Source organism: Melospiza melodia, chromosome 2, assembly GCF_035770615.1.
Source record: "Melospiza melodia melodia isolate bMelMel2 chromosome 2, bMelMel2.pri, whole genome shotgun sequence".
Taxonomy (NCBI): domain Eukaryota; kingdom Metazoa; phylum Chordata; class Aves; order Passeriformes; family Passerellidae; genus Melospiza; species Melospiza melodia.
Window position 1 is genome coordinate 117,621,653 of NC_086195.1, and position 70,086 is coordinate 117,691,738.

The following is a 70,086-nucleotide window of genomic DNA, read 5'->3' on the forward strand; positions in this document are numbered from 1 at the left end:
ATTAATTACTTCACAAGTTAGGCAGACACATTATACCACAGCAAGGATTTCAGCAGCAGAAAAAGGTTCATTGAAAAACTTAAGTGTGAGTCCTTTGAATTGATGAGGTTATCCTAGAAAAGTCAGGCTGCCCTGTGAAAGGTGAAATGCTCATTCCCTTCATAGCAACTTTATAGCTAAGCCCCTAGGGTTCACTAATTTCCTCACAATAATAATGCATTGTTTCCCAAACAAGATGATCCTGTGCTTGCATAGGTGGCTCAGGCAAATAATACATCTGGGTTCAAATGCATACATCACAATACACACAAAAGTAAGCACAAGAACTTAATCATCACAGTGTTCTTTACATGCTCGAAGGTGTTACCGTCATAGCCACCAAGTAAATGCATAGACAGAAAAGCAGAGAATTCCAGAACAAAAGTATTGAGGTCTCTGCAGTTCAGAGCTTTAACTGCTGTTTTGCTTCTGCTCAAAATACCTTGTATATTTGAAAAAGTCAATAGTTTCATAACCAACCTTGGACAAGCTTAATCTTTGACTAGCACAGTGAGCCACGACACAAACTTTTCTGATAACTGCTGGTGTCATTGATCTCCCCTCGGTGAGCTCGCTGCAGCCTCACACTCGCTGTGCCTGGCTTGCGAGGCCGGTGGGGAGCAGTTAACAGCTCTCTGCCAAACCTCTCGCAGCCGTGGCAGCTTGTGCCATGTGGTTTGGCTTTTCTCACAGGGTTCTTTAGCTTGACATTTGGACCAGCACAAATAGCACATAAAGATGGCAAGTGAAAATATGTACGTCAACAGGTTTGTGGTTTTGTCTTGTAAATATACAAAATCATCATTTGCCATGTAAGTTTAACAGAATAACAGATTTAGTAATTACCACTCCTTAAAAATAATGATCCAAGAGCCACATCTCATTTTCTTCAAGTAAAAACATCTTTTGGTGGTCTCTAGTTTTGGGCATTTTCTTAACTTTCATGGAAAACATATAGAATTTCCACATATTTCCCATTTATTTGTTTAAGTTTCAAAACGTCTGTTGTGCAAAGCAGAATTCAGTTAAGGGAAACAAATCAGGCTTGTTTTACTCTTCAGTTAATGGGACACCACACCTAAGAGGAGTTATATTGAGTACATCTCTAAAGACTCCACAGGTGTCTAGAGACAATCTGTCTTTGTTCCTCTCTCTCAAAAGAAGCTGCCAGGAACAGGTGTTCTTTCATCTCAAGTCTTTCCTTTACTCATACACACAGATTGGGATGGAGTCACAGCTTCACTGCTCTGTTGCTATGAGAGCCAAACTATATGGGAAGACTGAATAAAATTAGGAAAAGAAAATTTGGCTTGTTAATTTGATATATAAACTTTTGCATTATCATCTTAGTCCTCTGGAGTGTCTGATTTTAGTTTATTATGCTTGCTTAGATACAGCACAAAGCAAACATAGTATAGAAAGACGACTAGATAAGAAATATGTCCCAGGTTCTAGGAACACCCATACAATTGCAATTTCCCTTTCTTTGGTTAGGAATGCAGTGACATTGAAGATGTACATATATTAGGATTTACATTTACTTTTAACTTGCAGGGTTGTAATACTTTTTCCCAGAGGAATAACTCTTTTCTGGTGTGTGCCAGGAAAAATAAGCTTCTGCTACTTGATGAGATCCTTTTCCTTTTATTCCATCAATATTATACTGGTATCATAGGAAAGATACTGTTGCTTTCATTTCTGCAATATTTTTCAGACCTGTCATTTGCAAGGAGCAGTGTCACACTTCATAGCCCTGAAAAAGGAACAGTGAATTTGTTCTGACAAGCATACACTATTCCTTTTTCACACAGGCCCTATTTTCATCACTGACTCTCCAGATATCCCAGAAAAATATTGAATATTATGGACATGCAGAGCACAGCTGTCTACATTCACGGGTGTACTTAATCTAAGTTTTTATTTCTGTTTTCAATTCAACATCATTTCCCTAGGTTCTTTCTACTTTGTAATTACTTGAGAAAAAATGTCTTTAAATTTTCAATTCTGCTCTCAAGTCACCATCACCACTTAAAAAAAAAAAAACAAACAACAAAGTTCAAGCTTTACATCCTGGTAGCTAGGATTATATACAACCTGTCAGGTTATGGTGACAAATGGCTGGTCCCCATGCACCATGACAGGAGCAGGAGGCCCAAGCCTGAGGGGAGCCCCACCAGCCCCACAAGGCCAACAGAGTTCCCTGTCCCAGCCCCTCCAGGTGCCACAGGAGCCCTGTCAAAGTTGTGCCATTGGGGGATCCACATATGTGAAAGGTAGGTAGGGGAATGTGTGCACATACAAAAAGGTTTTTCATCCTGATGAGCCAGAGGGGAACAAAGACTCCTGGTGGTGTTTGTGCCTGTGTGAGTTCTTAGTGTCCCTGTCCATGTTGCTCCAGGTGGTTTTCCATGTCTCCAAGTAGACATGCCATACAGTGCGTGCATGTCAGCCTGCTGGCAATGGAACTCATGCTCAGCCCTGCTGCTGGGGGCACCTGGGGCATGGGGCTGTGACAGTCTCACCTCCACTGGGCTGGCAACCCTTAACACAAACCACAGAACCACAGAATGGGAATCGGAAGGGATCATCTGGTCCAACTTCTTTGTTCAAACAGGGCCACTCTAGAGCACATTGCACTGGATTGAGTCCAGATGGTTCTTGAATATCTCCAATGTGGGAGACACCACAATCTCTCTGGGCCACCTGTCCCAGTGCATGGTCAACCGCACATTAAACTTCTTCCCCCTTCCCCATACTGAGGTGAAAATTCCTGAGCATCATTTTCTGCCTGTTGTCTTTCGCTATTGCTTGGCAATAGAGAAGAGCCTGGCTCTGCAAATGAGACACATGGTCCATGAGACAGGTGTCAGAAGATCCAAATATGCAATGCAAACTGCTGTTTTAACGACTGGACATATTTTTAATGCTGGAGGATAGATTTCACTTTCTTCCAAGCAAACTGAGAAAGCATGCAGCATCACACTATTTGAAAGCAATCTGAGCTTTTATGACCTTTTTCTACTACTTTTTCACTTAAAAGGCCAAATAAGGGATATTTAAAGTTTGGCGAAAATGCAACAGGTGATGATGAAAATGGAGTCACAGTATCATAGAATGGTATGGGTTGGAAGGGACCTCAAAGATTCTTCCGAATGCCTAACCTAAATTTCCCCTCTTTCAATTTGTACCCATTACTTCTCATCCTATCACTACATGCCGTTGTGAAAAGTCTCTCTCTGACTTCCCTGTTTTTGGCCTTCAGGTGCTGAAAGGTTGTTTGAGGTCTCCATGAAACCTTCTCCAGGCAGAACAGCCCCAGCTCTCCCAGCCCTCTTCATAGCAGAGGTCCTCCCACTCTGATCGACTTCCTGGCCTCCTCTGGACTTGCTCCAAAACTTTCATGTCCTTCTTATGTTAGGGCTCCTTCTGAGCTAAGAAGTGATAACACCTCTTTTCCAAACACTCATGCCAGCATTAGGGGAGCAAAGGGATGGGATGTTACACATTATGTGAGCACTGGTGAGGCCACCTCTTGAGTAGTGTCAGTTCTCTGCCCCTCCATTCAGGAAGGACATTGAGGTGATGGAGTGGATCCAGATAAGGGGAGTAGAGCTGATGAAGAGTCTGGAGCACAAGTCCTGTGAGGAGCACCTGAAGGAGCTGGAGTTGTTCAGCCTGAAGAAAAGGAGGCTCAGGGGGGACTTTATCACTCCCTGGAACCCCCTGAAAGGAGGCTGTAGCCAGGCGGGTCGGCCTCTTCTCCCCGGCAACCAGCAACAGGACAAGAGGAAATGGCCTAAAGCTGTGCCAGGGAAGGTTTAGGTTGGACACAGGGAGGAATCTCTTCACAGATGGGGTGATTGAACACTGGAATGGAATGCCCAAGGAGGAGGTGGAGTCACTATTCCTTGAGGTATTTAAGGAAAAACTGGACTAGTGTCATGGTCTATTGGACTCGATCTCAGAGGTCCTTTCCAATCTGACCGACTCTGCGTTTCAAGGCTGCTGTCAGCTGGTGGGCAGGGGATGACCGGGACAGCTGCAACCCTTCCCTCACGGCAGGTTGGCCTCCGAGCCACTCTCCCCACACGCGGCCGCCCCGTGCCGCAGGGATCCGGCCCCGAGGTTCTCCGCCCCGGCCTGACCCGGCTCCGCCCCGCGGCCCCGCCGCCACATAAAGCCGCCGCCGCCTCCTCCCCGCCCCCGAGCAGCGCGGAGCGAAGGCTGAGAGTTGCCGTGCGCCGCCGCCATGGTGTTGAACCCGGTGCTGGGGAAGCTGGTCAGCAAGCGGGTGGTGCTGGCCAGCGCCTCGCCGCGCCGGCAGGAGATCCTCACCAACGTGGTGAGTGCGGCCCGCGGCCGCTGGCCTCGCACGGGCCGGGGGCTGCGGCTGCTGCCAGCGCCGGCCGGGCCTGCGGGGCCCGACGCCTCCCGTGAGAGCAGTGGGAGGGGAGCGGGGTGGTAAAGGAGATGTGTCCTTTCTGAAATGCACTGGTTAGAGCAAAGGAGGCTGTAACCTGTCATTGAGACTGTTCAGCCCCTGCGGAGCAACGTGTGCGCCTCGCTAGGTGGGCTGCGGGAGGCTTTTGAATAGCACTTGGGTATCACCTATCGAACTTAGCTTGCTTAGTATTACCATTCTTAATTCTCCCGATAAATTGAACTAAAGTGGAAGAAATAACTTCAAAATACGGATGTGTGGAGAAGCACCGAGGTTCAGTCATGCACCAAGCTATTAGAAACACAGCATGCCTGCTGAGTGCAGTAAATGTGCAGGTGTAACCTAGAGCAAAAAGTTAGAAGAACAGTTGGGCATTGTTTGATTAAACCAATCAGAAACTGTCTGGTTTTGATTTTTGTTTATCATGTGTGTAAGGACACATAAAGTGCAGTAAAGCTCCTATAAGAATGTGCACTACTGTTGCATGAGTGAAGTGCTATTCGTGGATTCAGTTTAAAAAATCAAGTAATATAATCCTTTGTTTATGAAGTGTCTAAGTTTATACTGTTAGTTTTTATATGAAAAGAATAATGAAATTACAAATGTGATTAGGTTCTAATAAATATGGGCAAAATCAAATATACACACCAATATAAGCTTTCTGCTTGTTTTGTTTTAGATTGCTTGTAAAAGATATGTATGGACTAGACACTGATAGAAGCACTGGGGACTTTTTTTGTGTGTGTTTGGGGGGGAGGTGTATTAACATGTAAAAAGCAGATGTCAAATTTGCTATTTGCTTAAGATGCCTTGGGAGTAGTGTTTAATAATGAGGTCAGATTGACTGCATCACTTTCCTGTGTTACAGGGCCTGCGGTTTGAGGTGGTTCCATCCTGGTTTAAGGAGACACTAGAAAAGTCATCTTTTACAGCCCCTTATGAGTATGCTGTGGAAACAGCAAAACAGAAAGCTCTTGAAGTAGCAAACAGAATGCATTTAGTAAGTTAGTAACTATTATGCAATGAGCTTTTTGTCTTTAGGTGGTACATGTTACTGGGACTTAATTTGCTTGCACTGCGTAAGTGATCTCTGAGTCCTTTTTCTCCACTGAAGGCTAATGTATGTTTTCCTGTCATTTGTGAAAGATGGTGTCTTGAAATTGCCTAATCAGAAGTCTAATGCCTGCAGTTCAGGCTTTCCACAAAATGAAGAGGCCTGCATCTTTTGTCAGCACCATACCTACTCTTGTATGGGATGCATATTCCATATTTTTTTGAACAGTCATGTGTGTGGCTGACCTCATTCCACGTATTTGATTTATTTTTTGGCTGTGGAGACAGACTCCACAGAAAAACACTGATGGGATTCCAGTGCTTTGCAGTAGCTTTCACTAAAGGAATGACAAGAATAGCTCAGGAGTTGTGAGTATGGTGGTACTGGATGAAAGCAGAAAAAAAATTACTCTTTCTTTGCCCAAAATGTTTTAAAACAGAATTTGTCTATCTAATTTTAAGAAGGCACAAATTGATATTATTTCAGATTCTGTTAGGTAAGGCATCCATTTTGTATTGTAAATTTTATCAAAACCAGTGATGCAACTTACACTTGCAGTGGTGTTTGATTTATGCCCTTGGCTGTGATCACTGTTTGAACACATAAGGCTCACCAGAGGCTTGCTACATAAGGCCCACATAAGGCTTGCTACCAGAACCTGTTTAAAAGTTGAGCAGATTAAATCTCACCAAATGGACCATAGTATTTTCTTAATAATATAGCTCTGAAAGAGAGGGGTGTTTGCTGATCCTATTCTAGCAGCAGAAAAGGAATGTTGAACACTTTAACAGTGTTGTCAGATGTCACCATTCTTCAAAGCAAATATTGCATGATCTCCAGTGTAAATTGTTACCCAGTTTTCTGTCAACTACCTTCCAGACAGTGGTACAGCATAGGAGAATGGATTTTAAACACAACCTCAATAAATTACTTACTTTGGGCTTTCATTGCAAAACACTGTGCTGGTGATAATGCTGGTTCAGTGGATTTCAAAATGCTTCTTCATACAGGAATTAGTAGAACTAATTCTAGATATCATTAAACAGTTTAGAGCACATCAAGTCTTTGTCTAGAAGAATTGCCTCCCTATAAATGTTTTGTTATAATGGTCATACAGACAGGCTTCATGTCATGCTGTGATAAGTAACAGCAGTATGCCTTGTAATATGCAGGTAAATCAAAACTTAGCTATAAGGACAGGTACTGTTTAAAATCAAGAAAGTTTTACAAGGAATTTTTATATATTGCTACCTCTCATATTTAAAAAAATAGATTGTGTTCCCTTTTAAGGGAAAAACACAAAGTGTAGCTAAAAAAAGGGGATTTATTTTTCAGTAAAATTTTGCCTGGAGAAATGATCCTCGAGGGCTGTATTCTCTGGTCTCCGAGTACTAGGCACTTCTTTAAAGGAATTGTTTGCCACCTTGAAGACCAGAATGACTTTTGAGAATGCACTTTATTTCCTGGATGCTTTTATTCATCAGTAACGTATTTGGACAAATTTGTGGCTTGAGAATGGTGTGCTCAAGCCTCACTTTTATGGTGATATAAATGTTTACTATTTTGCAAAAAGTGCAAAAGGAGAAATAGTGTCTTGCTTACAGGTCAGTGTAGAGCCTTGCTTCTAAACCAGTAAACTGCTATTTTCTCACCTTATATCTTAAAAAAATTTGTTCTCTTTCCATCTTCTGACAAATGCCTTCTTATGCTTTTGCAGAAGCATATGAGAACACCTGATGTTGTCATAGGAGCAGACACTATTGTGGTAAGAAGTCTTTAGTGATTTTGCATTATTTTCGTTTATGACAAGTGTAGAAAATACTTATATCTTTAGGTTTAAGTTTGAAGCTGCCTTCACTGTGAAGTTAGACCTGCATTATAATACCTCTTTTTGGGATGTGTTGATGTGGCTTTTAGGGCTTTTTTTCCCCCAACAAGGTAATTTTTGAACTCTTGAGAGCTAGAAGCCTTGCTGCTGGTTTTGGGGACACTAATACTGCCATAAATATTGCCTTGGATCTCCTTATATGTAATGGAAATTCTGTTCTCAGGTGGCTTGTCTGTCAGGAAGTCCAGATCATGTGAACAGTCCTGTGCTGTGCCTTGTAGGAGGAGGTCACTTTGTATGTGACATCTTCACAGAGACAGTGAACTGTTAAGGACATAAAAAGTTGAATTATCCTTTTGTTTGAAAGGTGCAGCCATTGGAGGGTGGAGTATGGCACTCGTGTGCTTGACACTAAATAACCTGTTGTACCAAAGTATTTGTGCTTCTTGCTCTACTCAATAGACTCACGTTTGAAGCCCTGGCTGAAATCATGATATGAACATCATTTCTGATCTCAGTTTTTGAGAAGTGAGAAAAAGCAGCATACTCACTCTGTTTTTCTGTTTTAGTCTGTGGATGAGCAGATCCTGGAGAAACCAGTTGATAAGCAAGATGCCTACAGGATGCTATCCAGGTCTGTAGTTTTAAGTAAGATATGAAATTTGAAGATGCAGTTTCTCTCCATCACTTAGATTCTCAAAAGGGTTCCACAGAAGGGATACATGCAAATTTTTTGGGGTTTTGTTTGTTGTAAGTTTAGTAGGTCAATCTCTTAATTAGGGATATGAAAAGCACTTAAATATTTAGCTTTTTAGAACTCCAGGAAAAAAGGGAGACAAGATGATGCATCTTTGCATATATCCAAGGTGTCAAGTGAAAATTTTCACACAGTTTCATCTTACAATTTGGTGTGGAATCTCGTGGGGGACAGAGCATGTGAGATGCTTCTGATCTCATCCAGAAATATCCTGCTTAGTCTTTACAAGATTATTCCTTAAATAGTCTCTTCAAAGAGTCACATTCCCTTGCTATTATACATGTGTTGCTTACACAGCAGGTAATAAAGTCCTCACAACTAGTTGGCCACAGTGTGGCACTCTGGAGCCACTACAAGTGAGAGCCAGGGGTAAGGGAATCTGGGCTCTTCCTCTGCACTCCGGCTTGCCATGGGATCTCTGGGGACCAGTCTGGATGAAATGAGAACATATGCTCTAGTTCCCTATTACATGTTTAGTCTGAGTTACTTCACCCAGCTATTTATTGCCACCTTTCAGTGAAGATAGCCCTAACAGTAGAATTTATGCCAACTGGCCTTTTCTAATGCATTTGAAATAGTCACATTTCTGATGTACAGTGAATGAGCTGATACCATGGACTACTCTTATACAAGTGGTATTTCAGAGAATTGAAATGACTGCAGCTTTTGGTAGTTTATGTGATTTTTATTTTTTTTTTGTGTTTTGCCATTACCTTTTCAGGAATATTGAAATAAAATTTGTTTCTTTAGGATGCATGTCAGATCCATTGAGTGATACATTAATGAAATGGTCTGCTTCTCAGGCTGTAGCAATATAATCATGTAGAATATTTCATGGGACTGTTGCTTAATGGACATTTTTTGCCCAACAGGTTAAATGGGAAAGAGCACAGTGTTTTCACAGGAGTGGCTATTATACACTGCCACAGTAAAGGTATGTGTCATTTTATTACAACTCAGTATTTGTATTAAAAACTACTCTCATGATAGCTTGTACAAGTAAAGAAATAGGATGAAAGTGTTTCATATACAGTCTGAATTGGTTTTGTACTCAAAAACTACCTTATGGAAATAAAAATTAAAGACTCCCCACAAAAGCCAGCCTTCTTCCTGTATTCAGTTTTCACACAGAAGGGAAAGTGACAAGACAGTGGAGTTCAGAAGTACTGTCTCTGAAAGCTGTGAGACTAATTGAAAGGCCAGTGTAAGTGGTGGAATATTCTAAATTAAATTCAAGTAAGGTACTGTAAACCGTGAGACTGAGCTGAATGTGATCCATTTCAACTTCATTCTGTGTTGTGCTTAGATCAGTTGAGGCTTAGTACCTCAGACTGTTAAGAAGCTGTAGGGAGCAATACTCCAATGTTCCTTATCACATAATGTATAGAGAAAGTGAGTCATTTTTATGGAAACTACCATGAATAGAATTTGAGGAGTGTTTGAAGGGCATTGTCTGATAATTGTGCCAGTAGTCTTTTAGTAGAGCTTTTGCAGACATTTCACTGGACGTAGGCTTTCTGTACACAAATCAACAGTTTTTGACTTTTTCTGGAATGGTTGCTCTTAACTCTTGTGAAACGGAATTAAAGTTAGTATTGCAGTACTGCTAATATGCTAGTACAGTAGAGGGAGAGCTGCTGCAAAAGAAATAAAACATGTTTTATTTCTTTTGCCCACAGCAAAGGGCATGTTCCTGTGAGCAACCCAGCAATATAAATAACACCTTTAACTCTTTACTCTAGGAAGAAGGTTAAGTGCACCCAGCTGTAGTAGTGATACTGTAACAGCATATCTCATTTGAAGTGTACAAATTTGAACTGCATCACAGTCAGATGAATAGCAATATACCTTTATATACCCCAAGAGATGCAATCAATAAAACAGTTTTGTGGAATTACTATAAACTGTATTTACAGTTTATAATTACAATGTGCTTTTTAACCTGCTAAAGATGATTTTTTTTATTAGAATTTGTTATCAATACTGAAAGATGTGGTAATCTGTCTTCATATGCACCAATTTTCTTATTTTGTTTGAGCTTCACACACTATCACTGTTAGAGATTGGTTGGCACTCTTCCTTTGGTCTGTACTGTAGATATTTCTTACTCCTCCTCAAGCATTTCTACTGCTACCAGAACTGTGGTAGCAGGAGATGCTTGGTGTTTATAGAAAAGAGTAGAGAGAGCTAATAATCTGCAATGTGCACACTCATCTGTGCAAGGCTGTTACCTTTTGAACATGTTTTGGAAAAGCCTCTGTCTGCAGTGACAGCAGGGCCACATGCAGCAGGGTCCATACCTAGGTCTGCAGTACTTTATTTCACCTTCCCTCATCCACTTCCAGCTACAGAAGTCTGAAATAATATTGTCATCTCTTCAGAGATGGTAGGAAGGTGACAGTGATGATTCCTGATGGGACTGCTGGATACCCAAGTCTGAAGTACACGTGCAGCTGCGTGTACCCACTTTTATGACAGCTACATGTTGAACTCTGATATGTTGTTCAGAGTTCTTTGACAACACTCATAAAGTTGAAATGGTGGCTGTAACCTTCTTTGTACTCAGTGCTGGATGTGTGTGCCAGCATCCATAAATAGCTTTGTGTAAGCATTGGTAATTTAAGAGTATATTCCACACAGGAAGAGCAGTCTGTTATCTCTGAGACAGGACTGCAGAGGCTGAAAATGCAAACTTACTGTTTTGAGAAAGTTGAATCCACTGTCCCTGAAGACATACATCTGTACAATATATTTAATTTTTCTCAAGCAAAATTGTAAAATGATTAAGAAATACAACCTAGATTTTATGCTCTCTAAACTACAATTCCCGTTTCTTTCTGTAGACAATCAGTTAGAGATGGAAGTCACTGATTTCTATGAAGAGACTAAAGTAAAATTTTCTGAGCTGTCTGAAGAGCTCTTATGGGAGTACATTCACAGTGGAGAGCCAATGTAAGTAAGACCCTGATGCCACCACACAACACTTGAGAATAGTCCTTAGGGTACATTCTTAAGCCAGTGTAAAACATCATTCTGTGTTCTGTGAAATTTTGTTCTGTGTATATGAGAAATGATAGAATGGGTGATGCAAGGGCACTATTATTTTGTTCTTGTGTAAAGCTGTCATTTCTCCAGTGAAAGTGAGCTACCTTTTTAGAACCCTAGTGATTTTGAAAAGTGAAGACTTTAAATACTCTGGATTAAGCAAGCACTTGTGCAATGTACAATTATCTTTCTGTTAGCAGAACCATTCAGGGATCTTCAATGCCCAAGACAATGCATAGTTCATTACAAACAGGTGAAAAGAGGTAGTGTTGAATAATCAGGGCATCATGGAACTGTATTGGGAGAAACCTAGAACTTGACTCATTTAGTTTATCAAAATCACTACTCCAATGCAAGGAACACCAGCTTAGTTTTTACTAATCCTTGTGAAAAGTGAACACCCGGTTTGTGTGTGTTACTGTGTCAAAATTGTCCTTCAGTTTATGCGTTTCTGCTACACTGGTAATATAGTTACTGATCTATATAGGCAACATTTACAAAGGCAATATACCAGACAACAGTTATTCCATGGAAAAAATAGGATGAGAATAGAATGCCTAATTACTGCTCCGAAGATGAAGTTCACTAGATTGCTTTAAAAAAAAAAGTACTTATTTGGAGACAACAAGGGAAAGGAATTTGTCTTTCCTTTGTGTTAGCTGGACCTGCCTGAAGGCATAGTTAGCACTATGGACTGCATATCAGGTGATCTGATGTGAACTTTTGTCCTGTAGCTTCAATTCTGACCATGTAAGAAATTGTGGTGGTTTTTAAACTCATTTGTGCTATAAAACAATAAAGCCACGTTTTACTGAGGAAAAGAAAGCACTGTGGACTTTGGATATACTTCAATGCTTATGTATAAATGAGGAGTACTTGGTGAACATGTAAGGTTGACAGCTTATTGAATAGACTGATTTTTTAATTTGATAATATGGAGATAATGTTTTGGCAAGACTGCAGCTTGTAATAAATTCCTACATAAGTTTTTGGAAGGTGATGTTTACTATGCTAGTTAGTATGATCTTTAGATTTAGTGAGCCATAAAGTTGCAGTTTGAAGGAGAAATGACCATGGAGTTTTAGGAAGACTGTGAAATTGAAAATTATTTTGGAATATTCAGAGTATTTCCTCTGGAAGCAAATATCTTTAGCAGTACTTTGCTACACCAAAACGGCTCATGAGCAGTGCTGGGTTGTTCTGTTCATTCTCCTGGAAAAGGAGTGTGTCATCAAGGGTTTCTCAAGGACCACAGGTTCAGAGAATGTATTTTATTATTCTATGAGGCTGAAGCAAATTGATCTTTGTTTCTATAATCCTGTTTATATATGTTCCTATTATGTTTATATAATAGGAAGCAATTGTTCCAACTTTGCAAAGGAACTACTAAGCGCGGTGTCCTATAAATTTTGCAAAATTCAGTAAGGAGAAGTATCTCACAGCACTGTTTTTTTGGTTATTTTTGTTCCCTTCTCCGTGTCCACTCATACAGGTTACATGATTCTATGGGTTTTTCTAAACACATAAAAAAACTATTCTACAGGTTTTTCTAAACAAAAAGTGACCATTACTTTTTTTTTTTTTTTTAATTTACATGGCAAAATAATTTTCTGAAATAATACAAGACTTAATAATCACATGAAAAAATAAAACAAAAATTACTAGTTCTCTTTAAGGATTAAATTGAGTTATTTTTCTATCAAGAAAAAGTGTACCATATGCAGTAGGGTCCATACCCAGATGTGCAATACTTTATTGCACCTTCCTTCATCCACTTCCAGTTACAGGAGTCTGAAATAATCTAGTCATCTCTTGAGAGGTGACAGGAAGATGACAGTGATGGTTCTTGATGGGACTGAAGAAGAAAATTGGCATATAGTATTTAAGTCAATCACTGGTGACAGAGTAATACTAGAAATACATAGCTGATGTAAAGTATGGGTAAGGAAGGAGGGGAAATTGCTGTCTCAAGGTAGTCTGTGATGAGGCTATAAAAACCCTCAAATTTTGGCTTCAGAAAGATGTTTTGCTTTTTATTTTATTCCTGTTCCTCTTTCTAAGCAAGGATTTTCTCCTTGCAGGCAGTCTCTTTCCTTTTTTTCTGTGTATCTGTAGAAAGAAGGCTGTACCCCAGTAATCCTCACTGTTTTGGGCTTGTATAATGAGTAGACTTTGACCCAGCTTTTTATTTTGTAATCTTTCCTTTATGAACAACTTTATCTGTCTCTGCTTACAACTGCTAGCCTGAAAACTGATGTGGTTTTAGTAGCTCTCCTCTAATGGCAGTGAAACTAAAGGACTCTACTCCAGTCTTGTAAGGAGGTGATGACTGAGCCTTCAACTCTACTGCTTCACATTTTACTGTGAAGGAACAAAATGTAGATTATAAAAGTTCTTTTCAGGATCCATTCCAGAACATAGTGTTGTAGAAAAATAAATGTGTAGCCATTTCTGTTAATCTTCTTGCTGGGGGTATGATACTGCTGCTTTTGATGGTTATAATGTTTTTTGCCTACCTGTAGGCATATACCAAAATAACTATAACTTCATTGAAAAATGAGAAGACATTTTAGTCATTATAATATTCCTAATGAAGTTGATGTAAATCATAAGAACGTTATAAAAGAAAAAATAATTTAAACAATGACAAAGTTATAAGGTAGTGCTGACAATGCAAGATTAAAGGAAAATCCCTATTCCACAATTTATAGCAATTCAGAAAATCCTACTTGCTGGTATACTGATTCCTCTCATTGTTTTAGCCTGCTATTTAGAAAGGGAATCCAGAGATAAGTACTAAAAATGGAGATGTTTCTGATCAAATGTAAGATGAAAAAATTACTGATAATTTTTTTTTTTTGTAATGACCTTCTTTCTAAAGCAGTTTGTGTAATTCCATACTACCTTAAGTTAATGGATCTGAGACTGACTGACCTTTGGTTTCTAAGCTTGCTGACGTAGGTTTTCAGATTCTGCTGTTATGTAGGAAACATACTTTTAACTGCCTTGTTCCTTGTATTAGAACAGTAAAATTGTTGGGTCTCCTGCAGCTTATCTGACTTGTACATATTTCCATTCCAATCTGTGGAATTTGCATAATTACACCTAAAGACAAATTAGATTTCCAGGGTTAGTTTCTGTGCATGTACATTCTCGTGCCAAATTACCAGTATTACCATGACATCTGAGAGCAGAGTGTTGTGAACCACAACTCTGTTCTGTCTCAGATGGTTGCACAAGAGATGGATGGATAGGGCTAAATAGAGTAGTGGATCTTATTTGAGTAGGTTGCTCTTTTCCAAGAAAGTCTTGTCTTCCCAATCCTCATTTTAGGTATTCCTATGACTGAGATCTGCAAGATGCTTTCTGTAATAATTTGAGTTCTAAAAGGTCATCTTTATTCAGCTCCTTTGGGACCTAAAGGCTTTCCAGCCTCTTGTGGAATTGGGTGAGGGTCATTATGCATCTGGTGACCCAGTGGCAGTGCTGCTCTTGGTGACACTTTTTGGTTGTTACCTTTTTGGTGCCCACGACTTGGTAACCTATGGCAACACACTGACTGCAGTCATCTGCTGCTTAGGTGACTGTTTCACTTGCACTGTCTGAAGCATCAAGACCTTTGGCTCCTCATCCTTAATAGAAATTCTGATCCTTATATTTATCTTGTTATTTACAAATTGAAGTGTTGAGCCTACCTGGTAGATTGTCTGCCTGTAACTTAGGTACACTAGACTTCTAGCCTCTGCAGTTCTGGTGTATTATTAGTGTTCTGTGATATCTCTGCTCTTAACCTTGATTAGATCTTTGTTGGTTTTGCCTTATCTTCCTCAGGGACAAGGCTGGTGGATATGGTATCCAGGCCCTTGGTGGAATGTTAGTTGAGTATGTCCATGGAGACTTCTTGAATGTGGTGGGATTTCCTCTGAATCGCTTCTGCAAAAAGCTGGCAGAATTGTACTATCCACCCTCTAAACATAACATACAACATAAAAAGTATGACTCTATCCCTTCTGTGGACACTTTTGAGAACCTCAGTGATGGAGAATCTTCAAATTTCACAGAGCACAAAGTTGCTAGTAAGTTGGACCACAGTGGGATGCATTCCTCAGGAGCTGCTTACACTTCTGAAAACACTTCTGCTGTCAGAACTGGTTTTACAGTACCTTTGGAAAATCAGAATGGAGTGTCACAGAGTGCACCAAAACTTCCATCCAAAATTCTAGAGCTGATGGATGGTTTTAGAGCTTCAAAGGTAAGGGGGGGAAAAAAAACTACTCATTATATGGTTGTCTGAGGCATTTGTTTCACTGGACTTCAGTATGCAGCAGGTATTGTGAAATATTTCAGCTGGAGAAGAAATGTATTAGTAATTAGTAAAAAAGGACCACTGATGTTCTGGAGAATCTTAAATAGCTGAAATTTCTGGTGCAGTGCAAACATTGCTGGGTTTGTCCCTTTGTATTTGCTTTTATGTGTTCTATGAAATTTCAGTTACCTATTGGATAATTTTATCCCTTGAGTTGAGAGGGAAAAGAATTTGCAGATTTTTCTTTTTTTACTGATCAGAAGAGCACAACCAAGCTGGAATTATATACTCTTAAAAAAAAAAATTTAATGTGATTAACTCACTTGACTTAACACTGTGACAAGAATTGTATATATTATATTTCCTTTGTAATTTTTAAGGCTTTGCATTAGAATTCTGTGGAAGATCCTAATTTTTTACTGCCTCTTCAGAATATTAATTTTAATAACCTGTTTCATGTTCTGGATGTGTTTAACTGATAATATCTGTGCTGTATCTGATGGAGGCATACTCATAGCAGCTCACAAACAAGGTCACATGCTCTGTGTTTCAGCCAGGCCTGATGAGAAATGCATAGCTGGACATTTTAATTACTTCCAGATTTTCTACATAGTTCCAGTGTGGCAAAGACAATAGTGAAGAAGAGGAAGAAGAAATGAACAGTGATCCTTCTAATAGGTCACTGGTCTCCAAGTTATTTGTGTTTTAGGAAGATGTGGGAAAAAAGTGCTCAAGTGGCAGTGAAATGCAAACTCGGAGCTAAAGATCCAGCAACTTGGAGATGAATGGAGGGGGGGCACACCAGACAGTGAACAATAGTTTTGCTGAAACAGTGGAGAGTTGTGCTCAGCTCTGGAGGAAGACTGTAGTGTGATCATGTGGTTCTGTGGGTGTGCTGCTTGTAGGCATACAAAGCTGTCCTGAGAGGTTTGGAATAAAGTGGCTTTGAGGGTGCTGCATTTGTGAACTTCTTGTGTACCTATGGGGAGGGACATATTTGAATGGGTGAGATGATGCTTAGCATTTCTTCCATTTAAGTAAAAACAAATATGGATAATCATCAGAGTGTGGCTGTATATTACTTATACTGTTTACAGTGATGTGATGCTGAATAGTTTCGTGCAGTGAAAGACAGTGGAAGCTGGAAATAAAAGAAAGAACTTTACTTTCTCACTACTCCTGTGTAAAGTCATAGTGTGAAGTACTGAATCACATGTTGAACTTGTGGGATTTTTTTCCCACTAAATGGACCTTTGTAAAATTAATTACCAGTAGTGATGAATTGCATTCTGACAAAACTCATCATGTTTCCATTTGCAGAATCGGTATAACTATACAAAAGCATTTATTTCCACCAAAACTCTCAAGTTTTTTTCATTTTGATTCTTGGGTGTTGCTTCAAGAACTTTATAAAGTGAGTAAAGTCTCCCACAGGTGAAGGCATTGCTGTCTATTTCCCTGTGAACCACTCTGTTGCAGAACAGGAGGAGATCAGGGTTAAATACCTGCACGTTAAAAAACTTTGATGTTCCAAAATTTACATGGTCTGATCTGTACTCATATCTTTTACATTTTTTCTTCTTTAATTCCTTTTTTTTTTTTTTTTTTTTTTTGACTGAGAATTACTGAATGGGTTGGTCAGCCAAGTTTTCTGCCTTATCTTCTCACCTTCTTTTTCCTGTTCTAATGGTTTCCAGTTGGTATGAGTCCAAAGACTGGGCAGGTCTCAGAAGCCATCTGGTTGTAAACTAGGTGTGATTGGCTCAGTGTTGTGAAAGCCTGAATTATAATAAATCCCAGCAATATGTTCTTATTAAGGTTGTTATAAAATAGAATAAAAAGATGTGAAGATTATAGAATATAAATACATGCAGTAGCAGACCTACCTCTCAAAGTTAATATTTTTCTCCCTTTGATTTTTATTAAACAGAATGTCAAGGCCCTTCTTTCCTTAATTACCTTTAGATTTAAATTTCATTATAGTTGCTTGCAATTGTAAAGAAGTGGATTCTGTGATTTCTGCATTTGCCTCCACTATTGTGCTCTCCGCAAGTTCCTTGATTTTAGGTGTTTTACCTGCTTCAGAATACAGAACCTGTAGAATTGCAAATTAATTTTGAATGGAGAGCTATATATTACTATTTTTAATTAACTTTACTCTCTGGTTTGGTTAGCATATCTTGAAAAAAGTTCAGCTAAGGTTTTCAATTTAAGGCAGCCATGAAGCACTAGCTGTTCTTTTGTCCCCATGTGTACACATCCTGGTAAGGTGTGCTTGTAGTACAGTCGTCCTATGAAGTATTACTCTTTTTGTTCTTAATCTTTTAGAGTTTTTTTCCTTAATTTTGATAAAATAAAGACTTGTATTGTAGCAACTGAAGCTGTTACACTATCTTGGTGGAGACTTTTGAGTTCCTTATGCTTTGGGTCTATCAAATTTAATTTTTCATTTTTTAGTAACAATTTTTATTACCAAATTTTGGTATCGGTTCATATGCTTAAGAATGTTCCATTTCGTCAAACAGCCATACAGATGGGGAAGTGCTGAATATATAAATAAAGTGGGTCTTCATACACAATTTTTAGGCTGCATTCCAGAATACTGTGAGTTCCCTTCTCTCCCAAACACCATTGTTAAAAGTTCTGTTACTTAGCCAAGATAATGAAACCCTCTGAGAAGGAAGGGAGCAATTTTTAGGAGGTTTGTGAAATTGTGTTGCAGTAGTTTAACAGTAGTTGTGTAGAATAATTGTAGGCAAACAATATAATTCTTCTGTTTTCTGATTTCAGTCTTTTAAACACAGCATGATAACAATTTCTTACCTACACATAGGCTCTGTTTGTAGCCTCTAAGCTGAAGATATTTGATCATCTGAAACATAAAGGTCCAACGAAGGCTGTGGATATTGCAAATGATGTTGGAGCCTCTGTATGTGGAACTGAAAGACTCCTTGATGCATGTGCTTCTCTTGGATTACTGGAGAAAACACCACAAGGTGATTAATTTACCCTCTGTGCAACTGTATATACTAAAAGACAGACAGGACTGGAAGAGATGCTTTTAAGGTCACAGGTTCTGACTTGATATTGTGGGTAACTTGGATTTGGGGCAGAGGGAATGGATTCCTTTGCTTCATTATTAGTAGCTGGAACTTTCATGTGGTGGAAGGCTTTATGTAATTAACACATTTAAGTCTCCCGTATGGAAACCTTAGATTGTTTTTGCTCTCTGTACATAATACTGACCAGATTTCTAAGAAAAGATTGCATGGACAGTCCCAGGGAACAGTGTAATAGCTCAGATCTGTACTTGAGTCACAGCAACCCCATGCAGCACTACAAGCTGGGGGCAAGGTGGCTGGAAAGCTGCCCAGTGGAAAAGGACCTGGTGGTGTTCAAGAGCAGCTGAACATGAGCCAGCAGTGCCCAGGTGCCCAGTGAGCATCCTGGCCTCTATCAGCAGTGGTGTGGCCAGCAGGGGCAGGGCAGTGACTATGCCCCTGTGCTCAGCACTGGTGAGGCCACAGCTTGAATCCTGTGCTCAGTTTTGAGCCCCTGATGACAAGAAAGACACTGAGGTGCTGCAGTGTGTCCAGAGAAGGGTAATGGAGCTGATGAAGGGTCTGCAGTAAGTCTGTAAGTCTGGTGAGGAGTGCCTAAGGAAGCTGGGAATGTTAAACATAAAGCAAAGGAGGGTCAGAAGAGACCTTATTGTTCTCCACAACTACGTGTGAGGATGTAGCCAGGTGGGAGATGGTCTCTTTTTACAAGTACCTAACAGCAGAATAAGAGGAAACAGCCTCAAGGTATGCCAGGGGAGATTTAGATTGAATATTAGGAAAAATTTCTTCCCTGAAAGGATGGCCAAGCACTGGACCAGGCTGCCCAGGGAAGTGGCTGCCTCACCATCCCTGGAGGTATTCAAAAGGTATGTAGATGTACTTGGGAACCTGGTTAAGTGGTGAACTTAACAGTGCTGGGTTAAAGGTTGTACTTGATAACCTTAGAAGGCTTTTCCATTGAAGTGATTCTGTGTTTCTATCTAAAATGATTGTCAAATTCCATTTCCTGCTGCAGCAGTGCCATCAGTCTTCAGCAGAGGATCAGGCTTTTAATGGGGAGAATTCTGCAATCTGTCCCTCTTTGTGGACAACAGCTTAAATTTTAGTGCTCCTAACTGGAACAGCCCATGAATGTGTATGTAAATGAGGGAGTCAGTATTAGCATTAACTTTTTCAATCAACACTATGTGGTTCTAAGTTTGCATGTGTATCATTTCCATAGTAAGACTTGAAATAATTAGGTGTAAAGAAAAGAAAATAAAGGAGTCTTTTTAACTCTGTTAGAGGACAAGACAAATGAAAAAGACCCAAAGACAAAATGGAGAAAGCTTAAATTCAGGAAAGAAGCAGTCATAATCTAAACAAAAATAGTCAATAATGAGCAACATCTAATACTGTCCCTTGAATATTAGGTATCTAACTGAGGTACTCTGGTTTAAAATAAAAAATAAATCAGTGTGTATCTACATTTTCCAGCATCTAAATTCTTTTTTGAAATAAAGTACTTGCTCCTTTAAAAATAACAAGATTTTCAGAATTACTTTTTGTGCAAAATTTTTAGTAATAGATGATAAAATCAGGATTACTAGTTATTTATGCAGGGAAACATGCCTTCAGATTTTAAACAAGAGTTGCAAAGTACTGAAACAAAGCTGGTTACAACTGTGTTCTTCCCATAAGGTTACAGTAATACAGACTCAGCAAATACCTACCTGACCTCAGATGGTAAATACTCACTTCATGGCTACATTATCCATTCTAACGACCACCTTTGGCCTCTCTTCACAAACTTGGAGTTTGCTGTCAAAGAAGGGAGCAGGCAGAATCATCGAGCCTTTGGAAAGAAAGCAGATGATCTATTTAAGGTAATATAAACTCTTACTACTATCAAAACTAGCTGTGAGGAGCCCAGAACTGCTCTAGGGACAAATGGAGATAGAGATGTCTGAAGAAAAATTGTCAGTCTCAGAAATGGTAGAGAAACAATGCAATTCACCAGTCCCAGGCTTCTGTTCCCTTCAAGTTTAGGCTGTGAAGTAGTGGAGCAATCACAGAATATATTGGGAGATTTGAGTGCTGACAGAAATTCTCCAGATGAAGTGTTGCCCATCCCACTGACACTCGGAACAACCTCTGGGCCTGATGAATTGACATTTGTGTCCCTTTTATAATACCAGATAGTACCTTACCACACATGTACTCCTTCCATATTGGATGCCAGTCAGTTGATAGTGATGTGCATCCAGTTTAGGCTGTGCTGTGTAGTCAAAGCTGGTTCATGTTGATGCAGTGGAGAAGGGATCTAATCTCCTTAATGAAGTTTTTTAGTTTTGTATAAGCTTCAAGCTGATATCTATTACTGATAAAATTGTAATCCTTCTGCTTTCTGTTTCAATCTGTGGTAATCCTTTCCCAATGCTAGCCCAAGTGGATGTGATCAGACTGGAGAATCACTTAGGGGTATAACTAGCCTAACTTGTCATTTACTCATCTGGTGAAGAGGTTGAGAGGCATAAATATTTGTGTCTGTGTAAGCAGAGAGCTGGTAGTGTGAGCAGGAGAATGTCTTGGACAGCACTGCTGGCTTAAATTGTACTTCAGACTACATCCTGAGGTCCTTAATTTGTATTAAACTTCAAGATGGTGATGAAGGCAGTCTCCTGAAGGAGATGTCTGCATCCCTCATACATTGTCAGTGGAACAAAATAAGGACTTCTGGAGGCTTAAAAGCTCTGCCAGCTTCATGTTATTACTTAAATAACTGGAGGACAAAAATTCCGTTGGAAATCATTCAAAGGATCTTTAAAGGGAATTAAGATACTTTGCTTTAAGATAGCTGTTGGAGTAGATGTCTAAATTTATATACAAATTTAAGTGGTTTAATTAACCACTGGAGCTTATCCTTTGTTAAATCTGGGTTATCAACTTTGCTTGGGTGATGCTTGTGTTCAGTTTGGACCTGGGCTCCATATGTGTATAGGATGGTGTGCCTGAGCAGAATCTATGGGCTGCCTGTGGCACTATGCACACCACAGCCTGGAGATACTGCCACTTCATGGTAGTTGCAAAGCCAGGAATAACTGGTGAAATCTGCATAAAGGTGAAAGGTAAAGGGATTTGTGTGTTTGTGTCCTTGAAAAGGTAAAGGCATGAGATTCTGCTACTGAATGCTTGTTTGTTCCCTAATCAAAAAAAAAAAAAAAAAAAAAAAAAAAACAAAACCAGAATGATCTTTAGCATTTCTGATTTATGGTATGGCCCAATTATCTAGTTATCTTTCTATCATGGGAGAATACATGCTTGAGTGAAATGAAAGCAATTTGTGAGGGTATCAAGAAGAAGCACTTTTTCTTTCATTCTCCTAAATCTGTCCTTTCAAGGTGTCTGTGGGATCAGAATTCTCGAGAGGATGCAAAAATCTGCTTATCACTACAGCAAAGGATTTGGATGAGCAAATAGTCAGTGGCATTTTTAACGGACCTTTTCATTTTGGGAATTCTAATGTTCACCTACTGCCTTGGTTGTACATAGTTTTAATTAACCCTGAAAATAAACCTTAATTATGCTGCTTTTCCCCCTTTTTAGGACTATTATCACAGCCAGGAAGTAAAGCAACGTTTTATGGCTGCCATGCACAGCATTGCTCGCCTGACAGCAAGAGATGTGGCTACAGCATTTGATCTTTCACAGTTTAAATCTGCTTGTGATTTAGGAGGTATTGCTTGTAATTGAACTTGTATACAATAAAGGGAAAAGTTTGATTTCAGTTCTGCATTTTATTACTTAAAAGACATGTATTTCTTCACTAGAGCTGTAGTAATATTATCTGCTGTTGTTTTTCTGATACTGCAATGTCAGGATAAAAGAGCAGTGCAGCTAATTGAAAGCAGAGTTACCTAAATGGTATTAGAATAGCTTAAGACAAGTGAATGTTTGTTTCAATCAGTTACATGGCTCAAGGCTGAAAGTAAGATAGTGGCTCAGGTGATACAGCATTGAGGTGAGAGTGCCATTTTCAGCAGTGTTGTTGCTCTCCTTAGGCACATCCAGGATCTCCAAAAGTAATGCAAGTAGTGAACCACCACTACTGGGGTGTCAGACTTGAAACACTGCACTGCTAAAACAAAAGTTTGATTCTTTTCTAATGGATTTGTTTTGTGTATTGTTGTAGTTATTAATATCTAATATGTCCATCAATATGTTGAAGACCAGTGATATACCTGAAGAAACTCTGCTTTTTAGCATTCCCTTTTTTTTATAGGAAACCCTGTGCTTGGAACTGCACAGAGGAAGTGTTATTATATAGGGAAAGATCCATTGAAGGAAGAATAATTTATTTAGTGCCTGAGGAGGTGGACAGTATCTCAGAGGAATTAACCCAGTATTGGTACAACTGTTGCCACTTGTGTAGAGACTCCAGAACTTCACAATCTTTACTATGCTGGAGAGTGTCAAATTTCATATATCAGTGCTTTGTAAATGTTAAACAGTTAGAGGTGTTCTTCTTCAGCAAATAGAAGTATTTGCCTTTTCATTTACATTTTGATACTCCCCAGAAAAACCCTGAGGTACTGATATCAAAGGTCACATTTGCAATTCTGTGTCAGTAAGGAGTCATGCCTGCATTCCACAACCTTTAAAACCTTGCTCTATCAACCAGGAAGTCTTGTTCGTTGTTGAGCTGTCTGTCTCTGGTTCTGATTGGATGCCTCTGTTTCACAATGTTATATACAGCCTTGTCTTTAAAAATGTCTGCAAATTCTGAGAGAAAATAATTGAATGGACTTCTTTAAACTCTTAACAGGTTGCACTGGAGCTCTGGCTTATGAATTAGTACAAGTATACCCAAATCTCAAGGTCACAGTATTCGACCTTCCAGAAGTCATTGCAAACACCTCTTACTTTCAGCCTTCAGGACAGCACACTGCTCCAGTAACATTTGTGTCAGGTAAATGTAGCACATGATCATTTTTCTGGTTTCTCTTGTCCTTGAGCACAAACAGGCTCTTTTGCTGCTGCTGCAGCCCCAAACATATCTTAGTACAAGGCAGTATAGGTTCACCCAGGCTAAATGGGGACATAGTATTTTTCAAGACTGTGGGGATAAAAAAATGCTTGGAGAATGTGGCTAAGTAGGTATGAATTAGTAAGTTTTTTAATACCACTGGAAGCAAAAGCTACATGTGCTTGTCTGAGGTATTTCATTTTTAGACAAGTTCAAAATGGTGACACAAAGAACTTTGTCTCCTTCCTTGCTTTGTGTTTACTCTCCAGTGTTTTGTTAGAGAATTCTCGCCTATGATCTGCTCTTTAACTACACTTTCCCTATCTGCAAATCAGGGCATACTGTACCTGTTCATTCTTGTTACTTTTGTACTCTGCTGAAGCGCCTTGTTTTTGCAGTATGTACTCTGTGGTTTCTGTAGGAATGTACTAACTGTTTTCCAACAGGTGACTTCTTCAAGGATAATCTTCCAGAAGCAGATCTTTACATCCTTTCACGTGTTCTTCATGACTGGCCTGATGAAAAGATACACGTGCTGTTAAGCAAGATATCAGCTGTTTGCAAACCAGGTATGTTTTATTATCTTGTGAACTTCAAGGTGCATGTTAATGTACTTTTAATGAGCACTGAGTAATGCTTTTCTAGTATGAACTTAGGATATTTTTTGTTCAGTCATAGTAGCTTTTGCCTGAATGTGTAGGCTTGCATTATGATACCTACTAATAAAAAGAAGGAAACAAACCTGCAAATAAAACTATATATAATAAGCTTTTACTATAGTTGCAGGCTTCACATGCAACTGTATCATATCCCCAGTCTCTGTCATGCCCAGACTTTCTTCCTAAGCCCTGTATCATCAATTAATTAAGCATGTGCTTATTTCTATACATAAAATTAGCCTAACTGAAGTTCCTTTGAGTAAATCAAGCAGCAGCAGTTTGTTTTGCTGCTGTTTTGCTATCTCAGTAGTGTCCAGAATATGGTAAACTGGCTGAAGTTCAGTACTACTTTATGCACACATACCCTGAGAAATATGCAGCCTTTTTGACTTTCTACTGCATTTGAATCATAGAATCATCAGAGTATCTCAAGTTGGAAGTGACCCATAAGGATTATCAAACTGAACTCCTTGCTTCTTGAAGGCTTAACTAAAACTAGTTCATATGACTTAAGAACGTCATCCAGATGGTCCTTGAACTCCAGCAGGTTTGGTGCTGTGATCACTTCCCTAGGGAGCCTGTTTAAGTGCCTGCCACCCTCTGGGTGAAAAATCTTTTCCAAATGTCCAGTCTGAACTTTCCCTGATGCTTTGTTGCATTTCCTTGTGTGCTGTCACTGGTTCACCAGAGAGGGGAGATCAGCACCTTCCCCTCTATTGCTCCCTTTGAGGAAGTTGTACATGGTGATGAAGTCACACTTCAGCCCTCTGTTCTCCAGTCTGAACAGATCAGGGGACCTCAGCTGCATCTCATGAATCTTGGTCTCATGGCCCTTCACCATCGTGGTCACATACACTGAGGCACCCAAAATTACACACAGAATCAAAGAATATGCTGGGTTGAAAGGGGCCCATCAGCATCCTCAAGTCCAACCTCTAGCCATATGCAGGATGCCCCAGGGGTGTGTGCCTGAGAACATTGCCCAAACACCCCTTGAACTCAGGCAGTCTTGGTGCTGTGATCACTTCCTGGGGAGCCTGTTCCAGTGCCCAGCCATCCTCTGGGTGAAAACCCTTTTCCTGATACCCAAACTAAACCTCCCCTGACCTAGTTTCATGCTGTTTCCTTGAGTCGTGTCACTGATCACAAGAATGAAAAGATCAGTACTTGTCCTCCATTACCCCTTGTGAGGATGTTGAGGACCACAATTAGGTCTTCCATCAATCTACTGCAGGCTGAACAAAGCAAGTGACCTCAGCTGCTCCTTATAAGGCTTGCCCTTTAGACCCTTCACCATCTTTGTGGCCCTCATTTGGATGGTCTCTAATAGCCTAATATGTGTGTGTATATATATGTATATATATATACACACACATATATATATGTTTTATATTGTGGTGCCCAAAACTGCACACAGTACTCAGGGCAAGGCTGTGCCAGCACAGAGTAGAGTGAGACAATCACCTGTTTAGTGATCATCTGACTAAATCACAGAATTTAGTGATCCTGTGCTTGGATGCACCCCAGAACATGGCTGTCCCTTTAGACTGCCAAGGCACACTGCTGACTCATATTCAGGCAGCATTAAAGATCAAAGAAAACAAAAAGCAGAAAAGCCTGATTCCTTAATGCAAGTGTAGGTCTGACATTTGTTTCAGAGGAGAGGATGCAAAATAAGATCTCGCCCATTAGCTATAATCCTGATGATAAATTGTGAAAGAAAATTTTGGGTGACTGTCTTAATCTTATGCAAAGTTTGACAGATACTTGCAGGAGTTCAGTTCAAATGAAAGCAAGGCTGAGTTGAAGAGCATAGGCAGGAAGTGATCTGAACTTCTGGAGACAGTGCTCTAAACTCTCCCTTGTTTTTAACAATTAAATGGTAGCTTCCAGGAAGAGATAGCTGAAAGTAAATTTTTACTGATTTCCACTGAAGACCATTAAAATCAGTCTGAGGGAACCTCTGTAATTGTCTCTGAAAAAGCACTTTAAAGTTGAGCTGACACAGAACCACTTTTGGTTGTTTTGGAAACGCAGGAAGTGCCTTGCTAGTGGCAGAAACTGTGCTTGATGAACAGAAGACACACCCTTCAGTAGCTGTGCTACAATCCCTCAGTATGACTGAAGGCAAGCAGAGAAGCAGCTCAGAATATAAACAGCTACTGGAGAAATACGGATTCACAGATGTACAAATTAAGATCACAGGAAACTTATTAGATGCTGTTCTGTGCTTCAAGAAGAATCTGTCACTGTAGTGTGCCCACAACCAATCTGGAATGCTGAATTTTCTCCCCTTGTGCAATATACCCGTTATCAACCAACTTGTTTTGGCAGCTGAGGATCATTTAGGCCCTTTGTCTGAAGCATAGCTGTTACAGGCCCTGGATACAAGCTGGAGTGCAGCTTCTGCCAGAGTGAATTCTGTGCATTTTAAAAAGTGTCTGGGGCAGGCTGAAACACCTGCATGTGAAATACCTTAATGTCCAGTTCTTCTGTATACTGTATTAAGCTTAGACTTGGCATAGCTGTGTATAGCATGTCAGGTTAAAACTGCAAACTAGTACTGAGCTACATCAATGTCTTAGTTTTCTTGGGCCATAAAATTAAAGAGAGTTCTCCTTCTGCAGTGTATTCAGTGGTTACTACTAATTTTTATCAAAAATTAAAAAATTAATATCGTACCATCTGCCTGAATTTTGGAATGATAGTCCTCTTTTTCACTGCTGTGTGGGACTTTGCTCAAAAACATCTCATATGTAGTCTTTTAAAGCACTTCTTCTACAAGCAAAAGTGAAAATGGAACAAACCTCAAACATGCTCCTACAATAGCTGTAGTGACACAGAGGAACTTCAGCAGCCTCTGGCCTCCAGCCACAGTATGTACCTGCACAGGCTGCAGCTGAGAGCTGTTCATATTTCATGCTGCCACTTCTGGGGTTTTCTGAATATGGTTGAATAGCCATATTTGCTTTCTGTCTCATTAACTGAGATGAGTTTTAGGATTTATGTATAAAACCTTGTATGAAAATTTAAAAAAATAAAAGTTTCTTCATGCTTCAATCTTTAATTGGAGAACTGCATACTGTATCCCATCTCTTCAAGTAATTTGTCACAAATGTCACCTCTGCTAGTGTTTATTTCTTTCCTGATACTTCATTGATTTTTATTTTTTCTTTCCAAAGTGTATCGGAAGCCTTTCTGGAAACTAAAGTTACACTTTCAAACTAGCTTTCTTTCTATCAGTTGTGAGGTTTTTGCCTGTTGCTAGTACAGCAGTAGTAACCAGTAACTGGAACAGTCCATCAATGTGTATGTAGTAAACCAGTGTGCAAGAGGCTGTGCCAGTACTGAATTTCCAACCTCAGCAAATTAGAGAGAGTTAACGAGGAAGGTTAAGAGTTGCATCTGCCCGGATGTTAGTTAATCAGGAGTTACTTTGCTCCTTGGCCAATGGGTAAAGAAAAAGTGCCACAGTGGCTCATCTCATTAGGAGAAACAGGCTCCCTACAGAGAATTTCAGGTGTACAAAATCAGGGAAATGTCAGACTTTGCCACATTGGGGTTTTTAATTCTTAGCAGAAGGTTTCTATGAATGGAATTTTGACTGATCTTATCTCTACAGACATTTAAAATAGATAAGGCTGAATATTCAAATGAATAAATTTAAAATGTTTCTTTTCCACATTGACATGAAGCTTGCTTTTAGCTTAACAGGTTTGTATGTTGAGAGAGACTCATTCTGGCAATCAGATGTGTCTCATCTCATAGTTACTCATGAAGTTCATAATGCTGTTCCTTAAGCTGCTTTAAGCTGTTTGAGTCAGAAACAATCAAATCCTAACATTGGCACACCTGTAACTGTTACAGACTTTAAAACTGTGCCCCTAAGTACTATGTCTCTGACTGTAAAATTATAATAGAATGTGTTTGGCTACTACCCAGCCTTCATTTACTCTGTGATTAATGCACAGCACTAAGAATTAGTCCCTTGGGCATGCTGTCTGTGGTCATGTACCACAGCTTTGCACTCTCAGGATAATTAAGTGTTGGAGCAGATGATCCAGGGAGGTTGTGGAATCTCTGTCCTTGGAGGCTTCCATGTGTGAAGCCAGTCCTGAAGAAGCTGAGCTGATTGCAGAGCTGCCCTGCTCTGAGTGTGAGGCTGGACTATAGATCTCCTGTGGTCTGTTTCAGGCTCAGGTGCTTCTACAATCATGTGATGCAGCCCAGTCACCTGAGGAATTATAAGCTCATTTTACTAATACACAAATTAAGTTTTTCAGCTGCTCTGAATATCTTTTGCTGACTGGTAGAAGGAGTGGATTTAATAGTCTAACACTGAAAAGATTCTAAGCAATGTACATAACTGAGGAAATTTTCCTGACATGAAGAATGAGGGGGTTAAGTTTTAAAATGTTATGATGATTATTGAATGTCTGAGCTGTACAAGTTGGAATGGCTCTGAGGAGATTGTCTTAAAGTTCAGAAAGGTATGAATGTTATGCTGCACTTCATAATAAAATCACTCTGAGCTTCTGCTATTTTGATCTCAGTTGGTGTCAGGCCGAAGGCAAGTATGTATTGTAATGCTTTTGTCTGTAGCCCTCTCTTGGCTTCCCTTTCCCCTCACACGTCTGAATATGGAGAAGAAGACTGTAAATCAGATCATTTAAGTTCTGCTTTCATCTTTAGGTCAGTCCCACCACAAAGAATTCAGTTTCTACAGAAATAACATACAGAATGTATTGAACAGAAACACTGACTTCTCCTCTGCTTCTGTAATGCTTGCCATCCACTCTTCTCTCTGCTTGGCATCATTTCAACATGAGTGTGAAGCAGCAGTAAATCCCAAAGAGATGCAACTCTATTCCTGTCTTACTGTTTCCTATAGTCCTCATGCCAAGTCTACAGAAGTCATCCCCTTTTCCCCTGAAAACAGATGTGAATTGACTTGTGAGTGTTTGATCACTCCATACTGAGAAAGGGAATTTCCTGGGGTTTGTGAGAAGAGTGGATTATTCCTTTAATAGTGGATTAGTCATTTAATAGGAGAGAAAATCCATAAATGATAAAGGAATTCACCCAGGTCTTGTAGTTTGCACCCTTCTATATGGCAGCAGAAATTTTCTTGCCTGATAATGGATTAGAACTGTTGCATGTGTTTCTCTTTAAATTAGGTTGTGCAATTTTGCTGGCTGAAATGGTGTTGGATGATGAAAAGAAGAACAGGAGCACAGCTCTGCTGCAGTCTTTGAACATGCTTGTGCAGACAGAGGGAAAGGAGAGAAGTGGCTCTGAATATCAAGCTTTGCTGGAACAACATGGATTCAAAAATGTCAAAATCAGAATAACAGGAAATTTGTTAGATGTCATTCTCTGTGTTAAGACTTAGAAAAACATGTAGTCTGGATGTCTTATACTTGTGTTTGATGTTTTGTTACTATCCAAATACATTCTCAACTTCCCATCAATACCATAAAAAAGAAATATATTAAGAAATGCCATCTTTGTGGTACTACTTTTTAAAAGTTTATTACATTTAGTTTAGACTTCAACAGAACGATGCCAGGAGATTCTGTCACTGCACAATACGTGTGGGACACAAATGGTGTCATCAGCCCAAGGGCAGTATTCACACTGCTGAGAAGTCACTTTCTTCATACTTGGTGCAGTTAGAATAGTAGAGTTTTTAGACCAGCACACATTGCTTTGACCCTGTTCCAGGAGGTTAATATTGGTATGATTTTAATGCTCCATCACCATCCACTTTAGTATCATTTTATATTGCACCCTCTACTGTAAATAAACACACTCTAATCAACTCTGGAAACTGCTACTGCAGTGGTGTAAGATTGGAAACAAGAACTGGAGCAGCAGCTTCCTGAGAGAGTCAAGATGGACTGCTCTGCTTTGAGAGAGCCTTCCAAAAAAAGGCAGTTATATAAAAGCACAAGTTTCCTCTGTGATTGTAATTTGATATTAAATCTGAGGGCACCAAGTTTGTTTCAAGAACATCATCCTATACCTTTTTAGCCCTTCTTAATTTGTGAGTTCTTATAAAAGTGGATAGCAGAATATGAGATGAGGAAAAAAAAGGTGAAGAAACAGAAGAAAAAGCATGGTGATGGAGAAAAAAGGATTTCCCCCAGTCATGTGCAGGTGAGCTCCCAAGCTGAACAGAACATGACAACTACAGACTGAACAAGTTCCCCATTACAAATTATGTGCCTTTTACCTTCATTTTTCACACTGAAGATACTCGAGAGTCTTAGAATATGAAGTTCTTTTTAAATCAATAGAAAATTTTATCGTGAACAAAATCTCAGTCTTGGAGACAAGTATTGTGCTAAGAGAGTATTAACATTCAGTTCTGAGCTTTTTTAAAAGGAAAAATTACCACACTGTGTGTGCCTCCCTGAATGAGTGAATGTACCACAGCATTTCATAAATTATGTTCAGAATATGGTCTTCTAACACCCTTTGTGTTTAACCCTCTGTGAGCACAGGAGTCACTTCAGTCTCTCTGTATTATGCTTCAGAAGAGCACACAGTTTACTTTTGATCTTCTGGTGTGCAAAAAAAAAGTATAGTGACATATCTTGTACTAGAGCAGAGACAAAGGCGATGCCTGTCACCTTTTCTCACAACATGCCCTCTTGAGAGACATGCTCATTTTGAAATCCTGCAAAGTACATACATGTGTAAGCAGTGGCTACTGGCACCTCAGCTACTGCAGCTTTGTGGTTCACCAGTCATCTGCTTAAAAAAAAGGTTTGGCCTTACTGACTTTGGTTGGGAACACCCACAAAAAGTGAAAGCAAGTGATGTGAACTAATGCCCTCCAGCTAGAACAATTTCAACACATTTTAGAAAGAATTCATATAATTTCAGACAGAAGTTTGATAGTTACATTCAAAATATCAATTTCAGCATACAGTAAAATTAGCAAAGTTAGTGATGGAAACCAGGCCTGTCTTGGTAGGGCCTGAGTCCCTGCCATGAGTGCTTGCTGTGACAGCCTGCAGGGGAGGTTTTCACAACATCTAACTTTGAGTGCCCATACAAGAAGCTGGAACCACCCTGTCCTATTGTTCCTCTGTTGTCCCAAGGAAACTGCAGCTAAGTCCATTGTCTTGGATCAGTTCAGTGACATACAGAAATGCCCAGTGATGTGACCCTAGGCAGTGGCAGTGCTAAGGAGGAGGTGGGAACAGAATTTGGGAACAAGGATATGCCATGGATCACCATTACCCAGAGTGTGGTGAGCGTGGAACAAAACTGACAGTGCCTGAAATCTGCTGCCCTCCACCTGACAGCTGCTGCTGCCCCACAGGGACCCGATGCAGAAAGCTGTGTCTCCCTCCTAGACTGGCTTCCAGCAGAAAGATGCTGCAGAAACAGTCTCCAGTTCACTTGCTTGTGCTGCTCATTGACTGCAGCCTGGGCCCACAGACCCACACCCCAAAGCCAGTGTTCCAGCAGCTCACACTCAGCTTCACAGAGTCAGAATCACAGAATCACTTATGTAGGAAAAGAAATCTCAGATCATCAAGTACAACCTCTGACCCAAAACCAGGTCAGCAGATCATGGCACCGAGTGCCACATCTACTCTTTCCTTAGGTAAACCAAGGGACTGACTACACCACTTCCCTGGACAGTCCATTCCATTGTCTCACCACTCCTGTAACAAAATTCCTCCTAACATTCAACCTAACCCTCTCCTGGCACAGCTGAAGATTGTTTCCTCTTCTGTTACTGGTTGCCTGGGAGAAGAGGCCAACTCTCACCTGGCTACAGCCTCCTTTTGGGTGGTTCTAGAGACCAATAAAGTCACCCCGATCCTTCTTTTCTCCAGGCTAACCAGCCCCAGCTCCCTCAGTCGCTTCTCACAGGACTTGTGCTTCAGACCTTTCACCAGCTCTATTGCCCTATCTGGATCCGCTCCAACACCTCAATATCCTTCCTGGATTAAAGGGCTCAGAACTGGGCACAGTACTCGAGGAGAGGCTTCAGCGGTGCTGAGTGCAGGGGCAGGATTACTGCCCTGCTCTTCTTAGCCAGGATGCCACTGACTTTCCTGGCCTCCTGGGCACACACTGGCACATTTTCCGATGCTGTCGCCAGCACCCCCGTCCCTTTTACGCGGGGCAGTTTTCCAGCCAGTCGGCCACGGGGTTGTTGTCACCCAAGTGCATTTGGCATTTGCTCTTGAAGAACCTCATACAAGTAGCGCCCATCGGTCCAGTCCGTGCAGACCCCTCTGCAGAGCCTGCGTGCCGGGCGGTACGGGGGCTGTGCAGGCGGCTGCGGGTGCTACTGGCAGCGGCACAAAGCGATCGCGGAGAGCGCTTGGGAAGGCGACCGTAGTGGTGTGGGCAGCGGCGGACCCGCAGGCTGCCCCGCGGGGGCCGGGCCGGGCCGGTGGCGGGGCCGGGTCGGTAGCGGTGGCGGTGGCGGTGGCGGGGCGGTGGCGGTAGCGGGCCAGCCGGCCCGGGTGACGCGGCGCTGCGACACTGGCGCCGCAGCGGGGCGGAGGGCGAGGGGAGGGGCGGGGGCGGGGCCCTTTCGTCGCAAGCCCCGCCCCCGGGGCGGGCTGGCCAATGGGGAGGGGGGGCGTGTCCGGCGCGGCCGGCATTAAGCCCATGCGCGGGGCCGCTCCCGCCCTTTCGGCTTGAGCGGCAGCAGCGTTTCCCTCCCGGCGGCTCCGGCGCGGCGCGAACATGGCGGACCAGGCCATCTCCTTCCTCAAGGACTTTCTGGCGGGCGGCGTCGCCGCCGCCATCAGCAAGACGGCAGTGGCGCCCATCGAGCGGGTCAAGCTCTTGCTCCAGGTCAGCGGCGTCGGCGAGAACGGGTGGCGTGGGCAGCGCCCCTCTGTGTCCCCGCGGGGCCGGGCCGGGCGAGGACAGAGGGACGGGCGGGGGCGGGGGCCGCGGCCAGCGGGGACAAAGGGCGCGAGCCAGGAGGCGGCGGCGGCTGGCGGGGAGGTCACGTGAGCGGCGGCGGGGAAGCCGAAGCCGGTTCCGCCATGCGGGGCGGGGAGGGAGGGCCGAGCCGGGCCGAGGGGGGCGGCCGCCGCTGGTGTCACTTCCTGCCGCCCCCGCTGCCGGCGCCGAGGGCATGGCGGGGAGGGGAGGGCGGCCGCTCTCCGCCGCCATCTTGGCGGCCTTCACGTGATGCGCGCCCGGGCCGCGATTGGGCCGCGGGCGGGGCGGAGCCGGGGCGCGCCCGGCGCGCGCGGCCCGGCGTGACCCGGTGGCGCCCCAAGGTGACTCGAGTGACCTTCGCGCCGGCCCGGCTCTGGCCCCGGGGCTGGCCGCTCCTCACTCACCCTCAGCCCCTGTCCCTCGGGCTGGCAGCTCTGTCGCGGCTCTCAGGCGATTCCCACCAAAGGCCCGTCTTTGTCAATAAAGGCTCGCACCTCTATGTATGCCCTATGTATTCGTCTTATACTTGCCCTTGCACCTCACAGAGTCAGTTTGGTAAAGACCACAGGAAGATCATGGAGCCCAACCTAATGCCACGTAGTCTAATTTAAAGTAGACTGTGGCACTAAGTGCCATGTCCAGTCTTAAACACCTCTAGGGATGGTTGCTTCACCAGTCCCTAGGCAGTCCATTCCGAAGTCCAATCACCTTTTGTCTAAAGAAATTCCTCCCCTAGTTTCTCCTAAACCTTCCTTGGCACAGCTTGAGGCTGTATTCTCTTGTCCTGTCACTAGTTGCCTGGGAGAAGAGGCTGGCCCCCACCTTGCTGCAGTCTCCTTTCAGGAAGTTATAGAGGAATTGCTTGCGGTTTTCTATTCTTGATTTGCCAAGTCCTGATTTCTGAGAAAGCTTGGAAGCAATTTTAAGTCTTTTTCTTTAAAATAACAACAATGGCCACTCAGAATTAACAACTTTGTTTTATAGTGGAAGCAGGTTTAAGCCCAGCTGCAGCACAGACCTGTCAGGACAAGTGATCAATATCTGTGTTTTTGTTTGCAGGTGCAACATGCGAGCAAACAGATTGCTGCTGATAAGCAGTACAAGGGTATCATCGATTGTGTAGTGCGTATTCCAAAGGAACAAGGAGTGCTGTCCTTCTGGCGAGGAAACCTGGCAAATGTCATCAGATACTTCCCAACTCAAGCTCTTAATTTTGCCTTCAAGGATAAGTATAAGCAGGTGTTTTTGGGAGGTGTAGACAAGCACACTCAGTTCTGGAGGTATTTTGCTGGTAACCTGGCATCTGGTGGTGCAGCTGGAGCCACTTCCCTCTGCTTTGTCTACCCCCTGGATTTTGCAAGAACCCGTCTGGCTGCTGATGTTGGAAAAGCTGGTGCAGACAGAGAATTCTCTGGTCTCGGGGACTGTCTAGTCAAAATCACCAAGTCTGATGGTGTGCGTGGCTTGTACCAAGGGTTCAATGTCTCTGTCCAAGGCATCATCATCTATAGAGCTGCCTACTTTGGGATCTATGATACAGCAAAAGGTAATACTTCAGAGGGGATCTGGAAAGCCTGTTTTTAGAATTGTATTGTCTGGTTTTGGATATTTAAAGGTGAAGGGGGGGATATCAGTGCTACATCTGTGACACTGCTGTATACAAGGGAAAACTTGTGTTAATCACAGCAGCCTACCTGCAAGTACTGGTTTTGTACTTCAAGCAGTTGCTCCTAAGGCCAGGAGAGTATGTTGCTAACCAGACACTATTAGTATAATTTCTTTTATGTTCAGTGCATAATGAAGTTACACTGGACCAGTCCAAGTGTGTGTGGCTGAATGGGATTGGACAGTGGTTTTGCAAAGTAATTTTTAAGCTTGACATTTGGGGAAATAAGCCATTGATGCTAGTTTGTAATGCAGTGTTACCCACAGGGACGGTGACTTAATTTAGTGATGGTTCTTTACTAAAAGCATAGTGAATAGTCAAGTCTTCTCATGCCAGTCTAAAAAGAATGCTTGTGCTTAAGTTGTAACCTACTGTGATTACTGAGAAGAAAGCCTTGTAAATATGGCTTCAGTATGTTTAAAGTTTGTGAAGTGTTTTGTTGCAGTTTTATTTAGAGTATGGGTTCTACAGTGTTTTATCCTAGTTTATCTAGTAAAATAGCTGTCATGCAGGGAGTGAACCAGAGGAGGATGTGCAAGGTGAAAAGCTAATTGCTGTTTTTGTTTTCCTGCAGGCATGCTCCCAGATCCCAGGAATACTCACATTGTTATCAGCTGGATGATTGCCCAGACAGTGACTGCTGTGGCTGGCGTGGTCTCCTATCCTTTCGACACAGTGCGGCGTCGCATGATGATGCAGTCAGGACGCAAAGGAGGTAGGCTGCAAATCCACACAGCTGTCAGTGCTTTGTAAAACAGCATTAACAAGATGGAGTTGTTTTTTTACTAGTAGCCATCCTGAGTTACAGTTCGTTGTTCCATAAATCTGGCTTATTATATTGTACTCAAATGAGGAAATGCAGTAAGGCTCAACCTGAGATTATCAGGATTTATGCTGAGGATTTTTCATTATGGAACATGAAATTAAAAAAAATGGACTACCTGTTTGCATTGTTTGATTAAACAGAGATATTAAAAAGGAGGCATAATAGTTTTAGTAAGTATTGTGTTGCATTTTTCAGTTGTGGTTTGGGACATCACAAAGCAGTTTAGTGAAACAAAGGGCGAATGTTTAAATTACCTGAGATGAAATAGGGATTAAGAATAACTCTTTGCTCTTTTCCTGCAGCTGATATCATGTACTCTGGAACAATTGACTGCTGGCGGAAGATTGCAAGGGATGAAGGAGGAAAGGCCTTCTTCAAGGGTGCATGGTCTAATGTTCTCAGAGGCATGGGGGGTGCTTTCGTGCTTGTGCTGTACGATGAATTCAAGAAAGTAATTTAAACAGCCTAAATAGAATTGGAAATCAAGTTGAGCAGATCATGTAGAATAACTACCATTATGGACCATTGACCTTCAAGAAATTCCTGTGAGTCTTATTTATCGGAGCCAGATGATACTTGTAGATGGGGCTGGAAACTGACATAGAGGGCTGATCCACTTCTCTGTAACACGTGAAAACACTGAATCTGGCAATTCAGTGTGACAGCTTTTCTTTACAGCAGTAAGGAATGAGTGGCGTTGGTTCTGGGTCCAAAGTTGTTAGGTCCAATTTGGGCAGAAAAACTATCATTTGCCTGTGGATCAGCCTTCAGTTTCAAGTCCTATCTTATAGGACCATAAAATTGTATTTGAACGCGTTTGCTAACAAATCATGTTTTTTTCCACTTGTACTGAAGCACTATGTACCATTTTGCACAGCTGAACATCTAGCAACTTTGTTCTTAAATTGGGGCATTCTGCTGTAAAACAATAAACATACTTACTCGGTCTGTGTTGAAATTATTATATAAAAGCTTTGGAAAAGCCTCTTGTATTTCAAAACTTGTTTCAGATTATGGGTCCTCTGATACCTTTACACAAATAAGCTTTTTAAAAAAATTATTAAATGTGAGATATTTAGAGAGGAGGGGTGGGCAAGCATGGGTTATACTAATAGAAACCACTCCCATTCTTTGTGCCTGATAGTGTATGATGGGCTGCTGCAAGTGGCTTTTTGCATGATTCTTAAAAAATTATTTACAACTTCTATGATGTAAAATTATGGGGTGGGGGTTCAGTTGTAGTGCTAGGAAAACCCAAAGTACCAAGGACTGGTGAAAAGTAACGCTCTTGCCCTTGGTAAAACAGCCTAAAATAAATAATTTTTGGTCAAATCAGTATGGAAAGCATCATGGCATTCATGCAAAAACCCAGGAACCCAGTAAATGCCTTCAACTTCTGAGTGACCTGTGTATTGTATTGTTGCTGCAGGTTGGAAATATTGATAGTGCCATTCAGGCACTGTTTGGCCTCATCTGTAGCAGTGGTCAGTGGCTCTGTGGAAGCTTGAATTTAATCTGAAATGAGTTGCAGTCCAATAGGTGAAGTTGAAGGGTTGTGGGGAGGGAATGTGTGTGCTTCTATGTAGCTGTAAAATAATAGATCAGAGTAGGTCAGCCTTCAGTATTAACTGATTGATGTTTAGGGATGGTCAGAAGACCAGATTGAGTAATTTCTCATAACTGCTCTTTGAGATAATGTAATACCTATGTGCTGTTCTTCCTATGTATATAATCTTTTGTACTTTGTAATCTGCAAAGGCATCCTAGAGGGACCAGTAGAGGAAAACAAGGTGTTAATTTTGATGTTTGAGGAGCTCTCCCTATATCTTGAGAAAGAAAAAGTGTCACTGTATGACTCATTGAAGGCTGAGCTGTCTTAGAGTTCTTCTGTGTGCCTTCTGAGATTGCTATTCAAGATGGAGTATTTAAATTACCTGCTTGGCTTTGGCTGGTTATTACCTTCCTCCTGAGTGTACTTTTTTCCTTTCACTGTTGCACAAGCACTGCTTTCAACATCTGTATGAGAATGTAAGGACATTACACAGCTACTTTGTACACAGGCTACTGGCAGACTTCATGTACCTGCTGCAAGTGGTTCTTGCATCCTGTGTGGCAGTAGCAGCTCCCTCTCATGCAGGCAGGGCATTTGGTGTTAACCCTGCCAGTCAGTTAGCTCTGAGGGAGCAGGGGAAGACATTTTGTCTATAAAAAAAGCATTAATCAGGTTTCTTTCTGTATCAGTGCCTTGCAAGGGTAGAGATGATTATGGGATACCTCCTTGTGAGCGAGCCCAAGCTTTGTGAGAGAAGCCAAATGTGGTTTCTTCAGCAGCCCCTGACAGGGAAGGACTTTCACACCCAATCTCTCCTTCAGAACAAGGCTTAACCAAAAGAAATAGGAAAAGAAACAAAACCTCCCAAATTTGCTCTAAACCAGGACACAGAGTTAAACTCGAACTGCAATTTCCTTATGCTGTACATTGAATATGAACTAATTTGTGGTGTTCAGATTTTTTTTATTTTTAATATATGGCTTCCCATAGTCATGCAGCAGCAATTTCCAGTGTGTGATGCAGTTTAGGGATGTAAGAGGCAAACAATAAATGAGACTTTTAAAAAAAACATTTGTTCTCTGTCTTATTGAAACACTGGAATTCATTCATTTTAGGAAAACATCCAGCATTTCTAAAAGAAAATACTGGCATCTAAAGCCTATGTTATTTTTAAAAGGTGTTGGAAGTAGCATTTGCACCCTTTGAAGGGAGAAACTAAAATGCATTTGTGAGGAAGTTTTACATTTAAGATCTAGCCATTAAATATTAGATTTTATTTCATTTCTCACAACTGTTAGAATTTTTTGAAGGCTTTCAATGCTATTTGTGTTACTGAAGTACGTACTAAAGCTGCACAGGATCACAGTGTTGCAGAGGTCTATTTACAGTTGCAATACTGAGCTCATGAAATGCCTGACTAAGACCAGTATAAATAATTACATTTGACAAGTATAATTTTATTTTTTGTTCTTGCATAAACTTAATTGCACATATTGGGACAGCTTGGTGGTACTGATTGGAAGACCAAAGAGCAAATTTTAACACATTCTAAATAGCTGGTTTGTGCTTTAGAAAATAACTGGGCATATAAAAATTACAGTATAATTGCTGTGGCATTATACAGCAAGGCTGTCAGCCTACGGGAAATCATTATAATGAGAGGCAAGAAGCTTCATAGCAATGACGACAAGTAGTAGCAGCTTCATTCTGGCTAAGAGGGCTTGTCTCACATTGTGAAAAACCTCTTAGCAAGGTTCAAGCATTTCTTCAAAGTAGGTGCTTGCAGAAAAGCTTGGTTGCCAGGCATTGTGGGTTTGAACAAAAGGAAAAGAACAAATTTCACTGATTTTTCTCCCTTTTTTTAATCTGCTCAATTTAAGTGAATTTTAAGGAGGCAAACAGTTCTGTAGGTGATTATATTCTTTTATTGACTGGTTTGAAGTACTTGTCAGCAGGATCCATAATTTTCTTTCATGTTGGGCAATCGGGTGTGTTTTTGGAAAGTCGGATCACTCCTCAATTGTAGTTATTTTCTCAGTATGACTTTTTGTTGGTAGATTTACATATTCTGTCTAAAGGGAAAGAAAATTTTGTATCATGCAGTAGACTATAAGTTGGTATCATTCTGAACATTAGTTTCAGTAGTACCAAAGGCATCCCATCTTAGGTCTTTTAATACTTAATAAATGATTGCAAGGCAGGCGAAAACCGTTTTAAGAACAGTTAAAGAATGTTTCAATATGTCTGAGCAGTACTAGCTGTCAGCAGGAGAAAAAACAGAAGCTGGTTTAGACACTGGACAACCTTAGAGAAAATAGAAGGAATTTATTCAGCCAGTATTGGCTGAATTTTCCATATGTAGGAATTGGCTTGGCGTGTAGATAAAATATTTTGGTTGCTATCACACATTTTTACATTGGCTAACCTGGGGTTCTAGGAGAGTGCCTGCTGCTAGGTAAGATTGTAGTACTCATAGAGCACTTGGAGTTTAAAGTTTTGAGGGAAGATAAATAAGTAAAAAGAAAAGAAAAAAGGGAGGGGTAGTACTGATGGGAAAAACAGGTTAAAAAAGCAAGCTTGCTCTTGTACTGAGAGTATGTTGTGGAACAACAAACCAGGGTGTTCTAGAAACTTATTTTCTAGGAAAGCTGAAGAATGGGTAAAGCTCTGCAGGGCTTTGTGGTCATGGTGTTTTGGGCTACTTCACTGTTCTCCAAGGAAAGTGCACGGGGTGTATCTTGCAAGTTCTTGGACTATATTTAACTCCAAGCAAGAGAAGATAAAACTGTAATGGTGAGGAAAGCAAATTAGGAGAGTGACTAGAAAATCATTGGTCTGTAGTAAAATGAGTAAAATAGAATGGATTAGAGGAGTGCAAGTTGTCTGATGCACTGAATGATTTGGTAGGATCTTAAAGCAAATAAAATTGGCAGTTCTTTAATGTGAGTGTTTTAAGGATGCAGTGCAGAAAGTTAGGTTTTTTTAATCATGAGCTTTTCCAGCTATCTCAGAAAAAGTTGTGTAATAGGGGAAACGAATTAGAAAATGTGAAAGGTCGTTGAGTAAATAGAGGGAAAATGAGGAAATGCAAAATTTAAAAAGGTGTGATTAGCAAAGGATACTGCACGTTTCAAAACAGCTCAAAAATCCATTAGCATTAAATGTCAGGGAGAGTGTTTGCTATTCAGTGGAGGAGAGCTTTTGAAAATGTACTTTTTGTACTGTGTTATTTTAATAACTTTAAAGAATTACAACATTCAATCAATGTTAAAGGCACTGACTTCGGAGAGAAGAGGTAAAATAAAATTAGATTTTAGGAGTAGATCAAACTGTTTAAACATGTCAAAATCGTATGAATTATCTTCACAGCGGCGGTTGGCAAGTGTTAGGTAATGTGAGGCTTCATTTAACTCTGGCAGCTGCTGCTGCTGCATTGCTCCCTGCATGGAAGTGCCTGAGCCACAGATTGCAAACCTCATCCACAAAGGCCTCTGGGTTGTAGGGGAATGATTTGAGTGTGTTTGGTAGTGGCTATGCACAGGAATTTGGAAGCCACTCAAGTTCAGGAAAAGCAAGCAATCACTATGCAATTTTACAAAAAGGGCTTGTTACTTTCCTAGCTATATTATTTAATGTGATGGACTGTGGACTGCTGCTGGTGCTCTGTAGCCTTAGCTCTGGCTGCCTGGTAGGAAGTGATAAACCAGGTATTTATGACTTAAGGTGTATGAGGAAACCTATCTAAGTCACAGTCCTGCCTACTTTCTGTGAAAGCCAAAGGTGGTAGGGCCAAACACAAATTAATCAGGACAGCAAGCTGGTATATAGTTACCAAAACTGGCGAGTTTTAGTAGTCAGAGATTTGAGGATTCTTTGTAAACAATTGAAGGCAAATATATGTGTCGCTTTTGGAATCCTCATTGGAATGCATGGTGTTGCCCACTGAATTTTAGGCAATTAATGACTAACCTGATTTACTGACTTCAAGAATGTCCTTGCTTTAGCCAAGCAGGAATGGTTTGAAGCCTGGTTGTCGTGATGTGTGCAGATGGACAGAAGAGTTACTTACTGTTGACAGTGTGCAAGTGTGTAAGATACTGTAAACAGGAAAGGAATAAGGGTAAAAAGTAATGGATTTAAGGTGCATTAAACCAAGCTATTAAAAAGGCTTTTTTAAAGTAAGGCTAAATAAACATGCAGAATAGGCTGCACAGGGATACTACAGTAAATTGGTCAAATACAATTTACACAAAACCCTGAAATTGCAAATCCTGTGTTGAAGCAAGAGGAAGGTTAGTTTAACTCTTAAGTCTTTCCAGCCTTGTTGATTTGCACTAAGTGTGACAGGATTTTTACATGGGTATAGGTCAGGTTTATGAAATATATATTCACATTATATTATGACCATTGGTGTTTGAAAACTAATGGAAATACTAATGGAAAATGTATCCTCACTTTGGGTCTTTTTAAAGTATGAACAGCAACCTTGCAAAGCTGGTACACACAGAAATTACAATACATTTACACTCAGTAAAGGCGTAAATTCTGATCTTAAAATATGTCTGCAAATATCTTCAGGACAATCTTTTGTTTCAGTGTTGGCATAGAGCATTTCAAGTTTCAAAGCAGAATAGCTTGCGTGACAGAAATTAGTTTTGGACCAAATGTTAACACTTCTTTTTATAAGTCAGCTCTTCTAGTCTTTGGCCTGTTGTGGTTTGTAGTTAACAAATTTGACTGAATTGAGAAGAAATCATACCTGGATATCTTCATCAGTTAATGCATTGAATTTGTCTCTTGGTTGTGGTATGGGAGGAAATAGGTTCTTGAAACTGCAGCACCTTTGGGTAGAAAATGGGATTGTGGAGAAGTTGAAAATTCTGCTAATATAACTTATACAAACTTTTTGTGGTGTAACTTAAGGACATTTTTTACTTTCAAGTATTACTATCTATTGCTCTACAAATTAAATGAGAAAATATTTTCAGTGGGGTAACTGGTGGATAACTATTATTACACTTAGCATTTGGGTTATTAAAATTTATTTTGTGATTAGAATCACAAAAAATAAGTTATTAATAAATTACTTTGAATAAATCATATGACATAACTTTCACCCCTGAGTGAGAAGTTTTCTCAAAATAAGAATATGTTAATTTGCATTCCCTCTTGTCTGTACTGTATATAGCCAATGGCTTCAAAGCAACCTGGATGTTAAATGCTTAAACATAAGTACAAAAAAGCTTTTTTAGGATCTGGTAGAATCAATTACTTAATAACTTCAACATCCTTTCCCCCTTTTCCACTTAGTGATTTTGCATGCCTAAGGACCATCCACAGAAATCCTGGTGGTAATAGTTCATGACATTGACAGTCAGATTATTTTAATTTGCAGGTAGGAAAATAGGAGGTTATAGGAATGTGTTTCATATAGATAATACTCTGTCAGTGTCTACAGAAAAAAAATTGATTTACCTTTTGAAAAGACAATACAGGACAAGTGTAATTGAGATTGTTCCAAGTACAATCAGAAATAAAATCACAAAAATAAAGTAATCTTTCCCTTGACCTGAAGCAGGAAAGAGAGAGAAATATTTTAGCATGGTAAAAAGCTGCCTTTGTGACTGCATGATGCAATGAATGTGAATTTCACTACATTTCTTGGATGGTCTAAAGGACTTCAACTTGACTTTATTATAGAATTTTGTCCAAAAATGCAGATAGACTTGATACATTTTAAATATTTTCAAATGTTTAAAAATTAGAGAATAAAAATTTTGAGAATTTTTTTAAATTCTGGAAAGAGACAAGAATAAACAGACTTACAGAACAATTAATAGAGCAAAATTAGTGTAAAGGGTAAAAAGAAAGATGCAGAAGGAAGGGGATGATATTCATGTAAAAACTTAAGATAACAGAGAGGCAGCCTCATCACGGCAGACCAAAGACAAGGGTGGGTTTGTCTCTGTTTCTGTGGCCCTGGCATCTGAGCAGCTGCTGCCTTCACAATCCCAGCTAATCAAAGGCTCTCCTGCCAGACTATTGGAGCTACTCCTCCCATTAATAAAATCCATCCAGTTCCTTCCATGTAATTGGGTAAAAATTAAGATTTTATTCATTTCTGTGACTGTGAGGAAGAAAGGGAAGCAAACAAAGTAATAGTGGAAAAAAAAATCATAGTCTTACCAAACTCGATGGGTTCACTCCATTCCCCCCAGTTTGAGCTGACAAGACAGTTATTTCCACTTGCTCTGATTTTCAGAATGTATCTTTTTTTCTCATTGTAATTTTGGAATTCATATCTGTCATTGCTTACCTAAAAGGAAAGTGATCAGACTCTGCATTTCACCTCATAGGCAAACATTAACAAAGGTTTTGGGTAAATTTCCTGTTACGGTTTCTAAAAAAAATAATTTGTAAGATTTTTTTTTAGGTATGTACTATCTCGCCAGCAAAACTATCTAGTTTTTTAAGGTTATTTTTTTTAAAGTTTATTTTCTCTTTGATTTCTTTTATTATGCTTTATGGACACTTCTTATTTTTTTTGGTGTCCGTGTTTGTGGATCCTAAAGAAATCTGAAGACACAAAGCAGAAGTTGAAGAAGTACCCTGTAAAATCCCCTTGCAACCTTCATGGAGATTAAACAGGCATGGATGGTGTTGGTCATTGCTAAAAAGATTTAATGTTCTTGAGAGAATACAATAACAGATAAGTTATATTTGGCCTCATAATACTTTATACAAAGTCTGGAATCTGTCAAGCCCTTCCAACGCTTAGAAGACCACTCATTTGTTGAGGGCAGACTGACAGTATTTATTAAATTCCCCAGGTTTTGAAGATTGTTGTGCTCCCTTTGCCTAGCTGTCCTGAGCTATCAGTGATATTATTCCAATGAGAAAGAGTGTTTCAGGTTTTTAGCAAGCAAAATGTCACATCTGTCATTAACAAAATCTATTTATGCAATGGACGGAATGTATGAAGTTTTGTGAAATGCATGGAAAAATTTGCCTACTCCATCCAAAATGGATGTATTAGGTTTACACTTAAAGATATCACAGGAACATATTTTTCTGAATTCTCATTGCTACATTGATACAAAACCTGTAGTTCTATAAGTAAGTGTATTTTCTGTAATGGTATTTACATGCTTAAGTAGGCAAAAGTACAAATTTGTATGTGACAAGAATACTTACATGAGAAAGCTTTTTCTCTTCTGTGGGCTCATCCTGCAAAACAAAGACAAATCTTAATTTTTATTATTTTTTATCAATCAAATATTTCTCTAGATTGTTCTCATTTTCTTGCTTTTGAAGACCATAAGTTATTTTCAACTGAAAAATCAATCAGATAATATTCTCCAGTAATGTCCCTGAATTTTATTCAGTTTTGTCTTCCTACATTTCCTTTTAGAAAAGGAAGGAAATATTAATTATTTATCAGTAGATGTGAGAAGCTGTATTTACTACTAAGGGTATTTTTATATACACTACGCGTTCTCATCCATATCCAAATTACACAAGCAATCACATCATCCTACAAACACAGCAGATCTGGAACCTGTGATTTCACAATAGTTTGTGAAAATTGATGTGAATAGTGAATTTGTCCTCCTTCCTGTCAAAGTCTCTGTTAGACTTATCCATGCTCAGGGGCTTTCTGTGAAGAGCTGCTTACATATCCTATGCAATCAAAACTTAAGCAACTGGAATCAAACATTGACCTGGATCAAAGAACCTGAAAATTTTGAAGAAAAGGATAGGTTCAAAAATGAGTGAACGAATTCAACAGCAGTGACTTTTAGTCAGAAAGCATTGAAAAGCTGAGGTCCTGGAAACATCTATCCCATGTAATATCAGCATAGCCAACATTATGGAAAAGTCAGAAAGGTATAACTGGAAGGAATGTCTCATTAAGGAAAACACACCCACAGTGTGTCTTTGACTGTAAAGCAGACTAGCATTTCCCCATCACTCACTGTCAGCTGAGTGCTTTTAGCTTAGGATGTGATGGAACTCATCAGCCTGTGCTGGGAATGAGCAGGGTGCAAATGAGTTGCCTAAACCTTAGGTGTGTCATGCTGCTTTAGCTGTCTTGCCTCTGTTGGTGCCTCCTGGAAGGTGTGAGCTGTAGCTGCCATCTCCATGTCAGTGCTGCTGGTACCTTCAGCACCTCAAGGGCTGTGAGGCACCTGCTGCTCCACAGCAGGGAGCCCTGATGGGCACTGACCCTTGGGAGATATCCCTGCTCCTGTGCAGACACCTACATTAAGGTGTCTCAGCCTAGGAGATGAATTTCCTACTCAGATGTAGAAATCTACACTGAACCCCACCCATTCTGATTGTGGCGTAGGAAACAAGACTTAATACGTATTTCTTTCAAATAAATGTTTTGGCAATATTGCTATATTGTGATCTATATATTCATGTAGAACTTCATAAGCATTTCACACAAGATCTTACTGTCAATTATGCCAACCAGCTGGAAAGCAGTATTGCTTCAATTGCTCCTTGTACCAGTAGGTACCAAGGTAAATACTATTAATGCGTGGAAGATACAGAATCCAGGTAATCCAAACAGCCTGCAAGCTGTTGGTCTTGTTTTTAATAAAAAAAAATAGATTTATGATGTGGTGCTTTATTGCAGTTGTATATTTGTGTTTAACCCTTAGCTGGTCTTTCCTGTAATGGTCTTGTGGCTGAGCAGTTGCTGCCATAGTAAGCCCCTGAGCTGCAGAAGTTCATGACAGGTGGGATATGAGACCAGGAAAACTGTAGCAGGAGGAAACAACAGCTTATGAGAGAAAAATTAGCAAATAAAGAAGTCAGAAATGTACATATTATAGATATGAGTGAGCATAGGTACAGTACCAAACACAAACCAAGAAATTGTTTTTTACCTTATTTTGTATGCTAATTTCATACTGAAAACACTTTGTGTTTTCCACATGACTTGTAAGGGGTGGATGCCACATAATTATGCAACCCATAGGATCTCTGGTACAATGGGCAGTGACATTTATTGGAGCAGTGAGTATTTCTGGGGAAAAAATGGAATAATTAATATAAGCATGGTCAGTAAGCAGCTACAACTCATGCCTTCACAGCAAAATGTGTGTGAAGGTGAGGCAGCTGATGTACAGCTGTGGGCTCTTAGTGCTAACTGAAGTTATCTGGTAAACAGAAGTAAAATACCTAACCAAAACTTGAGAGTGTATCACTGCAGTTTTTGGACATCTGAAGTAAATGAAGTTCATGTAAAGAAAAGGTATGAAAGATTTTGTGTAATTCACTACTGCAATCAGCAGAGTGCCATTTTCTTCTACATCTGTTTTCCAACCTCACATTGACAATGCAAGTTTCCATGGGAAAAAGGAAGGAAGCTTTTTTTGTGTGTGGTATTATTCATGATGCATTCAAGACATCTGAATTGGAGTGCCTATAATGTAGTTGACTCAGGGTGACCTGATTTCTCTTGGGGCTTAAACACCTAACTCAGAGAGGTACCCACATATTTAACTAACAGAGTCCTAATTTGGAAGCTGAACCTCACTCTGGTTTTAGGACATGTAGCTCTTGTGGCTCTCAGAGAGGTGTGAAATTATGGGATGGTAAAATAAGCGCTTAGGAGAGGTGGCCTTAAAAATCTAACCATTGTGTTTCGTTACTTGGAATCCATGACTATGTGCACACCTCTTGTCTCAGCAGTTTTTTCAGGCTGCCTCTGCTTGTTTTAGTCAAGTTTTGGAGCTGCATTCTGTCAGCTGTTGGAAGCAAAGTCTGCCCTGCAGTGCAGATCCTGCAACAGCTACAGACTTCGTTTTAATATGCTTTTCAAGAAAAAATCCCCACTTCCTTATTTTATAAAAGAGTAATAAAGTAAAATGCTAAATTACTTACCAATGTTATACAGGGCAATGTACTCATCATAGAACTGGATCAGGGAGTTGTTGCTAGACCCATTCACCAGGAAGTAAGCTTTTTCATCCCCTATGCTCACATTTTGGAAAATGCATCCCACATTTCTGAAATTTTCATCTTTAATGTAAAGCACACATTCCATGTCCTCTTCACCTCTGCATACAGCAAAGTATTTTAGTTAAACATGCGCACTGTGATGTGTTGAGTGAGAATTCAGACTTCCCTGTCTCAAGCAGACCTACTTACCTTGACTGCTGCCAGTAGAGAAAATACTGTGTGTCTGCTGGAGCATCCCTTCCTGCCTGCCAAGTGCAGTTCATGAGGAAGATGTTATAAATCACACAGGAGAAGTTTTCAATGGCTGAGCCCTTCATGCCTGCAAACCCAGGAATATCCATGGTGAGGAAAAATCATGGGAGTCTTCGAAGCTGGAGGATCATGGCACACACTCAGCTATGTTAGACACCTGCTGCTATCGCTTGGGTTAGGAGTGACAACTGAGAGAAAACGCTACTGTCACTCCACTTTAACTGCCTCTGAACTGTGAAACCTGTCAGTGAAGCATTCCACAAGTAAAGGAAGGCACATTGCCTTTTAATACCATCCATGCTGCTACAAAGATAAGTATTTCTCCCTTTGCAAGTAACACCCAGGAAACTACTCCTGACATGTTTACACAGAGTATTTAAAAAGCTGAGACTTTTAAAGTGAGGTTGGACTTTTTCCTGCTCTCCAATCAAGCAGGCTCCTCCTTATTTCTTTCCACCTTCATGTGGGTGACAGTGACTTGTTCTTTTGTTTTCTGGAGCACATTGAAACAGGAACCTCGTTGCTTTTGGAGGTTCCTCATGGCTGGGCTGGGCAGGCATGCTCAGCCTCTTCCTCTCTCCTTCAACCACTTTTCTGCTTCTTACTGTCCTATGCCCTAAATCCAGTGAGAGCATGGAGGCTTCCTGTGCTACTGACTCCATCCCTCTCCAGTGCCCAATAAAGAGGGCAACCTTATGGAAGAGCAGGGGAATCCTCTGGGAAAGCTGCACACTTGGAAGGCAGGGGAGACACACTGAAGTTTTGGGTGTTCTGGCTTGTATTTTGAGGGTCACCATGAATGTTTCTGCTGACAAATCCACAGGAAGAGAAGAGCAGCGAGCATTTTCCCTGCTCAGACATGAGAAAGCTGCTAATCCATCACTTCTGTCATGTCTGAAATACCCCAGTTACACACAACTGCTGCACCCCTGGTGGCTGGGGAATTTTAATGGAGAACTCTGAGCTGAGAAGGAAGGCAAAATGGGTCACAACAAACTCATCAGCAGTCCAGTAAGTACTAACATTTTAATTTGTAACAGCCGGAAGGGTTATTTGACTCCACCCTTAAACCACTGTAATTTATTAGCATTTTGGAGCCTTAGTATAAAAGAGAATAATGCATTTATGGATACATTTGTTGTAATACATCTCTTGCAGAATGATGGAGACATTTATTACAGAGCAAATAATTTTAACAGATCTGGAAAAAAAAGCTTTTAATAGAAAATATAGCAGTTGCCCACTATGTAAGTAACTGTTTCTAAAGCAGTGTTTACCTTTAAAAGACTGCAAATACATAAAACCTTAGCCAGACCACATACATTACCTCCAGGGAGAAAGCTGCATTGTTTTGAGATGTTTGTGTTTGGCACTTCAATGACAAAGGTTAGCCCTTTGTGCATAGGCATGTGTAGTTCCAGTGGAAAGCTGCATAGTGGACTATCCGCCTGTAAAGAGAACATGGTATTTTATTTCTCTGCTTTTTCTCTTCTGATGTTAGATGAGACTGGCTATGCAAGTGCAACTCAGGACTGCAATTCCATGTATATGCATGTATTTGGTACCAAAACCAGCTCTCTCCTTTAGCACTCAAGGGTGATATAGAATGGAACTGAGGAATCAAAAACACAACTACACAAAAAGCTTTGCAGCTCAGGAGTTGGATGCTACACTAGTGTGTAAGTATTTTAGGAGTGGCATAAAGAAAATGGCAAATACATAGGGGAGCCACAAAGGAATTTAACTGAAGGATTAAGCAAAACAAAAGTCCTCATCTGACCTGTTCAGGGGTTAAAAACTGTCTGTGGTGTTATACATATAATCTTCCATAAAGATGTGATGTATTTTGTACTGTGTATTTCTAAGGTACCTGCTTTGCTAGGCTAGATAAACTATCTTTATCTCCATTGAGCTTCCTATTTTACTCTTTTGATAATGTGGGTTTATAACATAGCCTGTGTTACAGGCAGGATCCAGTTTACTGGGAAACAAGTGAAGAATTTAAGATAACCATAATCCATGGCAGTGTTTCTGGGATTTTATTTTTTTCTTTTTGTGGGAAGTCTCTTGCTATGTCTCTTTAAAGTCTCTAGAAGTCTCACTTAATCTCACAGCCCCTTTTTTTCAGCAGCTACATCCCTACTCATGATTCAACATAGCTGCAGTTCAGGCTATCACTTTCTTCCTGTCAGAATTTCAATTCTTTAGTATGCATTGGGTGCTCATCTCACAGTAAATACACCCAGGCATTGCTGATGGCTTCCCACAGCCCCCAAGAGATCAAGCTGTAGACTGCAAACAGCCACATGTCAGATGTTATTTTTTTCAATGTAAGTGAAATTGATAAAAGGACAATTATTGATAAAAACAATGATTTCCCTCAATGAATAGCAAGTTTACCTCTGTGGGCATATATTCCATGCCTCTGTTCATGATGATACATCTGTACTCAGAGAAGTTCCTGCTGCTCTGCCAGGACAGTTCCAATTTTCTCCAGTCCACACTCACATTTGTAATAGGGGATTCCTGTGTCTCTGCTGAAAGTGTTGCAGCATAAGTTCATTAAGGATATGCTATTGCTTTTGTTGAATACAGAGGATGGCACCTGTCAGGCTTAAGATAGCAACTGCTAGTTTCATTGCAAGTATCTCTGATAAATGAAGAGTTAAACCTTGTTTCTCAGATTATATCTGCAAAAATGTACTTACAGTCCATACACTGGATGTCAGCATGCAAGGGATGAAACAGCATCATATACCACAAAATCATACAAACGAGTCCAGGAGTATCAAACATATTTCCTTCTCTGGAAAGAGACAATGAAGCCTTCAGAAGGAAAAAGGAGAATATTATAAAAAAAATAAAGGAAAATAATGTTGAAGTATTTTGGTTTTGCAAAACTTAATTTTTTAAAAATATTCTTTAGAAAAGCCAAGCAGAGGATGTGCTTCAGGCACCTCTTCTTTGAACTAACTGAATAGCCATGATACTGCCCATAACAAAGTAGTTTGAGATAAAGAGGCCATGGACTCTCATGATGATAAATACACTCACTGTATTCAGTGCAGAGACCATGACTGACAATTACTTTTTCCCACATATCTATCCCAACTGTACCATCAGAAAGTCAGGTTTTCTTGCTTCCTGATCATGAGAACATCACAATGCTGTGCTTTGCATTAGCAGCTAGGTTGGTGTTGACAACACAGCAGTGTTCTGGCTGCTGCTGAGCAGTGCTGGCACAGCACCAGGGCTGTGTCTCCAACCCCATCCCACCAACTCTGCAGAGGCCAGTGGGACAGGGGGAAGCCAGAGGCTGGGAGGGAACAGGGCCAGGACAGCTGACCCCAGCTGATAGGGATATCCCGTATTATAGGCATCATGTTCAGCAATAAAACCTGGGAGAAAGGAGGATTGGGATGGGATGAGACATTCTTGTCCAGACATTTGACTTCCAAAGAAACTGCCATGTGTACTGCAGCCCCCTGTCCCAGGGAATGGGTGGATATTGTCTGCTGAGGGGAAGTAGAGAATGAGGAAGAGGGAGGGAGTGAGAGAGCAGCTTGGTGGGCAGCTGGTGGCCAGCCAAGGTCAGGGCACCACAGTGTTTATTCCTGTCACAAATGGGTCTCCACTTTTCCAGCTACATAACTCCCACTGGTCTTACAGTTTTCCATCCATACAAAACAGTCTACTTCAAATTTTATCTTGCTTCAGTGTCAGAAACCAAGGAGTCAGATGTTCCAGATCACTGTAGGCAATTTAAATTTCTAAGGAAGTGTGAGCGCCTGCAAAGGATGACTCTACATTTGTTCATGTAGTATGGAGGATTGAGCAAAGCTAGTCTAACACTGGCATCAGCTCTTGTCAAACATTGCTCATCTTATGACAATTTTTCTTTTCTCCAAGGAGGTTAAAACTCTTTGGAAAAGATTTCTCTATTCCCAGCTTTTTTTTCTTTTTTTTTTTCTACATGAAGAAGCAACTCTGGTTAAATTTTCATTTGCTCTAGCACTACCTAGCAGTGCAACTTTGTAGCAGCAATTTTCTTGATTACAGATAGTACTAAGGATAATTTTAAAATTGAATTAAATTCTTACAAACTCAAGAAAAAGAGAAATGTGGTAATATTTTGTTACTAATCAGCCCTTCTATATTAATTTTTATGGTTATGTCAGGATGCTGATTTCAAACTGACTCCCCTTGTGATGAAAGCAAAAACCACCCTGACGTTCCAAGTCATTCTGTAACCTTGAATATTTTCAGAAGGCGTGTCACATTTCCTGGAAATTGGCTTGATGTGACATTTCCATCACACCCCCAGGATTGAAGCTGGGTCTTGGGGTTGCAACAGAGACAGACTCTTCACTCTAACCTGCTTATCTCTTGCAGCATCCATATTTGTAAATCATCATTCTGCAGTAAGGATGTGGCCTAGGCTGCTGGGAAGTGATACTGAAGAATCTCAAGTACAAGCAGTACAGAGGACTGGCCATTGAATGCTCTGTGAGATATTGTCTCAACAGTTATTTCCACTTTCCCATGCTCTCAGGGACCACCCCAGCAATGCATGTGAGAACCTTGAGACCTGTTGTCCTTCCAGTTAGCCTCTTAATCATATTTTCTCTGTTTTGGCCATTCTGTTCAGTCACTCAACATTTTCCCCTTCCTTTCCTCATATTCCTTTTCTAGGCATTTGTTTTCCTATTCTTTGGCAACTGTCTGCTCACCTTTCCTTTATTTTCTGTTTCATTTTTCTTGTGATCTCCCTCTCTGTTCTGATTATTCCTGTTCTTTCAAAATCGCCCTCAGGTTTTCTACACATGAGTGCAGCCCCATATTGCAGGTACCCTTCATGCTTTCTCATGGAAATACTTATCTGGGACACTGCCATAGGAATCATCCACAGCCCTCTCTGCTTAGAGAAGTGTTTGCTGGCATCATTGTCTCCACACTCTGGACATTTCATTGGATATGCAGTGGGAATAGCAGGGCCTGTAAGCATTGCCTTTCCTCATAAGAAATGGCCATTCCAGCTGAATGCCCCAACACATAGCCAGGTGCTCTGTTTTTTCTCTGCTTGGAGGCAGGATGGGCAATGTAGGAGCTGTGGTGAGCCCTGAGCCATTCAGCTGAGCAATCCAGACCTCCTGTACAGTGGCCAAACAAGTGGCTCCAATCGTATTTTTAGGAATTTCCAATCATATTTTTAGGAATTTTCTGCATCCAAGACCTTCACTCTCTTCCAGACTGGTCTTCTTCAGACAGGTGTGGTAAAGCTCTCTCTGGACTGAAGTCACCTCAGTACTCAAGGTGCCAGAAAGAACACTCATGTCAAAATGATTGTGAGTGCTATTTGGAGGATCAGACCAGAAGAACCATACATATTCTGCTGTAAGCTATATGTCCTCATATTTCATCAAAATAGAACTTATTGGCATGAAAATGCCCAAACTGGATTATTTTTTTCTGCCTTTCTTCTTTCTTCTTTCTCCCCTGGGCAGCCTCAGAAGTGTGTGTCTATCCTGCTACACAGGGGAGAGCCCCAGGGGTGCTCAAGCACCTGTTTTCCAGACACCTCAACTCTTAGCTCACTCCAGGGCAGTTTGTTATAAGCCCAGTCTATCCACCTTATCAGTGTCAGAAATAAAATACTGTCAGGTAGCCTGTAGTGGTTTCCACAGAAATCATGCACTAAATACTGACTTGAGCACTCTCAGTTCTTATCCTCTCAGTCTATTGTCTTTGCTCTTAGGCTGTGAGTGCAGGATGGCACCAGAAAATGTCACCTGAGACCAGTGACTTATTTGCTTCAGTGTCTCTGGGAAAATTACTCCTGTCCATGACACTCTTCCAGAAATGAAACTTTATATTTTACTCATATGGTAATGTGAGGATAAAGGGATACTTATACATTGCCGAGATATGGAGAATATCATACACTGGCTAAACCTTCCTGGAAGCATTGAAATAGGAATAGAAATCTTACAATGCATGCCAAGAAATGTTATTATCAAATTGCTGCCTAAATACAACTATTTCAGTTTTTAGATCAGTATTCTGATTCCTGTGGATGATACAAAACTGGGAGAAGTGGGTGCTATGTGACTATCTTTGCTTCAGAGGGACCTGGAGAAGCCAGAGAAATGGGACGACAAGAACCTTTTGGAATTCAGCAAAGGAAGGTGCTGAGTCCTCTGCTTGGGGAGGAATACCCCCTGGCACCAGCAGAGGCTGAGATCCACCTGGAGAGCATCTTGCAAAGAGCACGGGCTGACCCAGGGCCGATGGTGTGCCCTTGCAGAGCAGAAGACCAAAGGCACCCTGGGCTGCACGAGGCACAGTGCTGCCAGCTGGTTCAAGGGAGGGTTCCTGGAGTGCCCAGTCTTGTTCTGGGATCCCCAGGAGAAGAAAGACATGGAGCTGCAGGAGGGAATCCAGCAAAAGGGCTCTGACACATGAGAAGAGGCTGAGAAATATGGGGTTGTTCATCCCAGAGAGATGAAGGCTCAGCAGGATGATATCCATGTGCCCAAATACCCAGCTGTAGGGAATGAGGAAGAGCCAGGCTCTGCTCAGTGGTGACAACTGGCCGGACAAGAAGCAATGGGCAAAAACTAAAATAATGAAAATTCAATTTAAACACAAGAAAACACCCTTTACTGTGAGGTAGTCAACACCTTGAACAGGTTTTCCAGGATAGCTTTGAAGTCTCCAGTGTTGGAGATACTGACTGGACAAAGCCCTGAGCAACCTGCTGAGGCTGACCCTGCTCTAAGCAAGGATTGGGAAAGGACAATTTCCAGAAGTGCCTTCCTGCCTCATCCATCCCATGATTTTGTGATTTACTTTTTTCTCCTCCCAAGAAATAGAAATCTACCTATTTCTAGTTAATTTATAGAAAGGGTACAAAAATTAGCATTTCTTTCAGTTATTGAAAAATAGATGTCAAATAAAAAATGTCAAATAGTGCAATATATATAACAGACATTTCATAGTCTTCCTTGGATCTTGCACAGATCTTTAGAAATTTTGTATTTATACATTTCTACTTTTAATCAAACAGGTAAAAGAATCCTTGAAATATTCTATAGAATTCTTTAAACTTGAAGGACACTAATTTGTACATGTGCAAATTTGTACATGTGCACATTTTGTACACTTGCAAAAATGACTGTACCAACAATGCCTAGAAAATACTTGTATCCTGCAAAAAACCTTCTGTGGCACTAAAAAAATCAACACACAACATAGAGACACTTACCTCCTCTTGAAAAACTCTCCTAGTTTTTCTTGTTTGATTTTGGTTCACAGCAACAAGGACATTTTAACGTGTAGTTGTAGTCACATGCAGGAATCTGGAAATGGTCTGCTCTCCCTGTTTGCTTTGCTTTACTGCATGACAGTATTAAGTAACAAATGCTGCAAGTTAGAAAGCTGGTCACTTTATCATTTCCCTTACTGCTTTTGAACTTCCTTAAGTTTCCTGATTGGCAGATGTTAACAATTTCACACGAAGAGATCATGCAACTAACTCTTCCTTCCTGTTATATCTGATGAACTAAGCATTAATAGTCACAACATGCAAGCACATTACCCAAAAATACATAAATACTCAGCAGGGTCACAGTATATCAACATGCTCATAGAAATACCACCTCTGTATATAAACAGATTTTCATAAATAATATGTTCTGGAAATAACAGCAGTGTTGGGTCCATGTTTAAAGTGACTGCCTGTCTGTGCTGGTTATGGCCCCTGCAGAGGCCCAGGTTCTCCTTTGAGGAAGATCAGTCCTTAGCAGGTATGTACAAACAGCCAAGAAAGTTCTGTCTTGCATATTTGCAGGCAAAGAAATGCCAAGGAAAATACCAGACCCAAATTTCTGAACTTTCTCACTGCTGACTATGGGTTGTTTTTGTTTGGTTCATCTTAGTCTACAGTATCATATTAGGTGAAAAGGTGCCTGACTGCAGAAATTAAAAGAAAATGTCCAAAGCATTTACTGAATAACATAATGCTACATTTGCAAAAATCTTTGCAGTCATGTAAGTATGAGAGGCACAATCCATTTTATTTGCTTTAACTTTCAGCAACTTCAGATGTGGCTGAAGGGGCTGTTAGTCACTTCCCCATTTGTTTTACATGACATCTGACATGCAGTCATGTAATGGTTTGTTTTTTTTTTTTTTAATTTTCCTGCTGTTCTTGGGTGCTTTTAGCAAACAGGGGTTCATTTAACCCCTGCCTTCCACTCCCAACACAGGCACAATAGCAGGAAGGTGAAGAATTCCCTAGGCTTCTAAGGTGTGAGGAAAGATCCTTAGTAGTTCGTCTGCTAAAGGAAGAACTATTCTTAACCCTGGTATCATTGAACCAAAATTGTAGAGTGGGTTTGTTTGTTTGTTTGTTTGTTTTGCTAGTGTACATGCCCAGATCCACCAATAGCAAACTACAGACTTCAAATTTTAAACTTCCTTGCCTTTCAGTTCACACTGCTCAGTTTTGCCCACCTTTGCCCAGTGGTTCCCACTAGAAGGACATGTTAATATTATTTTCCTTTTCAAATCCTTGGGTGAAAACACCTGAAATGAGTAACAGTTTAGTCACAGCATGTGTGAGGCAGAGCTCAGCTGCAGAATTTTGTTTCTGGAACCACATACTGGCATTGGCTCAGTCCTTGTCAGCTTTTTCAGTACCTTGGGAAGAGGACATGTGTGTTTCAAATCTTCTACTCACTAAAGGATTTATTTTACTTATTTTATGCAGCCTAAAAGAAGCACATCCAGTACATGTGTAGTCCCAGTTCAGTGTGATCTGAAATTGTCCATTCATCAAATGTGCCCTACTTGGGTACCACCACCCACCTCAATGACCACTGCCAACTTGAATAACTTTTCTGAAGCATCATCCTGCCATGTCACAAATATTTGTGATGCAAGGTGTGTGTCTGTGTGCCTGCTTAATTTTGATGAGGGGATTTGCATGCTGTTGTGTCTGGTGAGGTTCTAGGTGATGTGAAGATGGTATTACAGTATCACCTGACCAGTGCCTTCAGGCTGCCCAAACAGTGGCTGAATTAGTTTTATCTAATCCATTTGTAAGCCATATGACGAGTGGTTCATCCTCCCTGGAAATGTTCAAGAAATGACTGGATGTGGCACTGAGTTGCATGGCTTTGTTGAAAAGGTGGTGGTGTTAGGTCGAGGGTTGGACTCAATGCTCTTGGAGGTCTTTTTCAACCTTCGTAATTCTGTGATTCAGTGATTTTGCATTGTAGCCTGGACTACTTCATCAGGGTTCTGTCTGTAACACCTTTCCTGAATCAGTTGAATACATTGTCCTTCTCCAGGAGAAAACAGAAAACAAATGAGCAGTTTGTTTAGGCTCTACTTAACAAGACCCCCATGCCACCTCTTGAGCGTCTTGATACTTTTAGTATACTTTACTATTCCCTTCCTCAGGCTGAGCCACTGAATGGTTGTTCACAGATCATGGCTAGGTTTTGGTGGACTGGAGCCAAACTATGCCTCACTCTGGCAATTTTGCCCAAGAGGAGAGTTGCTGTGCAAGGTTATATAAACCAGTGCAGCCTGTTACAGCCCCACCACCCTTTTAGCAAGTTATTGTGAGCATTTCCACGCTGACCACTGCTGCATACTGGGAAAAATACATAAATGGTTTGCAAGTGTGTCCAGCATGAATTCAGCCTCTTTTGGAAATTTGTTTTGTTGTTCTGACCTGCTGCAAAAAGCTTCCCAGGTAAGTCTTTGACCAGAATGTAATCATTAACTGTGTCAAAGGCAATAGGTGTGCCAAGAGCTGTTTGTGTTCAGCCACGGTATAAGCTGGAGAAAGCACAGCACTGGAAGGCTCCCCAGCACTGGAACATGTCCAGGAACAACTGTTCCCAGCATTAGTTCAGCCAGGATTTACAAGTAATGTCCTGAACAGCTCCTGGACATAGTCCAGAGGTTAGCTCAGGCCAGGGCTAATTTCTAAAGGTAGTTTGCATGTGTCCACTTCATTTAGGGGTTTAAGAGTGTGTGTGGACTCTTATACATAAATTGGCCCCTGTGCAATAAAATAGTCCAGGGAATGTTTAGTCTAATAATAAAACATCTAGTACCATTATAAAATTAGTCTAATAATCCAATAGCAATGCTCAAATGTCTAGTGTAAAAATCTGAATTAATCTCATTTTTCTAGTTGCCCATGTGTACTTGAAGAACTCCAAATAAATTTCTAGTATGAACTGACCCATTTTTGATAGTGAACAATGAAATTTCATCAGAATTTAAAAAAAATTTATTCATCTCAATAAATTAATAATTAATCTTTTTAATATGAGACAGAAAGACAATTATTTTTCCTTAAGATTAAAACATAACTTGTTGAATAAAATATTCCAATCATATTTACAAAATAGAAGATATTCAATAAGGACAACTTGCCCAAACAGTTAAAGTTAGCCAAAACTAAAAGCAAATACAATGGCATTTAAAAAGATTGCATATGAGGTATCATTCTGTCTTGGCTGCATCATGCTTTTATACAAGAAAAAGAAGAAAGTAAAGAAAGCCTATATATTATTCCAGACTTTCCACGGGGATATACAGTTGTCTAAGAAATGCACTTTCAGACTTCTCCATTTTTCTTGGCTATCTCACAATGTCAGCAACTAATACTATCTCTTCATTTTCAGATGTTATTGACTGTATTTTGCTCTCCATCAGCTGAAAGGGAAAAAAAAAACAAACTTCCATCAGTTTTATACCAAATGTTAGGTTAGCCTCTACTTGTGCACAATTCTGAGACTATTTCACCTGTTTTCCCTGTCTGTCCACACAGTCTGTCCTGTTTCCTTACAAAACCCTATTTTGAACTGTTTTCTGTGTCACCTTCTTTTCTTTCCTGCATGTGTAACGTGCTAGTGGGTAAGTAGGTGGGGTGGGCACCTGGAGGGATTCAAGGGGACAGCTTGGAAGGAGTGACCTGGGGGGACACAGGGCTCAGACACTAGGATCAGGTGTGAGGTACTTTATGGTGGTTGTTTGTGGTGTTACATCTTTCCTTTCTTTCCTTTCCCTCCTTCCTTCCTTCCTTCCTTCCTTCCTTCCTTCCTTCCTTCCTTCCTTCCTTCCTTCCTTCCTTCCTTCCTTCCTTCCTTCCTTCCTTCCTTCCTTCCTGAGAGCGAGGAGATGTGCTAATCTCACTGGCCAATTCAGCCCTGCTAAGCCTGGAGTAGCAGGGGGACTGTGATGTCCAGGACCCTATTTTAGAGCCTGCTGCTGATGCTGATGAGATGCTGGTAGAGGCAGCTGTGCTGGTTCTGTTTCTGGCTGCCTCTCTGTGCCCCATTGTGTCATTGTCCATGTCCTTGTGTTGGGAAAGTGAACAGCCCTTCCTGCTGCCTGGATCTACCAATGGGAGCATCAGCCTGTGCACCTCTGAGACTGGAATGGGAGAAACCCCGTGGTTCTGGAAGAGCACTGACTTTGACATCCCTTAAAAAAACTCTCTGGCTGATTTTCTTTCCTTTTTCTTCAGAATATGGCAAAGAGAAGAGCAATCCTCTGTGATAAGTTCCTTATCATTAAAAAATTCAGCCAGTAGAGCCTTGTATGTATTTCGCATATTTAATATAAAAATAGAAAGAGAACATACCTCTGGATTTGTATTAGCCAGTGTAAATAAAGCAGGTTTTGGTCCTGGGATCTGTGGAAATGCTGCCTTCAAACAGCCAGTCCTGGAAATCAAAACGTATTGAATACAAAATTAAAATTGAATAACCATAATGTGCCAACACCATTGCAGCCTTGAACCAGCTCTTATCTTCCTCTTCACTCTTAGAAGTAAACTGAAAAATACAGTACAGAATGAACTGTATCATGAATGAATATCAGGAAAACATTAAGAATTTAGAAAGTAATAGATAAATTTTTGATTGAAGATTAATTTTTGATTGAAGATTTACTAGTAGTAAATTTCCTTCTTAGACAGAGAAAGAAATTTGTCCTGCTATTTCACGACAAACAGTGAAAAGTGGGGGTAAAAGTTTTTACAAGTTGAGAGACCAGTATCCTCTCTGAATTACTGGATATTTCTATGCAAAGTGCATCATACAATTTTCTTTCCATTTCTGTTTCGCTTATGGGGTTTATTTTACCTGTCCTACAGAGACACCTCCACCTTATTTGTTTAAAAACTTCAGGTCTTACATACACAGAGTGAAAATAAAATAAATGCATAAATTAAGTTTACCTTTTGCAGAGAAAAATTGTGATGATTGCCATTGAGAGTGTTGCAACTCCTACCCCAAGTAAAATCCATACTGAAGAAGATATCATTTCCTCATTTCCTGAAAGAGAAACATTCATAAATTAGTAGCAATAGTAGAAATAGCAGTCATAATATGAGGCTTAGATCATAGAATTACAGAACATTGAATAGTTTGGATTGGAAGTGACCTTTAGAGATCCTAATTCCAGCCACTCTGTCACAGGCAGGGATGCCTTCCACTAGAGCAGATTGCTTAGAGACCCAGCCTGGCTTTGGACACTTTTAGGGACGGGGCATCCACAACCTCTCTGGGCAACATGAGCCCATCAGTGCTTCATCACCCTCATGGTGAAGAATTTCTTCCTAAAATCTAACCTAAATCTACACTCTTTCAGTTTAAAGCCATTCCCCCTTAAACTATATGTCCTTGCACAGTCCCTCTGCAGCTCTCTCGTAGCCCCTGCTGGACAAGTGCAGCAGTGTGTCTCTGGAGCCTTCTCTTTTCCAGTTAGAGCAAACCAAACTTTCTCAGACTATGAGAGCTGCTCCAGCCCTCTGATCCATCTTGTGACCCTCCTCTGGACTTGCTCCAACAGGTCCATCTCCCTCCTGTGCTGGGACCCCAGAGCTGATGCAGCACTGCAGGTGGGGTCTCACCAGAGTGCAGGGGCACAATCCCCTCCCTGGCCCTGCTGCCCACGCTGCTCTGGATGGACACCAGGACACATTTGGCTTTCTGGGCTGTGAGTGCCCATGGCTGGGTCATGTCCAGCATCTCACCCACCAACACCCCCGAGTCCTTCTCAGCAAAGCCTCTGTCAATTCCTCCATCCCCCAGACTGAATTGGCACCAGCAGCTGCCCTGAGCCAGGTGCAGCACCTTGAACTCGGTCTTGTTGAACTTCATGCTGTGTCAAACATCTGACTGTGGGGGGACTGACTGTGCTGAATGTCAATCTGAAAGGTTTCACTTTGTATAAAAATTAATTCTGTCTTTTATCACTTTAGCAGAAATGTCTGATGGGAAGTATTAACATTGATCCTGTTTGTCCATCCCCTGGAGTAAGCAGGAGCTCACTACAGCTGCAAAGGTGTAATTTTTAATTTCCAGTGTTATTTCCAGTGTTAGAATGTTAAGAAATCGATTAAGTCTCTTCCCACTCTTCTCTGTAGTGCAGTGTGAAACAAAACATTTGCCAACCCTTTTTACATGTGTGTGTGTCCACAGGTGTGTGACAATGCGTGAGGTAGATGGCACATCCCTGGGGAAGAGTAGCCCAGGGCTTGGGTTTGTTCTTACCAAACTCAACAGGTGCACTCCATTCCCCCCAGGCTGGGCTCACAAAGCAGGCACTGCCAGCTGCTCTCATTTTCAAGACGTACTTCTTTCTTGTATTTGATCTTAGAAATATGTTACTGTTTCCCCCTTCCTAAAAAAACACCCAAAAAACTGAGTTGCTTTTCTTTGTTCCATGCCTTGAAAATATGCATTTGCCATTTACCAATGAAAGCATTGCTTATTAAAGAAGACTGATGTTACAGAGAGAAAATAAATCATTATTATTATTTTTATAATATATACACAAATATGTATCTCAAAAATAACCTGACACTGATGCAACTTTTTTACATTTAGAAGCATTTGATCTTTTACACTATAAAAGTATAATCTGTGATTTATTATGATATGGTTTGATTTATTGATAACTTCCCATAGCACATAGAGAGGTAGAAAATTCTCTTTAACCATCTCATTTTACTACTGCTAGAACTGAGTGATTTGAGGAATGAGGCATCTGTGCACCTGCCTCAGTCTCTGCATTATGAGTTTTCAGAAAAAGCTTAACTTTCCAGCCAAACCTGTAAAATAAGTAGAGGACTGCAATACTCAGTGTTACCAGAATTTAATGTAATACTCTTGCTCTTGGTGGCTTTTGCATAGAGGTGGGATGTTCAAGCTGCACTGATTAAAAGCAGGTGCAGCATACCTGGATGACAGCCTCCATCCCAAAAGGACTCTTGTGGTCTATGTTTCTCATAAACAAAATTGAATTCCTAGGAGATACTTTATCTTTTCTCTGTAGTCAGTGATGTGTAACTTCAAAGTCTGCTCCAAATATTTAAGAAAGAGAGTGGACAATATAATGAAAAATGGGAGATTTTTCAAAATACTTAACAGAAAAGCAATAAAGTTCTGCCCCTGAATGTATAATAAATTACATATGCCATGATGATTTAGCAGTTTGATGCATTCATGAAATCCATAGAGAAGGTTCCCATAAAGCATAGGGCACTGAGCACATACTGATTTAAAGATATTTTCATATATTTACTTTTCACAGTTTATAATGAAATGAACATGTATTGCTGATTAATAAACAAACAGACTCACTTGTATGGAAGTATATATGGGTTTTCCTTTAGGATTATCCTGTAAATTGAAAGCAAATAAAAGCAGATAACTTTTTTTTTTTTTATCATTGCTTGTTTAATGTTACAAGAATAATTCATTTTTATCTAGTGTCCCATTTTTCTGCATTCTTTCTTATGTACTTCTTGGTTTGTTTGGAAGAACTAGCGATTTGTCTTAACATTTAGTATCTAAAATCTAATTCATCTACAATGCCAAGTTTACATAGTAATTAATTCTGCTATGGTAAGATATTTGTTTTCCTTGTCACCACAGTTGAGATTCAAATTTTATTTCAGATTGAAACACAAAGCAAACCAGACCTAAATGAAAACTATAAGTTTATCTTTATAGATGCCAGGAAAAAAAAAACCAAAAGAAATAATCTGTGACATAAACCTTTACTTTTGCATCTAATGTTTTAATACTACGATAAATGTTGCTGTATGTAATTGCAAATATTATATACATACTATTTGGTTTTCTTTTAGATGAAAATATTTGGGACTGGCATGGATTCACATATATTTTAGGTTGTCCTCCACTACATTTTTGATAGCTAGAATAAAATTTGCTCATGTTGTTTGAATAGTCATAATAACTACAACATAATGTACTGACCACACACAACTAATGACTGCAGACTATATCCTCTCCATTAGACAACTAGTTAGGTATTTTTGCAATTTTTTTGCAATACATCATTTTAGAATACTAATTAATTAATTAATTAATTAATCAAATAATCCAGACTTATTTTTTCAAATAATTGCATGCATGCTCATGTGGCATCTGGAAATGAGGCTGTTCAGCCTGGAGAAGAAAAGGCTCTGGGGAGAGCTTCTGGCACCTTCCAGCACCTAAAGGGTCCTACAGGAAGGCTGAAGAGGGAATTTTCTCAAGGGTATGTACTGATAGCACATGGGGGATGGTCTTAAGATGAAGGAGGGTAGGTTTAGATTAGATATCAGAAAGAAATTCTTTACTGTGCTGGTGGTGAGGCACTGGGACAGACTGCCCAGAGAAGGCGTGGATGTCCCTGGAAGAGTTCAGGGGGCTGAATGGGGCTCTGAGTAACTTGGTCCAGTGAAAGGTGTTCCTGCCATGGCAGGGGGATTGAATTAGATGGTCTTTGAGGTCACTTCCAACCCAAGCCATTCTAAGACTTTATAATGCAAGCTGTTGCCCAGGACACCTTCTAGTATCTGCAGTCAAGCTAAATTATGCACAGGGATCAATCTAGGACAAATATCTGGCCAGTGAACCCCTTGTTCTTCTTTCTTGGTGCAGGGGTAACCTGAAAGTTTTCAGTGAAGTGATTACAGAGCACTGGGGGGAAAGGTGAAGGGCAGGAAGTCCAGGTGGCGTCTCCTCAGGGCTTCCAGTGAGAGAGAAAGGCTTGAGCAGAATGCAGTCATCCAGCAGGTCAATGCCTGGCTGAATAGCTGCTGTCACAGGCAGGGCTTTGTCTTCTGTGACCTTGGGATCCTTTTTGAGAAAGAGGAGCTACTGGGCAGGAATGGGATACATCTCTCCAAGGAGGGTGATTGCATCCTTGCAAACAGATTTGAGCAACTGGGCCTTCTGCTGTGTATAAAGGAGTGCCTTGTATGCACAGAGCTCTGTCTCGGGATAAATAATGAACCAGTGAGAGAACTTGTGTGTAGGCATCAGAGGATAGATCAGCAGAGCTGTCAGTGATAAGGCAATAAGTTTGGCAGAAGAAATTTTTATGGGTAAATCTTCCAAAGATATGATTATAGCTGCATCTGATAAGCGTCACAGGAGCCAGTGCTCAATTGCTGGAATAATTGCTGTACCTTGACATAATTAGCTTGGTGAAAGCTGCTAATGATGATGAAAAATAGCTAGAAAATTCAGACAAAGTATGAACTGAGTACTCTTTATAAAATTAATGTTACATGTATTAAAAGTTATTAAAAAGTATGTATTGCTTTACTGCAGTAGATTTTATTGCAATGTCAGGCAGAGTTTTCAATTATGTTTCTTTGTTAAAACAGCCAAGTGATTCAGAGAAGTAATGCTATTTCACGGCAGTTAAGCTAAGTTTGCAAAAAGATTTGTCTGTGAAATAGTAAACTCAACCCAGACTAAGACATTCCAGAATGCCTTCAATCAACCACTAAGTAGGTGGTCCAGACTACAAAGATTTTTCCTTTGTGGTCTCTGTCTGCCACCCTGTGGCGTTTTGGTGCAGTTCTGCCGCAGTCGTTGCATCTGCCCTTGCAGCAGAGTGCAGAAATCTCATTCCCTCCCTGGTGCTGCCAAAAAACTTGTAAAGCCAAGGTCACCCCCCACTAACCTGTCCTTAATCACACTGCCTTTCTGCTTTCTCTCACATTTATTTTCCTTTTGTTTAATCATTATAAACCCTCAACTTTTGGACCAACAGGTGTGATGCTTATATCTCAGTAAACTATTTGCATTTCATACATGGAGATATTCCATTCATTTCTATTAATTCAAAATTGTTAAGTAAATGAACATTTCCCTTTTCACTCTTTAAAGCTCAGCTCTGGACTTCCACAGAGATCCAGTTTCCACTGGAAATACTCCAATCCAGGGCAACTCCAACAAATTTTAGTGAAAGAAGTGTCTTTTCTGAGCACTGTCACTAAGTTGTGATGTGTTTGAATATTGTTTAACCATGCTTCTCCTCTGGGACTGTCCCAGACATCCAGTGTATCTCCAGCAGTGTCTTACTCAAGGAGGCAGGGATTAAAAAAACATAACAATGGGGCAGTATGGCAGAGCAGGATTTGGTATGGACCTGAAAAGCGCAGTCACAAAGGAATAAGGCGCTATGTATGGGGAAGGCTACATCAGAGAAGAGAGACTTATTGATTTTCACTCATGTGTATTGGTAAATGTAAATATATTAATTAATGTTAAGTGTAAGTGAAGACATTCTTACCTTATATTTTATGTTAATTTCATATTTAAAACACATGTCTTTGCTAGAATGACTTATTTGGGGTCGTTGCCATTGAATTATGCAATCATTTTTAAGTTCATCACAGGCGACTGTGATATTTGATGGAGGCATGAGCTTTTCTGAAATGACATAACCAAGAATTCAAATAATTAAAATCACTTGATCTCTTTTTAATTTGATGAAAGAGATTGAAATTGCAAGTAACACTTCTATGAACAAAGATACTTGTTTATATCTATTTTTCTTAGGACCTGTTAGAAATAGTTTAAAGACCAATGTTTTCTAAATCATATACACAGGATCACAGAAAAAAAGAAAAGGGACTAAGACACAAAACATGATACAGGAGCATACAAAGAAACAATCCCCTCCATTTATTTTTCTAGAGGAGTAAGGTAAAATACTGTCTTCTTTTTAGGAGACTTGATTACTGTGGATGAACTAGCTGCTGCTATCTCTAAAGTAAGAAATTTAAAGATCTTTTTTTTCTCTAAGCCTCCTCACAATGCTTCTGTGACATGAAGGTTTTGCCTTCAATCTGTTGTGAACTATGCAGTTTATTCCCTCCTTGCAAAAGAAATAGATTAAATAGATAAATACAAAATTTAAGAAAGACACTAAATTTTTAATAGTCTAGCCAGCTTCTTCATGCATTGCCCCTCACTTCACAGATGTAAGCAGAAGTATGAGGACCTTTATATTTTGATCATTGCCAATTACTTGATTATTGGAACAGCAGAAAACAGTCACTCATGGCAGAAAGGGTGACAAAATGGAAGAAAGTTTAATATGAGCTAGAATACTACTTTACATCTGTCGTTAGGGACAGGCCTGACCTGTTTGTGATGGGCTACTTGGTCGAAGAGCAGGTTGTTTTATCAGCCAAGCGTGACATTACAGCTCAGTTTCTTCTTCTAGAACAAAACCTTTTCTGTTCAATCTTTTAGCACAATACCAGAACCAGTGTGACATTTCCAGTGAGATTTTGCTGCAGAAACAGTGACAGCACAGGATGCTTTCAAGTACAGCAGCCATGCCTAAGGTATGTTGTACATGTCTTAATTCATTTACTCCAGGGTACAGTGTCCTGTATGTTATCTCCACTGGCAAAGAAAAGCAGAAATTAGGGCTCAGATAAACTTCTAAAATGTCTCCTCTCTCTTCTATTGAGAGGTGTTTGGCCATCACTGACAGGGAAGCAAGTAAAAGTACAGTTTTTTAAGACTTGTGGAATTTGCTTGAGAAAAACCTAAAACTTATAAGGGTAGATTGCTAAAGAACCTGGGACATAATGCAGCTGTGAGCTTTCCTGTTTGATTCCCCTCTTTGTCTTTTGCCTGGGGAATAAGTTTCCTTGAGGAAGCCACAGCCTCTTACTCTCAACTCTAGGTGAGACAGGGTACATAGCTCCTTCTCAGGGATAAATGCCCTACTATTTTCATACAGACATTGAAATAAAGATAAAATAAATAATTGACTTACCAATTTTATACAGGTCAATGTACTCATCATAGAACTGTATCAGGGAGTTGTTGCTAGACCCATTCACCAGGAAGTAAGCTTTTTCAATCCCTATGCTCACGTTTTGGAAGATGCATCCCACATTTCTGAAATTTTCATCTTTAATGTAAAGTTCACATTCCATCTCCTCTTCACCTCTGCATACAGCAAAGTATTTTAGTTAAACATGAGCACTGTGATGTGTTGAGTGAGAATTCAGACTTCCCTGTCTCAAGCAGACCTACTTACCTTGACTGCTGCCAGTAGAGAAAATACTGTGTGTCTGCTGGAGCATCCCTTCCTGCCTGCCAAGTGCAGTTCATGAGGAAGATGTTATAAATCACACAGGAGAAGTTTTCAATGGCTGAGCCCTTCATGCCTGCAAACCCAGGAATATCCATGGTGAGGAAAAATCATGGGAGTCCTCCAAGCTGGAGGATCATGGCACACACTCAGCTATGTTAGACACCTGCTGCTATTGCTTGGTTTGAATGGAATGACTTGGTTTGAAGGGAATCACTCATTTCGTTTTCTAACACTGAAAGATATTTGCCCTGATAGATGCAATGAAGAAATTTTTAGGGGTAAATCCCCCAAAGATGTGATTATAGCTGCAATAAAACAATGTGTGTGGGAAAAAGAGCTGATGATCTCAGGAGCACTGCATAAACTTTATAGACTTACATTGGATGGCTGCTATTTTTAGGTCTAAAGATTGTTTTTCTATCTGCTATATACAAAGTCAAGGGTGAATAGGGGTCAGGCACGTGGGTAAAAAGCTGTCAGCAGAAAATATCAAAATAGGTCACAGCATTATCTATCAACTCAAGTTGCTCAATGCTGAATGTGGTATGTTTGCTGAGGGTGTTAGTTCATGTGCTTTCAAGGATGTAGATCAGATACAAGGAAGAAAACATTTACTGTGAGGGCAGTGAGGCAATAGAACAAGTTGCCCAGAGAAGCTTGGATGCACCATCCTTGGAAGTATTCAAGACTGGGTTTGTTGGAACATTGAGCAATCAGGTGTACTGGAACTCATCCCTGAAGGGGCTGGAACTAAGTGATCTTCAAGGTCCTCTTCAACCCAAATAATTCTGTGAATATGATTCTGTGACTGAGGAACAGTCTCTCACTTCTAAAAAATCAGTATCAAACCAAGTAAAATTCAAAATTGTGTCTAGGATCTTTCTTAGCATGCAGCAGGTAGTTTATTTGTAAAAAAAAAAACTTCATTTAACTTAGTTCAGTATATTCCTCTGGCAGCTTTTTAGATTTTGTCTCTGACAACCAGACATCCCTCCAGTCTTGGACTTCCTAGAGACTCAGTAAATACCTCAGCAAACAAAACAGTTGGAAAGAAAAAGACGGACCTACCTTATATTTCAAAATGTCTTTACCTCGTTTATCTTTCTATTACAATCTTCAGGTTCAGAGAAGATGGAAAGACTATATTTTAAAAGGCTGTATAACTATAAATAGGGCTGTCTCCCTTGCTGCTTGTGTTTTGGGGAACCATCTTAGCATCGGAAGTGTTGCAAAACAAATGTTCATCACTTCCCCCCTGATTCATAGCAAATTTTGTAATTGCCCAACTCAGGGTTTCTTATAATATGAACAAGAAGTTAGCTGGTTAAATTTCCCCTTTTGTGGCACCAGAGTATGGTGGTGTTTGGGTATCCAGCAAGTGCTTAAATTTACAGGTGTTTCTCTCTAGCTCTAAGCAATACTGAGGAGTACAAGGCATCTCTCCATACAAAACACCTCTGGGGGATGGAAGATGGAGATTCTCCATGGAGGGCATCAGGGTGAGGCCTGGCAGTCCCAGCCCACCCCACCTCCAGCCCAGATCAGGGCAGCTGTGGGCCCAGGGCAGCCTCGGCCCTGACCACCAGGCACCTCCTGGGGACTGGGATGGGCCATGGGCCTGAGGGTGGGCCCGGCTTGGAGGGGCCGTGTCCAGGCAGGGCAGGGCTGGGGGAACCTGGAAAACGGCCCTGCTGTGGCACCACTGGGCGGGGCTGATGGATCCGGGGGGCTGATGTGGGGTCCTGGGCTCTGGGCATGGTGGGGGAAGCTCCAGGGACTGGGCAGGGAGAACCAGGTCTGTGGGGGTTCCCAGGGAAATGACAGTGTAAACTGTAAATGTTCTTTAAGCAGATGGAAAAAGGGGATTTCAAATCTTGGATATGATACCTTCAGATATGATGTATCACTACTAGAAAGTGTGATGTGCATTTGTCCTCATTTCATTTCTCCCGATGTGAAAATAGCCAAACTACAAACTGCCACTAAAGCAGAAAAAAATTGCAGGTAGTAAGCATCCAACTACAAACAGCCACTCCAGGCCCGCTCTTGGGCATTTATTACCTTCTTGGGTCACTGCTGTGCATTTTCGAAAGAAGAGAGTTATTATAAACAGTATAAAACATCAAAAGCTCCTTTAAACCCTGAAAGGCTTTGTTTCACAGAAGGCAATGTAATTTGCTTAATATGGAGATTTAAAATCCACGTAAAGTAATTTCATTTCTTCACATTGAAATTGAAGCATCACTAGAAAATATGACTTTTCAAACATCAAGATATGTCAACATTTCCCCTTAAAAACATGCAGATTCTTTCTTCTTGGAGTTAAAAACTTGCACGAAAGAGAACGGTCCATGTGCTTCTCTAACACTTCCATTCCTTGGCCACTATATATGGTCTTTATATTATATAATATATATAATATATTACAATTGTATATACAATTATATATATAATTATATTTATAAACACACACACACACACACATATATACATATATAAAATTGCCTTTATCAATAGGCTGAGGTTATTCCAATCCTACAGCTTCTTTATTGACATATGGAATGATTTAACCACATCAGCAGTAGTTCTTATGTATCAGCTATTCACAGATGACTAGGAGGATATAGTTCTGTCCAAGAGAGGAAGCCAAAGGCAGGTCGGTGCTGTCTTCCCTGGAGACAAAAAGGGCTTACCTTCCAGAGACCCAGAAATGCCCAGGCTCATGAATATTTCTTCTTTCTGGATTCTGGCTAGGGTGTGAGATTGGTGACTGATGAACTAGAAGTGGGCAGTCATTTTCTGGGTTCATGATCTCATGTTGATTGTAAATATTAGTTATACTGAGTTATTGCTGAGGCTAAGCAGCACCACAAAGAGGATATCTGAGATGGTGTCTTCTCCTTAACACATGTAGTGTAAAGTGAACAGGTGTAGTGAAGCAAGTCTACTCATCATGTTGGAAAGTTTTTAACTGCAAAATTATTTTCTACCACAAAAAAAAAAAAAAAGGAAAAAAACCCTACCTCCCTTCTACCTCACTTCTGCTCACATGCAGTACTAAAAGCATAGAGCAAGACATGAAAAAAGAACTGATGTGGCACTCTGTGGTTGTGTTCATCCATTTAATCACATCTGTTAACACCTGGATGTTAACTGAGGAGATGAACAACTCACTTTGAGCATCCAGAACTTCAGTCATCCACAGAATAAAGAATCATGAGAGAATCAAGAGGGCC

The 70,086-nt window shown here is 40.5% G+C and overlaps 4 protein-coding genes across 8 annotated transcripts; 2 read left to right on the forward strand and 2 right to left on the reverse strand.

Moving 5' to 3' along the window:
* Positions 1-4,237: 4,237 nt before the first annotated feature.
* On the forward strand, positions 4,238-29,613 carry ASMTL (acetylserotonin O-methyltransferase like). Of its 2 annotated transcripts, none has more exons than XM_063149689.1 (13): positions 4,238-4,381; positions 5,349-5,480; positions 7,252-7,299; positions 7,932-7,996; positions 8,992-9,053; positions 10,963-11,071; positions 14,996-15,416; positions 18,304-18,466; positions 20,213-20,397; positions 22,118-22,247; positions 23,337-23,480; positions 23,984-24,106; positions 29,374-29,613. In XM_063149689.1, exons 1-13 carry the CDS (start codon positions 4,289-4,291, stop codon positions 29,586-29,588), a joined length of 1,890 nt encoding a protein of 629 aa, XP_063005759.1. In that variant the 5' UTR covers positions 4,238-4,288; the 3' UTR covers positions 29,589-29,613. The 2 variants fall into 2 exon arrangements, with proteins under 2 accessions (XP_063005759.1, XP_063005758.1); XM_063149688.1 differs by lacking the exon at positions 29,374-29,613 and adding an exon at positions 26,234-29,358.
* A 3,249-nt stretch (positions 29,614-32,862) lies between these two features.
* On the forward strand, positions 32,863-36,562 carry SLC25A6 (solute carrier family 25 member 6). Its single transcript, XM_063149695.1, has 4 exons — positions 32,863-33,028; positions 34,184-34,670; positions 35,365-35,505; positions 35,919-36,562. The coding sequence occupies exons 1-4, from the start codon at positions 32,918-32,920 to the stop codon at positions 36,074-36,076; spliced, it is 897 nt and encodes a 298-aa protein (XP_063005765.1). The 5' UTR covers positions 32,863-32,917; the 3' UTR covers positions 36,077-36,562.
* Positions 36,563-36,627: 65 nt separating this feature from the next.
* LOC134414709 (granulocyte-macrophage colony-stimulating factor receptor subunit alpha-like) lies at positions 36,628-54,812 on the reverse strand. Of its 4 annotated transcripts, none has more exons than XM_063149691.1 (12): positions 54,660-54,812; positions 50,104-50,201; positions 49,796-49,932; positions 48,723-48,843; positions 47,333-47,462; positions 47,066-47,241; positions 46,066-46,205; positions 44,363-44,395; positions 43,355-43,484; positions 42,644-42,737; positions 41,928-42,009; positions 36,628-39,240 (listed from the first exon to the last, which is right to left on the reverse strand). In XM_063149691.1, exons 2-12 carry the CDS (start codon positions 50,189-50,191, stop codon positions 39,178-39,180), a joined length of 1,194 nt encoding a protein of 397 aa, XP_063005761.1. In that variant the 5' UTR covers positions 50,192-50,201; positions 54,660-54,812; the 3' UTR covers positions 36,628-39,177. The 4 variants fall into 4 exon arrangements, with proteins under 4 accessions (XP_063005761.1, XP_063005760.1, XP_063005762.1 ...); XM_063149690.1 differs by having other exon boundaries at positions 50,104-50,221; XM_063149692.1 differs by lacking the exon at positions 42,644-42,737 and having other exon boundaries at positions 50,104-50,221.
* Positions 54,813-57,873: 3,061 nt separating this feature from the next.
* On the reverse strand, positions 57,874-67,092 carry LOC134415218 (granulocyte-macrophage colony-stimulating factor receptor subunit alpha-like). The gene is made up of 8 exons (XM_063150504.1): positions 66,794-67,092; positions 66,527-66,702; positions 65,024-65,163; positions 62,071-62,109; positions 60,979-61,108; positions 59,661-59,757; positions 59,064-59,145; positions 57,874-58,132 (listed from the first exon to the last, which is right to left on the reverse strand). The coding sequence occupies exons 1-8, from the start codon at positions 66,943-66,945 to the stop codon at positions 58,058-58,060; spliced, it is 891 nt and encodes a 296-aa protein (XP_063006574.1). The 5' UTR covers positions 66,946-67,092; the 3' UTR covers positions 57,874-58,057.
* Between the last annotated feature and the right edge of the window lie 2,994 nt (positions 67,093-70,086).

Excerpts from the sequence above, each read along its gene's own strand:
- ASMTL (XM_063149688.1), top strand. The coding sequence starts at position 4,289 with ATGGTGTTGAACCCGGTGCTGGGGAAGCTGGTCAGCAAGCGGGTGGTG. Across the intron at positions 5,481-7,251 it reads TAGCAAACAGAATGCATTTA|AAGCATATGAGAACACCTGA; the intron begins GTAAGTTAGTAA and ends ATGCTTTTGCAG. Across the intron at positions 15,417-18,303 it reads ATGGTTTTAGAGCTTCAAAG|GCTCTGTTTGTAGCCTCTAA; the intron begins GTAAGGGGGGGA and ends ACCTACACATAG.
- SLC25A6 (XM_063149695.1), top strand. The coding sequence starts at position 32,918 with ATGGCGGACCAGGCCATCTCCTTCCTCAAGGACTTTCTGGCGGGCGGC. Across the intron at positions 33,029-34,183 it reads GGGTCAAGCTCTTGCTCCAG|GTGCAACATGCGAGCAAACA; the intron begins GTCAGCGGCGTC and ends TTTTGTTTGCAG. Across the intron at positions 35,506-35,918 it reads GCAGTCAGGACGCAAAGGAG|CTGATATCATGTACTCTGGA; the intron begins GTAGGCTGCAAA and ends CTTTTCCTGCAG.
- LOC134414709 (XM_063149691.1), bottom strand. The coding sequence starts at position 50,191 with ATGTTTGATACTCCTGGACTCGTTTGTATGATTTTGTGGTATATGATG. Across the intron at positions 47,242-47,332 it reads CTCTACTGGCAGCAGTCAAG|AGGTGAAGAGGACATGGAAT; the intron begins GTAAGTAGGTCT and ends TGCTGTATGCAG. Across the intron at positions 39,241-41,927 it reads TAACTGATGAAGATATCCAG|ACAGAATATGTAAATCTACC; the intron begins GTATGATTTCTT and ends CTTTCCCTTTAG.
- LOC134415218 (XM_063150504.1), bottom strand. The coding sequence starts at position 66,945 with ATGGATATTCCTGGGTTTGCAGGCATGAAGGGCTCAGCCATTGAAAAC. Across the intron at positions 59,758-60,978 it reads GAGTGCACCTGTTGAGTTTG|GAAATGAGGAAATGATATCT; the intron begins GTAAGAACAAAC and ends TTTCTCTTTCAG. Across the intron at positions 58,133-59,063 it reads TGGCTAATACAAATCCAGAG|CTGATGGAGAGCAAAATACA; the intron begins GTATGTTCTCTT and ends TTTCCCTTTCAG.